The sequence below is a fragment of the Genypterus blacodes genome, unplaced genomic scaffold, assembly GCF_046128005.1.
Source record: "Genypterus blacodes isolate CSIRO-AG114 ecotype Tasmania unplaced genomic scaffold, CSIRO-AGI_Gbla_v1 ptg000154l_1, whole genome shotgun sequence".
NCBI lineage: Eukaryota > Metazoa > Chordata > Actinopteri > Ophidiiformes > Ophidiidae > Genypterus > Genypterus blacodes.
In genome coordinates, this window is record NW_027466956.1 from 2,487,240 (window position 1) to 2,553,044 (window position 65,805).

A 65,805-nucleotide genomic window follows, 5' to 3' on the forward strand; every position below is an offset into this window, starting at 1 on the left:
TGTGTCCCCTGTGATTGTTTCAACAGCCTTTGAATCACAGACATACAGTATATTAAAGAATAGTCATTACGTACTGAAGGTGCGTCTCTGTCATGAATTGCCCAGAGAGGGCAAAGGGGGAGGACTCAAGCACAGGCCAAGGGGGAATAAAGTCAAGAGATAGCTGTCCTTTATTCAATCCAACAGTCCAAATAGCAGAGAGCAACAAAAATGCATAAATGTCCTCAATCTAAAATGACCAAGCAGATAAAAATCCTCAAAACAGGCAGGGAAAAGTATCTGAATAACACAAAAGGAAATCTACTCTTTTCTGTTTTTTATTCATTATTTCCTATTTATTATGTTGATGTCTAAATTATCCTTTAATTCTGGAAGGACCCACCTAAAGCAGGGAGTAGTATTCCAGATATCAGGGGTGTGGCAGCACTTTGCTCTGACAGAGTGTGCGTGACTCACTGTGAGCTCAGTGTCCGTATTACTGAGATTATGCTTATTTGATGCTGAGATTATTGTCATAACTGACCTGCTGTTGCGTAGCCCAGTGATGTAATGCTCTACCTACTGGGCACAATGAGATTGCAGTGCCTGGCCATCTATTAGTGGTTTGTAGAGGATTTGGGTTAGGTTAGTTATTTCTTTCCTTGGTTACAGAGTTGTGGACTGGGGTCATAGGAATTGGAGTCAGACTCAAGTCACAAATTTGATGACTTTGGACTCAACTCGACACAATTGAAGACGACTTGAAGCTGAACTTGGACTTCTATTGAAGCCCTTTGACCCTTTTTCCACCATTCACACAGCAAAAGTTGAATGCTGATAAATACCATATATAAACTCAACAGTGTAGCCTGGTGAATTTGAGCAAACTGAAGCAAGATTAATGGGACTGAATAGAACTAAACTTCTTTGATTTCACTACTTGTCATTTGCTTGTAACTAATACTCATTCTAAGAGATCTATTATTTGTATGATAATATTTCAAAAACAAAACATAGTCATTCAGAAATTCATATTTGAAAGCATTTTTAAACTTCTCTGATTATTTTTGAGTTTTTATTAGTCATAATGTTGCGTCTCTCAGATTCTTGTGTATTTGCATTGTGATTTAAAGTTTGCCTGCAATTTCCTGCAACCTCTGTGATTTGTTTAAATTTACAAATTATTGTTATTACTGTGGAATTGAACTTTGGTGAAGACAACTTAATGACTTGTTTAGGACTCGCACTTATCAGTCTTGACTTGGGACTTAAATGACAAGACTGGATGAATGTTTGAGGCTTGGTTCAATGTCTGCCTGATTGTAATGTATATTGCATTGTCCTTATAACACCTAAAGGAAAGATTGTGGAGAATCCTTTAAAAAAAATAGAATTTAGAATCCAACCGTAATAAATACATTTCTATAAATCAAATATGTTTTAAAGAATGTGTCTACATATTGCAGAAGAAAACACCCCTATGAATACACAAGATGTTATAATACTGATGCAATAGCCAGAAGTAGAAATCTAGAAGTGTGTGTGTGTCCACTGCCACACCCTGAATCTGCAGACTGAGAGAAGAGGAAATGAAGAAAAAGGAGGGAGGAGGGAAAGGATACTCCGGCAGAGATACACATGTGAGAGAGGGAGAGAGGGAGGGAGAAGAGAGAAGATGAAGAGGACAGACGGGGCTATAAGGTGAGAAGAGAGGACAGTGTGACGTGGGCCTGGATGGGAATCTACAGGAAGGACACAGAGGGGAGGAGAAGAGATCAGATGAGGAGAGAGGAGGAGTGGGAACAAAGTGGACTGACATCAGCCTGACCAGCACTAAACAGAATCAGAGTCATCACTATATTAGTTCATCTGAAGTCATGACTCATCAATATTGGTATTTGAGTCAGGAATTAGTCATCAAAACAAATCATGATTTGCTGTGAGCGGAAAATTTGTCACGAATCGTACAATCATCACATTCATGTGTTTGTGTCATTGATACGTGTGTTAGTGTTAAGATCGCTAATCCTGATCACTAATGCTGAGAGGGATTACTGCTTTTACACATGACTCACTGAACAAAACACTCTGGAATTGTGAGAAGTAGTCATTAGTTTCTCAGGGGTGAAGGATGTTAGTTCTCTGTCCAAAAGCCAGAACGTTTACTAAGATTCCCAACAACAAAGAAACCCACAATTAACTCAAAAACACTTTTAGTATTTGGCATCTGGACCTGACAACTCACAATGAGGCTAGGACAGAGAACAGAAGCAGAACACAGTCACTGCAACCAGTATTAGCTTCAATGCTAATCTGCTGCCTACGGGAAGCACAACTCTGAGGCTGATATCAACTTTCTCACTTGACTCTAGGGAAAGGATGTGATAACTAGGTTTGTGTGCATATTCAAACAGGGTTAAAAAAAAATCAGTCATTCAATTAAAAAAAATATTCTTCAAGCAATTTTTGTACAGTCAAACACATTTTGCTAGAGGATGACCTCCGAAAGAGTATGTGTGTGTGTGTGTGTGTGTGTGTGTTTGCCATCCCCCATGTTCAGTCTCTGTGAGCAAGTGTACCACATGATGAGGTTCAGGGTCATGCATAACCAGCTTGGCTCTTGGAAAATAGACCCTTGTACCCCCAGAAACACACACACACACACGCACCCAACTGACTGAATTCCCAGCACCATTGTGTGTTGAATAGTGACGCAGGGGTGCTGTCAACAAGGGGCCTCCAGTCTCACGTTGGTTCAGGCTGATCATGCACACTCACACACTTTATGTACAAATCACAATGTTTTTTAACTATGCCAGACCAATGACTGAAAACCTGAACAGCGAATAGATAATTTTCATTTTTCATTTTATTTTATATGGATGGGATTTCCTCTCTTTGTTTTTGTTTTTAGTTTTTAGTTTTTCTCTTCTCTCCTTCTCTTTACCACAGCCTATGATGTGATCTGTAGTAGCCTACATTGCTGTTTGACATCATCCTGTAAAAACTGTATTTACCATATGAGGTCATCATATCAACATCACTGATGCCATCCTGGACTCTGCGTCCACACTACTGTGCCATGTTCTCACAACCTCTAGCTGCTGTGGCTTCCGGCTGTTTCAATTTCAATCTACTTGTACCTCATATTGCCACAATAATAATAATAACAATACAACCTTCTTTCTTCCTCTCTATCTCTCCTTTCCCCCCTCTTTCTGTAAAAAAAAAACGATCTAATTGTATTTTCAATACAAAAATAGTAACAAACTGGTTTTAAATACTGTCAGTGTATATGATTATTTATGTCATGTTCCTAATACATGTGTTATTTTGCGTGATATTTTGAAAAGAAACATTTAACAGATTTACCAAAAACTCAATAAGTAAATGAGTCGATTTAAGTGAATAGTTATTACTAGTCAGTAGTATTGTAGGTTTGTAGAAATTGTTAACTTGGATTTGAAAATTGCATGAAATATACATTAAAATACAGACTATAAAACATTTGAGTATTGCATTTTCTTTGTCAAAAAAGACAAGAAAAAAATACACATACTGAAAGATTAGAGTTTACATGATTAATAACTTAAGTAACATGAATGAATCCAGAGGAATCTTATATGAATGTTCTCTAAAGATGAAATATAAGCTCAGTTTTAATGGAGGTGTCAACCAGCAGCATTAACAGAGTTAGAAGTGTGTATAACAGATGTTACAGCACATCACAATGCTAGTGAACCATGCCTACTGCTTATCATCCTCACAACAAGAGGATCGTTAGTAACTCTGATCCTGCTGGGTGAGAAGCTGTGGAGACGCAGGATGGATCAGTTATGGGTCATCCTTAACTTCTTTTTATTCCCGAAACAAGTACGACTACAGTGCATGACAAGGGTTTTGTTCTCACTGATGAATTGATGTTGACCTGCATTGGATTCAGTAATCATAAGTGGCTCCCGTCTAATTACAGAACCTCCTCAGGGATTCTGTTCCTCCTCACTGGAGGCGTTAGTCATCTCTAACACCTAATGGGCGGCATTTGTAAACATCTCTTTATTTGTTTTCATTTGCTTCCTGATTTTTAGAGATAAAATAAATGATACAAGTGGATAAATACATTTTAAATCCTTAACTACTGCAATATAAATGCTGTGCTTAAATCCTGTCCCGTCTTTACCTCTTGACAGAAGCAGACTGGGCTGTAGGGCCAGATTAACGGTCCCTGAGGTGAGAGGAAGTCCCACATGTGCAAGTCACAAGAAAGTCTCCAGTCTTGACCTTCCATGTCTCAAGCAGTCTTTTGTAACTGACTGCTATAAGTCAAGCAAGTCAGACCAAATTCTGACGATCTACCCCAGTTTCCACATTTAAATCAGTTTAAATTGTTTCCCATCGTTACGTGTGGCCATGCTGTGTGTGTGTGTGTGTGGTAGCTGTCTCCTCTCCGCCCCGCCCTGTCATTAGGTGATGACTTTCACCTGTGCATAAAAGGAGGCAGTGGCAGGGCGTAGTATGTTTCCCTTGTTTTTTTGTTCTGCTTCTCTCTCTCTCTCTCTCTCTCTCTCTCTCTCTCTCTCTCTCTCTCTCTCTCTCTCTCTCTCTCTCTCTCTGATTGCAGGTTTGTGGCTGGAGGAAGGTGGCAGGCGTGGATGCAGTGTCCTGTTTCCCCACCTGGGAATGTATAGAGTGCATGGACAGGATTGTTTTAACTGGGAGCTGGAGCTTTCGATAATCCTACTTTCTGTGGCTTTGTTTCTATGTCAGATTAGTTTGATTTGGTAGTTAGTCCATGCTGGCTGGCCTGGCGTTCCTTCTCGTGTTGTGTTCAGTTTGGCCGGGAACTCCAGTCCTTATTTTTGGTTGCCGTTGGTTTGTGGAACCATAAAACAACATTGTGCTTTGTTAACACTGTGTTGGCATCCTTCATATGTGCCGCAGTCCTTTCGATCTTGTCAGAAGAAAGGGACCGTAACACCATTCACACAGGCAGACTTTCCCTGTACAGTTCATGGAAAGTCTGCATGTGTGAATGAGGCAATAGACTACATGAAAACAAAGCCACATTTTTCATTTCTGCTAGCGAGCAGGCCAATTGTAGTGTCTGAGGGGCGTGTCTTACCAAGAACTGCTGTGGGAGTCAAAACTTTTCAAGTTATCTGTCTAAGAGGCAAGTCTCAAGTCATGAATACAAAGACAAGTCAAGTCTTCCATCCATGTTAGTCAAGCAAGTCTAAAGGCCTCAAATTTGCGGCTCGAATAACACGAGTCCCCCACCTGTATTTGGTAACCCCTCTTTCTATGATTTCATAGCGTGGACAATCTGCAGATTGTTAAAATGTAGCAAATAGGGATTTTGAGCAATTTATATTCCCAAAGTTTTCCAGAACTTTTACATGGTGTAATCAGTAAAGCCACCCTTACTACTGTTAAGACATTCACTGTAAAATAAATGTTTGATGATTAACTTATACCCAGCCCATAAGCATCTATCTATCTATCTATCTATCTATCTATCTATCTATCTATCTATCTATCTATCTATCTATCTATCTATCTATCTATCTATCTATCTATCTATCTATCTATCTATCTATCTATCTATCTATCTATCTATCTATCTATCTATCTATCTATCTATCTATCTATCTATCTATCGAGTGCTGCCTCGTGCATATTCCATTTGAGGACATGTAGAAATGTATCCAGTAAGACACAGTGATCAGTCTGTACTATGAAGGAAGCTTAACTTTAGCCTTGTTCACGTTAGCTAGCTTGACAAGATCTAAACCTGCAATCAAGCTTAATCAGTATCATGACGCTGCTAATCAATACACTTGGTTAACACCGGCTTCCTTAATGCTGTGAAGGCTGAATCATCTGAAAGATGATAAGAACAAGATGGAATGGAAACATGCAGCATATTTCATGTCACTAACACACCTTGGTTAGACACACCCATGAAGAGAGCGAGTCTAGAGAGAAAGTGCACAGTGGAGTGAGCGTGACTGTCCTGATGCAGCAGGCCAATCAGACAGTGAGCTTGTTGGTCGAGGGTCTTAAACACAGTGTGTAACACCCTGTTTCCTCCTACACCGGTGCTCAGCTTGGCCTGTGTTGTAACTAGTTTAAGAGCTGAGTGGATGATGTCATAACCCGGTCCTGCCTCCTAACCAGCGATATTATAGTTTCTTTGTTCCAGACCAGGAAGTTTTGGGGAATGAATGTCTGAACACCAGTGCTTTGTAGTGGAAACACAAGCTTCACATGCACAGCAAAGGTCTGATTCATGCGTGTGACCAGGATGTGCTCATGTGTGCACGTATGACAGAGACTCTGAATGATAACAAATGTGTTTCCAGCACTGTGGAAAAGGGACCGGTGCTGAGACGAATGTTCATTACAAATGTAAATAAGTATGTGGAAACCTGGATCATGATGTAAAGCCTCATCCCTAACCAACATGTGCTGTTTCCTGGTGTTACAAACATTCCCCTTCCTGTAAAGTGGCTCCATACATACTACCGTAATTAAAAGTATATATTCCATTATAACAGAGCATGTGTGTTCTGGTTGTGTGTTGTATGTTTCAGGTTTGTTTTTGACAGAGAACTGAATAATTTGGAACAGATCTACAGGTGAAACCCAACATTCTCCTTCACTGTGACACACTAACTCTGACATCACAGCTTTGAACACTAGACACACAAAAAGTAGGTGGTGATGAACTCACTCAATCTGGGAATAGTTTGAGCAAAAACAGGAAGTAACAGCTGTGATGTCATCAGGAGGTTAGACTCTCACTGCATTTGCACAGCGCACACTACAGCCACACAAGCCTCTAGACAGTTGTTTCTATATGCTAAAGAGAACTGATTTTGCTGTAAAAAGTCAGATTCAGACTTGAAGAATACATTTGAACATGAGATTTCATCCTGTAGTGGAGTATTTGTGTACTTTTTCTGAAGTAAAGGAGAGGATTACTCTTCAGGCTCTATATGAGGCAGCCTGGGAATGGAGAGGAAAGGTGTTGGCCTCTTTCTGCATGCAGCAGGCAGAGCGAGCTCTCTGCAGAGCAGGCCTCCATAACAAAAGCTCCACAGCTTTCTGACACACACACCCACACACACACACACACACACACACACACCACACGCAGCATGCTGGGAGTCACCTCCTGATTCAGTCACTCTGTCTTTCTGTCTGTCTGTCTTTTGTTGGCATCATTCTGTAAGCGTCACACAGCTCATTACCTCAGCATTCCATAGAGGATTAGGCTACACACAAACACAAATGAACACACACACACATACACACACACACACACACACACACACACACACACACACACTCAAGAATACACAGGCACTCCCTTGTTCATATATGTTCAGCAGCAGAGGGGACACAGAGCAACAGAGGGCAGGTTCTATATTACATACCTCATCTCTGTTGTTTAGTTCATCTCCTTCCCTTCTCCTCTTCCTGAGTGTCGAATGGTGGCGGATGAAGAGAGAGAGAGACAGAGAGAGGGTGAGAGAGCGAGATGTGCAAGAGATGTTGTGGCAATCCCACTGCAGAGAGAGGGAGAGATGCTGTTAACCGGAAGGAGACTAATGCTAAAGTAGCTAGCCACCAGCTCAGTTTGGGATGCTGGGATGGGAGGGATGATGATGCGGCACCTTTCAGTAAGGGAGCAGAGCGAGAGAGCCAGAGAGGGGGGTGCACTGTTACCTTGGAAACAAAAATTATGTGATGGAGAAGGTGGAGCTGAGCTGTGATTGGCTGACAGGGTGTGGTGCTCCTTCCCCAGGGAAGAGATGAGGCGAGGAGGGAGGGGTGACAGAGCAAAGGCTGTGATGTGAGGATCAGCTGCTCTCTCTCTCTCTCTCTCTCTCTCTCTCTCTCTCTCTTTCTCTCTCTCTCTATCTCTCTCTGTCAGAGGATACAGCACCCAGAGCAGCAGGAAGCCACTGATGCCCCCAACTGGATGCTGAATGCCTGCTGCTCGTCATCGTCCCGTGATCCATTTAGATCGAGAGGTTACGTACTGTGTAAACAATGGAACACTGTTTGAGCCATTATTTGTGTTGTTTTCATCTTTGTTATGCTGTCTGGTAGTGGTTTTCATTTTTCTAGTGAATGAAAGGTTTTAGATGTTTTATGATTAACTACGTGTATTTACTGGTGAAGACCACAATTATTCATATTACATTTGTAAAACTAGTCTTATTTCTTATAGTCCTAATCTTTGTAAAGATTTAATTTGATTTATTATTATTATTATTATTATTATTATTATTATTATTATTATTATTATTATTATTATTATCGTTGTTGTTGTTCTTGGTGGTGGTGTTATTATTATAATTATTCACATGTTTACTGTATAACTTCTTCTACATCTGTTAATCGTTCACGTTGTTGTTTTTTTCTTTTGTGTATCAAATCCTGGCAGCTGCCCGTTTCAAACTAACCACATCGCCATCTGTTGATCAACTGCAGCAAACACATGCAGCGCGTCTAACTGAAGATAAAGCAAGTGTTTACATCTCATTCAGTGTCTTTTGTGTCTCATAAATCTCATAAATACATGTGAAATTTGTTGTATCAGCACTGTTTAAACAAATCACAGCTGCGTTATTATGTCGATATGTTTTGTTTGCAGTTATTCTTTACTCATTTGTTAAAGTTTTTGAAGTGTAATTAAACATTCAACACATTATGTAAGTATAATAATAAATTGATCTCAGTGAGGTTCCTGATATATTCTGTCTCTTGAAATGGACTGTTTGTAAGTTTGTTTGTGTTTCTGACCACTGGGTGGCAGAATTGACCTTCTTACACTTTTCCACAATTGCTAAGACCAAACTTCATCCTTTTTCTTAAAACTTTAAACACAAAACTAAATCTCCAAGCCACATTTACAAAACCCCTACTGGCAAAATCAACTGTTGCCTCAAAACCATTTTAATTAAGCTCAAAATCAAACAGAGCTTGCACACCATCATCTGAACTCATCTCGCTCTCTTGATCTTGCTCTTCCTCGTCCTCTTCAACTACATCTTACACCTCCTCTTCCTCCTCTGCCTCACAGATTGTCTCCATCCATTTTTGTTATCAACATTCAACAAAACAGTGTCACCTGTGCAATCTGAACTGGCTTATATATCAGTGTTTACATACAAGTGTGAACAGTTATGAGTCATGTGTAAAATATGTCAACTGTAACCTTTGTTAACCATGTTGCAACACAAGTGCATCACAGTGTGAAATGTGTTGAATTAGATCGTGTTGAGATCTGCAAAAAAGAGTAGGTGAGCTATGCAAATAATGTTAAACTAAATGAACTTCATTTGGTTCAGAGCATGGGGTTCAGTGCTTTATAGCCATGAATGATGGATGATAAAGGCAGTCTGATAACAGTGTTGTAGAGATACTATCAAACGCATAAAATACCAGGCAGAGATTATTTCCCTGATAGTTACTGAACGCCACAGGAAATCCTTCCTCCCTGTGGCCATCGGACTTTATAATAAATCTACCTCGGGTCGGGGAGGGACAGTGGGATCATAGGGATCTGAGCCCCGCCTAACTGTTTCACTGTCACTTTATAGTATATCGCACAACACGTTGCTGTATGTCATATATACACACGTGTATGCTGTAGTTACATAAATTACTCATACCTCCCAGCCAGATGCACATTTTGCACTTTGTACCCTTGTCCTCCTTGTGTATTTGTACTGTCATGTACTGTTCCCCAATTGTATGAACTTTTATTGTTTTTGTAAGTACCCCTTATTGTGTGTACTTATTATTTGCATGTATCCTTCAATCCTGGAAGTGGTAACAGAGGTGTGGCCTTGAGTCACACATTTGCAGAAATGAGACTCAACTGGATCTGAAGACTTGTAAGTTGACTTTGATACCACTGACTTTCGTTTTGAGACCTTTCCCAGGCCAAAGGTGAAAAGGGCGTTTTTATGGTCATTGCTATGTGGATATTCATTATTTAATTAATTATACAAGTTATCTGGAAAGCAATGCATACAAATGACAATCATCTGTAATTTCTCTCAAATTGGCAATATATTTTTCTCTTGCGGTATATTTGATAGAAGGCACATTTTTACTTGTTTGGGACTTGACATTCAAAGTTATAGACATGGGACTTGGAAAACAATTATCATTCATTGTTTTCATCATCATTAGAAGTTACTTCAAAAGAAAAATATTGTTTTTGTGTCTATTGTTCATTGACGAGATGAATCCTTTCCCTCTTATAACAGTGTGTTACTGTTCCCTGTGTAACTACTAATATTAGTACTGCAACCCCCACAACTGCTGCCATTACCACTAATTTATCAACTCTAACTGCTGTCACTACAAAGGGCAATAAAGCTTCTGCTAGTACTGTTACTATCATACCAAGAGCAGCAGTCCAAAGATCACAGATTGGATTTGCTTCCTGCTGAAGTATCTGTGGAAAGTTACTGGGCTCGCCGTTCTTCAAATGGGTTTATCTATAAATAGAATAAAAGACACTGTAAAATGTGGAATCACATGGAGTAATTAATATAATCAGTTCTACTTCTAGTGGTGTCGTTTTAAATAATGTAATAAGAACCATCACTCAGCGGCTTTGGAAAAAAAAAACTTTATTTGGAAACATTATGGAGAGAAAGAAATAGTTTAAGAATTTTTCATTTCTGAAAATCATTTTTATTAACTATAATACACAGCGGATGAGAGTTGGTTTGTACACCGGTGTGACTAGATGAGAGCAGATCTTACCAACAAATGATAAAGTAGGTTGAATGATTGATGGAAAACTACATTGTGAATGGAAAACTATATTATATTTCTTAAACTAGCAGCTCCTCAAACAAACCCCCCCCCATAAACCTGTGGATGCTGTTTCTATTTTGCTTTGCCCTTGTTCTCTTCAGACTACAGGAGTATCAATCCTTAAAATAAGCTTTTGGCTGCATTGCATTCTTACATTTACATACAAAAATGTACACCTTCGGCGAGTTTGACTAGTGTTGAGGGTTGAACAGACAGAATAAGGGCATAGGAGAGGAACGTCTGGAATGGGAGAGGATCCCTGGGTGCCTATAGTTTTTTCTGACTGATTCCTCCCTTTTGCTGATACTGCATCAGAATGACTCTATTCAGTCTTTAGAAAATGTGAGCAGGTCAGAGAGAAATTCATGCATTTAAAACCTCACTGTTGTTTTCTACCGTGCATTTTCTCAAGTGTATAGAAAGATCACAAACTAACACCATTTTGACCAACAAAGGGCTTCTTCTATGATGATTCAGTCAGATCAATGAGGTCTTCTCCTTTATTTCCCAAGGGCACTGTCAGGCTGTGTTCAGACCAGAAGGGTTTCTCTTTGGTCTGAATAAGGACTGAACTGTTTGAATGTTGCATAACCTCTTGGTTTGGTTTGGTGTCACATTGGAAAAAAAACCCATGCAAACCAAAATACAACAACCAAAATCATGCAAAAACACTCTGCTCATTGGTCAGAGATGTCAGGGGGAGTAAAAAAAACATAACAGGAAGTTAACTGTGCTGGAAACAGACAAACATGACAGAATCATCATTACCTTCATCCCCTTTACCTTGAAGACAATGTCTGGAAAACTACATGATCCTAATGCAACTGACCAGACCAAACCACACACACATAGATGTGAGAGAGTCTGTAACTGGTCACATCCCTGACTGACTCCACCCTTGCAGGATTCATTGAATGTTTTGTGAATGGGGATCAGTTGCTCATGTACATAATAACCATCAAACACCCATCACATATCAAGATCCCCCCCTGCCAAGCCAAGGATTTGTTGGTCAAAGTGCTGCAATAGACTCAGATTGTGAAGCTGCGGAATCTGAATTTAGTCCGTATTAATAGTTAGAACTCGTGTGGCCTTTGGATCAATACAAAAAGAATCAGTCTGGGAATTGCTTCTCTTAGCTGCAGAGTCCGAATATTTGTGCCGTCTCAGGTTTTTAACTTACCTGCAGCAGCACAGTAGGGATATAAATGTGTGTATAACTGTGTGCACGCATGGAAAAGGGAAGTTTATCTTAAATCAGGTTCCCGATTAAAGAGTTGGACAAACACACACACTCACCACAACACTTTTGTTAACCTTAATATATATTTTTCCAGCATTTTCCAAAATATGGAAAGCCCATATTCAGATCGCATGTGTCCAGGATTTTAATCACCTTAATCTAAAAGTGCCATCCATGAAGAAAGCCTGAGGAATTTTCATCCGTTTTTTATTTATTATTTTTCCAGATGGGCCGAAGAGGGAAATAAAAGCAACCAGTCTGTTCTCATCACCCCACCCTCCCTTCCACACACAACCACACACACACACACACCCATTCACTCTCACTCAAACACCATTAAAAAAAAAGGAAGAATGAGTTTCTGTCACACCATCAGAATCAAAGAAATATGATTATAGCTTTAGACAGGATTACAGTCCAGTACCCCGCAGTATTTCACTAACTCAGCAATCTCAGCTGCTGATAAATTTATATATATATACTTATATATACTTCTTTCCTTTATTTAGGGAAAACTATTTGACATATAACCAAAAATATGATATTAAGAGTGGATGTCCGAAAAGAAATGCAGAAAATGTGACCGTCCATCTTAATGTTTTTCCTTGTAAATGTTCCCCTGAAACCTAAAGTTGGATAAAATTGATCTGAACAAGAGATCCTTTAGAGATTCAACATCTTTCATTACATTTTTTTTTTTAAAACTTTAAAGTTCATTTTTCACTAAAAAGACATGCAAATGTTTAGTTGCGACAAAACCAACAGAAGAGAGGGACACACTAAATGAAAAGTGAAAAAGCGCGAAGCGTCCTCTGCAAAAGTCAAGGATGCATCCGACCTGGAAGACGCCTCCTCCTCCTCCTCCTCCTCAGACTGAACGGAGACCCAGAATGCATTGTGACGTAGTGGTTGCCTCAAAAATGTGCCATCATGAGGGAGCGGGTGGGGGGTGGGAGAGGGGGTCCTTTCAGAGAGAGACAGTCTTTGCATTTGGAGTGAAAGAGAGAGAAATGTAATAACAGGGATTCTCTTGTGCGAGAGGCTCCGTTATCTTTTACTCAGTCCAATTGTTTTTCCTTTTTTTTTTTTCCCTTAATCCCCTTTTCCCTCTACAAAGACGATACAATCAGGCCACAGGTCAGCCCACACAAATATACCATCACATGTCACGTGTACACACACACACACACACACACACACCAGCACACACACACACACACAGGGTAGAAATCCGACATTACAAAACATAAAAAAAGAAAACAGTCCATTGCAAATGGGAAACACAAAAAAATAACCAAAGCTAACAGAAACAAATGAAATTGGCATGTGGGACCTTTTGACACTGATGGTGCATGTGCTGTCCTTTAGTTCATGTTGTTGGGGAATAATTCAATGTTCTCTATATAACAGTCTTAACCAAAGCACCCCCCCCCCCCTCTAAACTCCAACAAAAAAATCTCTTTTGTGTAAATATACGTCTTATATTTTCACAGGGAAGGTTCTGGCATCTTGACTTCCCACTCCCACCCCTGCCACCACCTCACTGTAATGGGGTCAAAGGTGAGTGGAAGAGGAAGAAATGGTTACTCTGTGCTGAAGGTGTGGAGATCTGCGGGAAGACTCCATGACAAATCATATCAGTGACTCAATCAGTCCACAAATCACGCTACTCAATATCCACTCTTTGAGCCGACCAATCAGCTCGCTGGACAGCCAAACCCACTAACCATTCAACTACGCAGTCAGAAAGAAGTGACGTTAAAACTGAGTTGCAGTCGTGAGGACTATATGTTATAATTTCCCTTCTCTCGTGGACTGGAGCAGCTGGGGCACAGGAGGGCGGGGCCTGTTTGGGGGGGCGGGGCATAAGCAGGGGGATGCAGGGGTGTGGTGCTTGGGGCCTCAGTGTGCTATTCCAACAGCAGAGGACAGGAGGCCCCACCCTCATCCCAGAATCCCCCAGAGCTGCAGTCTGACCCTGAACGATAAGTGTTTCGTGTCATCAGTTCATTGTAAAATAATGGCATCCATCATTCATCTCTAGGTAGTCTCTCAGAAAGGAGCAAATCCTTAAGTGGTTCCAAAATTGGGATATCTAAGGGTTAATTCTCTAATCCAGGACTTGCAGATCAGCTGTGATCGTCTCTAAACCTTAAAGCTTGTTCACTTCTAAATGGATATAATGTGAGTCAGGGGCGAACGGTGGAGGTGGAATTGCACCGACTCACTTTTTCATTTATTTCAATTACCACCCGACACGTGTTTTTGTGATGGTTGGTTGGTTGGTTTCCGGCCAAAATCCGCTGGCAGACGAACAAACATCCGTAGGTTTCCCAGCAAGCTCCTCTCGCTCTTAAATCAACGGGTCATGGTGCAGGGTGTGTTGGATCTGCTGTGGCTGGAGGGGCGGGGGCAGCTGGAGGGGCAGCAGGGCCTCCACCATGTTGTGGCAGTGCGGCGGCGGTGTCCCCTCGCTGCTGGAGCTCTCAGCCACCTCTCCGCCGTGGAAGAAATAGTCGCTCTGCAAGATGAAGGACTCGACTACGGCTTGATTCAACTTGGTGGTTGACAGAGTGTCCTTGTTCTCAAAGTCGGGACGCATGAGAGTGGGCCAGAAGCAGATGGACAAGTTGTCGGCGGTCATCTTGGTGGTCTTGCTGTGCTGGCTCACCCTACGGAGAGAAAAGTTGCATAAACATTGACAAAAATGAGGAAATTAGTAAGTAATTACACATGGCAACACTCAGCATGTCCCGTGTGCTCGTCTTTTCCTTTGCTAGTAGATAAACAATACGGTGGCCATTATTGTTCCCAGCCATTTCTTAAGATTTATTTAATGATTTATTTTACAAACAAAGGGATTCGTTGAAATGATGTGAATTGGTTCATTTGGATTTGTGTAGTTTCAGGAGTTTCCGGCTCATATAAGTTTACAGGATACATCTACACACTACGGTGCCATTTACAGCCGACAACATCCTCCTTAACACAAACAGGTATCAGGTTGAAAACACTGCAGGCGGCACATTCTGTCCGACATGTAGTTCAAGTCTTAGTAATGTCCAACCACAATGAATGAGCAGAAATCAAAGGTGGTTTCCCAACAGATACAGAAGATGTTTCAACTCAGCAAACCCTTACAATGAAATTATTAAGTATTTCCCTTTATTATTAAGTGTTTACCCATCCTCACTATTGAGAGCAAAATCCAACACATTGTATTGTTACGTATTAATATCCCTGTGCTGTGTTCACTGTTTTGAGTTACTGAAGACACACACACACAGACACACAATGAGGACTAGATGCAACATACACATGTGTATATTTTATGTGGGATGATTATGTCTTTCAGCTTGATTTGTTTGATGTGTGTGTGAGTGTGAGTGTGAGTGTGTGTGTGTGTGTGAGTGAGTGAGTGAGTGAGTGAGTGAGTGTGAGCGAGTGTGTGTGAGTGTGTGAGTGTGTGATTGTGAGTGTGTGATTGTGAGTGAGTGAGTGAGTGAGTGTTTGTGAGTGAGTGAGTGAGTGAGTGTGAGCGAGTGAGTGTGAGTGTGTGAGTGTGAGTGTGAGTGAGTGTTTGTGTGAGTGAGTGAGTGAGTGAGTGAGTGTTTGTGTGAGTGTGTGAGTGAGTGTTTGTGTGAGTGAGTGAGTGTTTGTGTGAGTGTGTGAGTGAGTGTTTGTGTGAGTGTGTGAGTGAGTGTTTGTGTGAGTGAGTGAGTGTTTGTGTGAGTGTGTGAGTGAGTGTTTGTGTGAGTGAGTGAGTGTTTGCGTGAGTGAGTGAGTGAGTGAGTGAGTGTTTGTGTGAGTGTGTGTGAGCGAGTGAGTGTGTGAGCGAGTGAGTGTGTGTGAGAGTGTGAGTGTGTGTGTGAGTGAGTGAGTGTTTGTGTGAGTGAGTAAGTGTGTGTGAGCGAGTGAGTGTGTGTGTGAGCGAGTGAGTGTGTAAGTGTGAGTGTGAGTGAGTCAGTGAGTGTTTGTGTGAGTGAGTGAGTGAGTGAGTGAGTGTGTGTGAGTGTGCGAGCGAGCGAGCGTGTGTGAGTGTGTGAGTGTGTGAGTGTGAGAGTGAGTGAGTGAGAGTTTGTGTGAGTGAGTGAGTGTATGTGAGCGAGTGAGTGTGTAAGCGAGTGAGTGTGTGTGAGTGTATGAGTGTGTTAGTGTGAGTGAGTGAGTGAGTGAGTGAGTGAGTGAGTGAGTGAGTGAGTGAGTGAGTGAGTGAGTGAGTGAGTGAGTGAGTGAGTGTGAGCGAGTGAGTGTGTGTGAGTGTGAGTGAGTGAGTGAGTGAGTGAGTCAGACTTATTTACCTGTTGAGATGTGTGATAATGTATTTGAAGACGTGGTAGTTGACAGAGGAAAACTTCTTCACTATCTCCCTTAACACCAGGAGACGCTCAATGTAATCCACAATTTCTGCAAAGTTGAAAAGAGGGGGGAGGAGGGGGGAGAGAGAGAGAGAGGAAGTAAGAGAGACAGAGAGAGAGAGAGAGAGACTTAAGGCAAAAACATTTTACACAAATCTCTTGAGAAAAGAAATTATACTCTGGAAAACAAAAGGTTGCAACACAGCCAACTCCCACACAGTTTGACACAGAAGGACAGGCAGACAGACAGACACAGTGTCAATGAGTATAGAGAGTGCATTTTCTGCATCAACTAAGAAGATGAAGATGTTTGTGTTTAATCTAATAAAGTCAGAAGCAGCATTAAGCAGCTGGTAAAAGGCTGAGATACAGGAGTCTAATTTTCCCCCGAGGCTGCTGAAGCTCACTCTTCCCTCTCTTTCCCTCCAAATCAACCTAACAATAAGGTAAATACAATACCTGGCAATCAATGATGAAAGAAAAACCTCAAATTACAGTTTTGGATATCAGTTTACACATGGAAATCTGCAGAGGTCTGTTTTCTTCATACAAAGTGAGCCTTGTGTAGAAATGAGCTGATCTTCCCTTGAGAATGCTTCACACAGGCTTACTGCTGAAGCTCCCATTCAACCTTATACACACTGCCTGCATTAAATATTTAAGCCTGAATGGGAAATAAACCCTTTTACATTTAGATTTTCACAACAACCTACTCTGACATCGCTGTGACCTTCCTGCTGTCTGTTGCATTTCCTACTTAAATATGAATTCCTAGCTGTACATGTCGACTCCACACTTCATGATATCATGCGATCAATCATCTAAACGAGGAGGGAATAGGTCTTTGACCCTCTAACAGATTTAAGAGGCCAAGGGTCATTACTCCATGCTGTCACATACTGACATTAACCAGAATAATCTAGAGATAGAGTAGTGAGAACAGTTAACTAAGGGACCACTATACTAATCCAAACCATCCATTTACCCATGATTCAGTTGGTCCAGAAGATGTAAGAATACTGTCTACATTCCCACCACACTCAAGTACCACAAAGATGATGGAAATAAGAGCAGTTGAATCAAAACATCACACCACAAAAAGAGTCAGCGTGGAGGAAATCAAGGGGATTTTGTTTTATCTAAATCTTGATCTTGGAACTCTCGGGTGACCTATTGTCCCTCTTGTGCCCCATTGTTGCTGTTGTCAAAATAGCAGTTAGCAAGTTCATGAATCATGCTTTCATTCTGATAACACATTGCTGGTGCTGTAGCTTGGCCAGTGCTCAGCTTGGCCTGTTTCCACTAGCTTGGGAGTTAAGCAAATGAAGCTTCGCCAACTTTAGAGGCATGGATGTTATCTTAACATAGGAAGAACAGGTGTTAATGTTTTAAACCCTCTGGGGTCTGCATTGTTCACTGAAACTTGGATTCAACCTGCATAAATGTTCCAGCTCAATTTGTACTTTGGCATCAAATAATAAAAAAATGTTTTACAGGAGAACCCGGGATTTCAATCTTGTCCATTTGAAGTCTCGATCATTCACATAAAAAAGATCCTAATATCATATTTTGTACTATAAATTGAATTAAATATGAATAGAACCCCATGATGCAGCACTTGGCCAATTTTGCCCATGTCTTATGCTTGTTTTTATGCTTATAACTCTACATATACACTTGACAGAAACAGCAAAGCCACAATTTAAAGTAGACACTATCATCTAAATGAAAATATAGGTCAAGAGAATAACATTTTTCAATAAATAAACATGAGAGGTTCATAGTTTTACTTCAATGAACTTCAACATGACTAATAAAACTCTAGTTCTTTGTTCCAGACTTGTACCAAAATTGATCTTGATGAAAGGACATGAGGCAAACCTCTCCAAAAGTGTACTTTGATTAATATTTGCACAATCGCACATCACAAGATCTTCTTTGTAACTTATTAATAGGTAAGGCAGTGATTAGTGTTTCCTGCTCTGAGTCCAAGTCCAACGCTGTTCCCTGTTGAGCGGACTTCATACCCACGTACCACGAATGTAACGTTTTGCTTGGGGGTTTCCCTTCATGTCTGTTAGTGGGCGTATGCAAAGTCGCCTTGGGCCACTTCTGATTGGTGAGCATGACTTGTACCTGAGGGGCACGGCATGCATTTTTAGAACAATACACGCATCAGTTTGAAGTCTGGATCAGACGTGCTGCATTATGTGAATCCTAAATCGCAGCCTTTGTGATTGGTTAATCAGTTAAACTAGTTTTATGTTGGGGATACTGAACCTACCCAGCGTGACTCCAGAACCACAACCAACCCAGTGGAAAAGAGCAAAGAGAGGACATATTGTACCTTACAGTGGAAACTAAAGCTGGCTAAGGGACTAAACTGCTAGTTCTTTGTTCTTTTGTGCAAAATGAAGTCAAGTTCCAGCGTACCTGAAATCATCTCTGTGGTGGGAAAGGTGTGTGCATGTGTGTACTCTTACTTGCGGCCTCCACCAGTTCTGGGTGCAGGCTGTAGGGGATCAGCGGGTCAGGCAGGTCAGCAAAGAAGGCCTTCAGGGCCCCGGCAACAGCGTTTACAGCTACATCCATGGCTACAAAATCTATACTCTGATCTACAGACGGAGAAGGAGGAAGGAGAGAGAGGATTCTTTTTTAAAACATACATTTCACACCATCTACATCATAACATCAAGGTGTACCTAAAGCTTTTCTGCACTTATACTTTGCATCCTGCTTAATGGTAACTTGATGTTTCATGCAAAACACCAACTTTAAAGGAAAACAGCTCTAAAACGGGACTTATTTTGATCCGGGCAAAATTATACTTCTTGATTATGCTTTATTTTTTCATTCAGATGTTTTACTTTCACCGATTTTGACTAAACCAACCAATTACAGAGACAAAACTGGAGTTGACATTCCAGGTAAATAGAAATTTCACTCAACACAACATCACCTCTAAAAAAACATCTCATAGACATCTTCATAAACGGTACACAATTACCAAATCATGATGAGGCGGAGAGAAAAAAAGAGAAAAAAGGAGCGGGGAAAAGAGGAGAGAGCCCTGAGCTGACATGACAGCTGTCTCAAATTCAGAGAGAAAAAAGAGAATCTAGATAGATGGATTAAGAGAGACAAGGAGATAATTACAGTGAAGGATACAGAGCGGAAAATAAATCATAAATTCATAAATGAAAACAACAAGCTAGCAGAAAGAAGCGCAGGACTAAAAAATGGAAAAATCATTGCTGAAGGTTAAGAGACACAGCACAGGGGGACACAATCGAGGAGAAGCAGGGGGAGAGGTCTCTGCAGCTTCTCTGTTTCTTAATAAAGTTCAATAATAATCAGGCAGTAGCTTCATCCTCCCCGGTAATGAAGCACAACCGCAGCGAGCGTTGAATTCCCAGGGAAGCCTTTCATCACTACTCTGTTCCCCAGCCGGCTTTATTAAATTCACTTATTTCCCCGCAATTTCCATAGAAATAACTTGTGCTGCGGTGAAGGAGCCCACCATCTCCCATTACTGACAGACGAGCTAATTGGCAGTAATGGTACTTTTCGCAGTGATCATCGAGCGGCACTCGTGGAGAACCGGCGCAGTGTTAAGAGCAAAAACAGGAAAATAGAGCCTAAGTAACAGCCTGCAGCGAGCCGGGAGGACAAAACCTGTGAGGACGATTCAAGAGTTTACTTCAGGTGCACGGGAACAGCTGGTACTTTGCACACACTCGGTGGCAAAAGTTCATCTCTGACAGTTCAATCCTGCATTTCTTATTTTGGGAGTTCTCTGTTTTTCTGAATTTGGTCTATGAATTTTTCTGGGTTTATTTTTTAATAATACACAGCTGGAATTAAATCGGAAAATTGCAATTACAGCGAGGAAGGGCTAGAAAGTACAAAGACAAACTCTGTAGGCGGGTCGGGGATCCTTCCCTGTAAGGTTTCTACTGCGTTATCTTTAAGATCACTTAAATGTATATATTATTTTATCTATAATTATTTACTTATAGTAATATTTTTTCTTCCATTTCTTCCATTTTTTGTACTTTACTTTACTCAACTAGGACATTGCCTGTTTTTTGCCCCTTGTGGTTTATTCTTGTTTTTATTGTGAAATTATTTTTTTTTTCGATTCATATATTACTATTTTTAACTTGTGCTGACGTGTTGGAGCACTTTGAGCTGCAGTCGCCGTATGAAAAGTGCTATACACATTAAGTTTATTATTATTATTGATAATAATAAAATGCTTCATAAACCCGACACGGAAGGGCAGCAGTGGCAGGACTCCAAACAAATTTAAAACAGGTGAAGTCAATGAAGTCGTCTACTACACTCATTTATAATGTGAGGTAACGCTTCAACCTTTCACGGCTGCTGTCCACAGGGTCGGTTCATGGCTGCGTACCAATTCTCTCCAAGTACAGTTGGTCTCAATAGGGCTAGACTGTTCTAAAGTGATATACGAAGGGCACAGCAACACCAAACAGCTTAAAAACCCGACAGGGTATAAGAAATGTGTAGGAGGTAATTACTATACAGGAAGACAAAGTGGACGAAGGTATACAATCTGACTCACAATGGCAAATGAACTTCTTATTGAATGTGGAGCAGCTACAATCCTCAACCAGGGAACCCGCTGTGACACACCAGCAGGGAAGGTGAGATGATTTACATTGCTTCCCTGAAAGAATTTAATCTCCCTGCGCAACTGAAGTGACTTTCAAGTGTGAGAGTGGAGCATCTCTGTCTGCCATCAGGTTGTTTAACATGGAAAGTAGAACCTTAGCCTTCAGACATGACAGGAAGGCCCCATTTACGCTTTGCATTAATATGCCCTCATGCACGCCAATGAAAAGTGTAAAGTGCTTGCAGAACAAACTATGCAATCCCATCTGCCTGAACACAAACTAATGTGATCTTGCTTGCATGGTGATCAGATCACTGTCACAATGTTTACACCTGGGACAGATTCTTGAGCTTAAAAATCCACACACGGGTTGAAACATTGACTCCATAACAACAATGATTATTGCGAGTGAGACAAAATATCTCAGTTGTTTCCCTCTGTTTTATCACACAGCTGCAAAATGACCCACAGCTGCTAGTTAAGTGCTCCTAATTTCTGCCTGTGATGCCTTTATTTATCCTAACAGCCACTTTGGCAGGTAACCAGCCAGCATGTGCGACTTTGACTCCAGACAGTAAATCTTTGTGTTCTAGCGCTTCTGCATTGTGGTGAGATTTGGGCTCCATCGCGGGCAGCTGGCACTTTCTTTCTCTGAGGCTTGTATTTATTGCACACGTCAGACAAACCCGCTGCTTGATCAGTAATGTCTGCTCAAAGGGAACCTGAGCTCTTGAACTGAAAGATTTACGTGCACAGGGAAGTCATTTAAAATCTGTGATCATGAGAAACACTGGCTTGTGCTTTGACTCTCCGCTTACACGTGCTTCTTCTTCCAGTTCCCAGGTTGCTGTATATATATTTACGAGGTTCTGCTGTGGGAAAACATGTGCACAGGTGTGTGTGTGTGTGTGTGTGTGTGTGTGTGTGTGTGTGTGTGTGTTACCTTGATCAAACTGTTTCTGGATGTTGTCCTGGTCTGTCTTGTTTCCACTGACTCTGTACAGACCTTCTGCTGTCAAACCTATAAAAACACACAAAAGATGCACATTTTAGTATCAACGTGAACAGATTTGATCCATGTGGGCCTGCAGTTCTGTTATACATCATATGGTGGATCTAAACAGTAAGTTACTTTTTTTACAACCCCATATTGTCTTTGTTACGCCAAGGCTGAGCAGTTTTCGTTCCGTACATTTCAGGCAAATACGTTTCTGTGGTCGACTCGTTCCGTTCATCCATAGTGCAAAAGTATGGGAAACAGCGTTCAGACTCTTACGGGACACAAACATTCTCACTGATAGCCATGATATTCATAACTAAATGCTACGGTAAGCAGGGTTTTCCCTAAGCGATTTCTGGTTATCGCCTAAGCCAAAACAAAAAGAGAGAAAACCCATCCACAAACGTACATAAATATATATTTCTTATAATATTTTGCAAATAAAAAATAATAGGTTTTTCCACACTGCTCAAGCTGAAATGAAAAGACAAACAAAACACACATTTTCCCAAACAGATGAGGGATACGTGGAAAAATTTGTGGATTTAAAGATTTATTATTTGTTATATTTATTATTATTCTTTTCAAGATTTAATTCAATTTATTACGAAGATCATTTTCTCTTGTGTGTATCTGGCATTTTGTCTAGTGATGAAGGAAAGGTTGTATGGATAAAAAAAAGATGAATAGTTTCATTACTTTGTTTTAGGAACTACATTTCAGCCTTTCACCGATGTGAGAGCAATGATTGTTACTAAGCGCATCATAAAGAGCAGAAAGCAGGCCTTTACAGCTGATATCACAGCAGCACATATGAAGACTGAGTGTCTTAATTAGAGCTATAATGTGCAGATCTCTCTCCTCAGGCACGAATAGGAGACAAACACCCTAGTTCTGCTCTGTGGCTACTGCAAGGTCAATCACACTGCAGTATGCATGCCTCTGTGTGTGTGTGTGTGCGTGCGTGTGTGTGCAGTGTCCCTGCAGAGGCAGTTAAGCAGACACAATATTATGTAAATTCAGCTTTAATGGATTCAAGTAAATCGTGTTAAGTGAGCGAGTGTGAGGGAGCGCGTGCACCTGCCCAAGGAACCGTGCGTGTCTCTGTGTTGACTCGTGTTACATGCTTACAGGAACACAAACTATAGAAAAGACGCATTTCTTGCTAAATGACCTCAGTCTAATCAGCAACACAGTCAGTCCAATTGCTGTGTGTGTGTGTGTGCGCGTGTGTGTGTGTGTGTGCGTGTGTTGGGTGGGGTAGGGGGGCATTGCCTCATATAGTCAGCAGAATATATAAGCTCAGACAAACACTTTTTCTAGCACAGTGGGTGGAAAGGAATGAATCTTTTCTGTTCCAGCACGTTAACAGTTTGGATGAGTGTATCTGAGGACTGACATCCATTCCATCCACACTCACAGGCCAAAGCTAGAAGTCTACTTAATAGTCCTGTATTATGGATTTACATCACATAACTTTCATCATTTGTGAGCAAGCACATTTCCCATCTACCCTAATCAGCCCTAAGTGCTACTCGTTGTTGTTGCGCAAGAATGAAGACATTATGTGCATCACTAATGATGATGAACACATGACAGATGGCTGGATTTTGCTAGTTATATTAAGCTGTTTACATTGTTGTGACAACAATTCAAGACAGGAGGAAACCATCTTTCCAGTTGAAGTATGAGCAAGTTCAGATTATTCAGAATTTAAAACCAACACATAGTCCTTCTGCTGTACAGTAGGTTTAGGCTTTGTTCTTTGTTCCTTATGAATTCTAGATTTAATTCAAAGATAGAGACAGCAGACAATTATGACAAACAAATAATCAAAGAAAGATCTTAAAGAATCTGAAAAAAGACGCAATCATTTCAGAAATAACTGAGTAAAGGTGGTAAGAGTGGCTACTCTGGCCTAGTATGTGGGACCACTTCAACCATCTGTGTGGGAAACAACACTGTACTGTTGTGTGAGTGTGTGTGTGTTGTGCTGTGTTCATCATTTTGCAGGCAGAGAGAAGTGTTTTCCAGCACATTTCAGACGGTGCCATGGGAGTTAGCTAAGGAACAAACACACACACACAAGGAAAATGGACTTAACTTCCAAGTCTGAATCATAGATAGCTGCAAAAATCCCACCACACATGCAGAACTCACAGAGAGGTGAGGTATTAATCCATCTTACATGTACATATCTAAACTCTGCCCTTAATGTATGCTTTCAGGAACATCACTGCTGTATAAATCATTGAGCTTCACGCAAAATGCTCGTTTTCTCCTGTGGTTATTAGGGACGAACAACGTGAGCGAAGCTGCTGGGGTCCACTCGGCTATGAGACATATTGGCACACAGACTGGAGACATGAGACAATAGCACAGGACGTGATCCAATAAGATTGAATCAAATTAAGACCCAATTGTACTCGTGTGCAGTCGCTGTCCTTTCTTTACCATCTGAAAAGGCTAATACACTCCACTAACTTTGACTTACTCTTTTGTAAATCAGGCAAGCTGTCACCAACCATCTTCTCTATAACCTGCACCTATCATTGACCCCTGAACCCTGACCTCTGTCATATGGTGAAGAGGTTGATTGATGTTCAAACGTGTCATTTTGCCTATCTCTGAGGACATTTGATGCTGAACAGGATGTACACACGCACAGACACACACACACACACACACGCACACACACGCACACACTCGCACACACTCGCACACTGACCTGAGGGGAAGGAAGTAAACAGTAGAGCTAATGTTTGCATGTTGGGATCAGATAAAACTGGGCCTGCTGCGATGTGATCTAGAATCCTGATACACACACACACACACACACACACTGTATCACCCTCCTCCTATTTCTGCCTCTCCTTATCTCTCCTCTGTCTTGTGTCTGTCTTCCTCTTTACTTGTGTGTCTGTCTGTCTGTCTGTCTCTCTGCCTGTTGGCCAGGTGCCACAGTTATGTTATTGCTGTGACCACCATCTGCTGTGGGAGAGGACAGGAAACAGTGCTCAATGATTGAAAGTCAATCATCACCTTTTTTTTAAACTCTTATTCAACAACACACACATGTGGAGGCCAAATCCTTGCATATTTGTTACTCAGTATGTGCTCTAAGACAAAAGTCAAACCTGCAGGTTGCTGTGTAAATGAAGCACACGGTAACCTTTGACCTAAGATGTCAAATAACTTAATTGAAGGTGTTAAGTCGACCTTATAAATAGACTGACTGAGCTGAAAAGTGCAACTGTGTAAAGTAGATTATTCTCACTAATATAATGAGATAAAGGTGTTGGCACAATATGCTGACAGTCAACAGAACTGAGTTAATCAGGTTGAGACATTTCACATGACGTCCCTGTAAACAGTTTAACTGAACCGTCCAATACAGACAAGAGGAAACTGTTTCTTTGACCATGGTCCATTAGCATAACTATTATGTTTCCAGTAAATCCCTTCAGGATAATAACCTTTCATCTTATCTTATCTTATATAGTAACAGCAATGCATCAAAGGAGCTTTATCAGGGCTGACCTCACACACCTCTCCTTTGTAATAACAACAAGATCAGGTGAGTCATATATAATCTACTGCCTGTAACATCATAGGATATAGTTTTGATAGGAAGATTTAGATTTGGAGGTGCACATTTTGAATGTAACCATCTTATTCCTTGACCTTGAAAATGGCAACTTGGAACAATATCTTTCACTATAGCTTTTAAGTGAAAGCTAAAACAGTTTGTACCGTACGCAGTCAGCACTCTGATAATGATGACAGTTGCATATATGGAGCCTTCCTCGGAAATCATGAAAATGTGAAAAAATGTCTTTTGAATAACAGCAAGTAAAAAAAAAAGTGCACATCTCAACATCCTCATGTCCTCCTTCTGCTTTAGTGTCCACCGGACTTCACTCACTGTGTGTTACACATCGACTGTGACCGCAACTTCTGCATTAGCCAGAGGTAGAGAATATTCTAAAAACATAAGATTCTGTACACAAATTGCAATGAACAACCATTTAAGATTGTCTGTGCAGAAAATGAAGGAAACCATAGCTGCCTAGGGTTACAACCTTTTACTTTGATCAAGATACACAGTATGTTGACCAATCTACTTACTAATCTATATTCATACTCACATTTCTTTCGTAACATTCACTACTGGTTCACTATCTTAATGCTCCTGACTCCACAGAAGCGCAGGCTCACTGAGTAAGAAGATCTGCTGTGCGCATCAGCAGATCCAGGCTTGCATGTTCCACTTTTTTTCATATTCAGGACATTACGGTCTCACTGTAGATGTGATATGACATGCAAACACAGACTCTTACATGGAAGATGAATGTGCAGGTAAAAGTTAAAAGGTAAAACATTCCCAGGGGAGAAAGCTTCTCTCACAATCCTTAGAATATGAGCTTGTCTGCCTGCTCCGGCTCATTCTGCTGCTGATAGTCACCTTCAGAGGGAGAGAAGAGTAGAGCTATGTGTGTGCATGTGCATGTGCATGTGTGGTAGAAACAGAGAACAGCTGTATGGGTATGAAACTAATGACCTAAGGTGAGCACTTTCTTTGTCTTTGTCCGTCTCTCACACACCCCCACACATGGCTACAGCGCTGCGGTCTGCTGGAGTCATCAGTTTCTCTATTGGTGTGTTAATTTAATGACCGGCCCTCCACACAACCCTGGGTCAACATAAATCAATATACACCCTGCGAGAAAAACGTGTGTATTTGTGTGTGTGTGACTGTGATTAAATATCAGGGGACCTCAGGTAACGAGATCCATAACCACACACACATGTGCGCACACACATACAAGTCCCAGCTAACAGCAATGATTTTAGCTGCAGGACTTCATTTCACTCTCAGTCAGCTATCTTTATCAGTAGAAGTAGCCCATGACACAAAGAAGCTGAAACAATAACTGTATAAAACAAAGGGTGTGTAAACAAAAGCCCTCTTTTTTATGCTTGCGATTCAATTAGGTTCATCTGTGGGAAACAACACAAAAACAAGAAGTGTTCCATTTTCAGACTTGTGGTCAGACCCGGAGTCGGGACATGGTTTTGAGTTTGATCCTAAAATGACAACCAGTAGACATCTACTTGTAAACACTTTTTGGGGGCGGGGGTGAATAAGTTGAAAATGGTCCGCCTAAGCTTTGTGTTAGCTAATCATCAGCTCCTCCTGCTGCAGTCTGAGGAAGGTCAGCTGCAAAATAAAGTCCCAATATTAACATGTAATAAAAAAAACTTCTCGCTTTAAAAAGGAAATTCCTAATCACTGCATATTTGTGTTTTTGTGAGATTTTGTGTGTGGGCTGCTGTGGGTAGGATTTTTTTTTTGTTGCTACATGACATTGGATATTTTGGAGATCATGTTTTATACAGAAAGAGGGGGAAGAGAGGAGAGAGAGAGATAGAGGGAGGGAAGGAAGGCTGTATTATTATTACTATTGTTGTTGTTAAACTTAATACGTAGACCCTGAGGTAGAATACAAGTAGATTAGAATTGCAATGATGTCATAGGGTACAGTTTTTACAGGATGATGTCGAACAGCAATGAAGGCTAGAACAAATGGCATCATAGGCTGAGGTGAAGAGAAGGAGAGAAGAGAGAAACAAAAAAACAAAACAAGGAGGACATCCCACCCAGAAACCCATTCCAACCCCGCATCCATACAACCCCGTCCTGGCCCGCCTGGGATATAAAATAAAATGAAAAAATCGCTGTCGGGTGTTCTGGTAATCAGTGGGTAGGATATTGACGCATTTCCCAACTTGGCGTAGATCTCTCCACTCTCCATTTCAGTGAAAATTCTCGACAAATTCAACTCATTTCATTAGAATACAGATGAAATGACAAAGGGGCGTCACAGGAGAGGGAGATAAAGAAAGAAAGACGCACAAGACACACCTCTGTGCCCATCACTCTGACCAGTCTGGTACTGTCTGTTAAGGATGTGCACGCAAACTGGTTCTAGTTACTTTGCTTCAGTCTGAATCACAGACTAGATCACTACATTTATCACATGGTGTGAACACTCCGAAAATCAAAACAGGAAAAATATATTGTTAAGGCAAGTTGTAATATTTTCCTTGTCGGAGTCATCATATTGTCTGCTTTTCATATAAACTCGAAGCTGAACTTCATTTTCAAGACAAAGTGGTGCAGACATATATTGAGCATATATGAACGAGTAAACTAGCTGTACATTTGTCCTGTTTTATTGTCAAAAAGCTGATTAAAAACACTTTGAAGAGAAAGAACAGAGAGTACACCCAGCAAACCAATTTTGTTTGTCGAGGGAAAATGTGTTTTTCCCTCGAATTTCACCTCAGGCAGTGTGTGTATTTTATTGCCAGAGAGAAGGTAAGAGGCAGTGAGAAGAAATGAAGAACAAACATCAAAGACCAGAGGTGACAGAGGTGAAATGTTTGCTAAATGCTTGAAAAGAACCGTCTACTTATCGTTTCATTGACTTTTCCTGCGCATCTACATTTCGTCTACCTGAATAACAAAACAACTCTTCACTTCACTGAATGAAGAAAAGAGGAAAAAGAAGATAGAGAGGAGAGGAAGGCCAGTCTCAATTCTTGTGGACTGTGTGTGTATGTGTGGAGAGAAGCGTGTGTGTGCGCATGGGCATGTGTGTTTACAGTTAGACAGAAGTCCGGTAGTCAGGAAGTAGTCAGGTAGTCTGGAACACACATTAACACACGTTTCCAATAAACAACACAGACAGATGGCCGAATATTATAAATAGAGCCGTCAAGCTGGAGCTACCTAGCTACTGCTCTATTTACACACACGTACACACACACACACACTTCTTCACTTTCTGTTACACTTATGAATTTCATTATTTTCTGATTACGCGTCTCGCTCCCTGCAGCAGACTATGACAAATAATCATGATGGAGGATAATGGGGGTTGATAAAAAACACACTAATAATACACAAACACACACCAACAACTGCACAGAGCACGGCAGGAATACTTTCTGATTTATTGGTGATGCAGTTGCCGCTATCAGCATAGTGTTATTTGTACAGTTAGTGGTTATGCTAACTTCCAATTTCTCCCTTTGTATTTTATCTAACCAAACACTGCAGCAAACAAGAAAACGTGGTGAATGTTCCTCTTAAATTTGGTACGATGCTGATAGGAGTGAGGAAATCTTCAGCTTAAGGTTGAGTACAAACGTCAACACAACTTCAGGTTGCCATTTCAGCCCATTGACTCAAGTTAGACTATTACTCATGCACACGCGTGCACACACACACACAATACAAGACACATGAGTCTGACACTTCTGACACTTAACGGCACATACAATGGACTTTTTTGTGATTGACTTGCGCTCAAAAGAGACACAGATAAAGAGTCAGAAACAAGCATTTATTTGCTGTGGGGCAATTGGATGCTATAGCACAGTGTTGTTCAACCGCTGAGAGATTGTCAGGTGTGCTGTGGGAAATAATCCAAGTTCACTTAATGAGTCCGCGAGCCGATCTGGCCCGTAAGACAGATCGCAGCGCATACCCCCACCCCCCCGTCAACAAGGGAAAGAATGCAAACGGGGACGAAGGGGTGAGCAGAGAAAATAGTAGGTCAGGATGGAGTAAGAGCGGCTAAAAGGATGGATGGCGAACAAAAAGGCCAGGGTGGATGGGGGAAGAAGAGAGTAAGACGGAAAGAGGAAAGGGGGGGAAATTAAAGAGGAGAGAATCAAACAAAGGAGGAGATAATGGAGACTTTAGAGAGAGCAAGAGGTAGAAACAAGAGAATAAGGGATGAATGAAAGAAAGATGAAGGGAATAGAGAGACAAGTAGATGAGAGCAGAGAAAGAAGCCTACGGGCCAGATTTATCAAGAGTTTTGCGTGGCTTTTACAGACCGTAACAAGAAGAATATAATATAAATAATAAAATAATAAAAGCTGCAACCGAAAATTGAATTAATGGATATGAATTTTAGGGCATCCTGATGTTTAGCTGCAAAAAAATGGGAGGAGGGAATAGAAATGTACGCATAGGGCTCGCTGCAGCAGATTTATCATTGAACATCTATGTTTTGCATGAAGTGAACACGTTCATGACACCAGCATGGTCGGACTAGAGGAGGGTCTAAAATAGCAGCGCTGCAATCAAATGAAATGGCTGCAGCTGTGATCATTTACCTGATTACTCTTAATAAAGACCCCGCACAACTGAAAACATGCAGGGATGCAGATTTGCGGCAGGGTTATTTGTGTCATGCTTAACAAATCTGGCTCCAAAATAGAGAAGTTAGGGGATAACAAAGAGGAGAGAAGGAGGTGATGGAGAGAAAAGAGAGGAGGGAGAGAGGAGGGGGAGAGGTGGAGGGAGGGGAAAGGGTGAAGACCTTGTTTTGTACACGGTCCACTAATCGCCCTCTAGAGACCTTCATCAAAGCCACTGCATCATCACAAACAACTGCTGTGTGCGCTTGCATGTGTGTAAGCCTGCAGCAAGGTGGTCAGTGAGGTCAGCGGCTCTCTGACAGGCTGACATGTCCGTCACAGCACCACTAGAAGATCCTGTCAACACTTTATCCATTTACAGCTGCTGACCAGTTTTTAAAGCCGTACTCCTATTCTTAAGAGTATCGGTCTCAATGTCAGCTTTTAATATCAGTTCTGACATTGGCATTCAATACCAAATGATTGATTCTGAGTCCACTGATCAGTTTGTTTGCATAAGACACTTTGACAGCTTTTGTCTGAACTGTGATGAAGACAGAAATATGTAAATGAAGAAGTACACATGTATACATATATCTTATCTAATCTAGTACACCTAATTAATAGTGTGAATGCAGAGGTTGTATTCTTAAATAAAAATACAAAAATAATCAAGACTCATGTCTGTCTGGAGATCTGGATAAGCTTTATTTGTAATTTAAAGTAAGACTGACCACTGAGAATTCATTATTTCAATATAGGGGAAATTATGCTTATAATACTTTTGCCTATATAAATTAATGTGTATTAATAATCGGTAAATGACATTGTTTAAGCTTTACATGCCACGGGCCATGAAATGAAGGAATGGATCAAGTTCTTCAGAACCAAAACGTTTTAGCAAGAATGTTAAACCTACTGGAAGAGTTAAACAGGAATTAACAATCGGAAACTGGAAAGGGGATTGGATAGAGACTAAAGTCAGTGCCAATAAAATTTCTGGAATGATGATGTCCTTGGAGAAGACACACGTGTGACATAACGGCCACGTGTCCAAACCACAGGGCTTGCAGCTACTCCACCACTCCAAGTCACTGCACTATATAATCTATCACATTCAGTGACAGAGACACAATTAAGTACATACATACATGCGTACATACATACATAGGTACATACATACATACATACATACAGGAGACCTTGAGATACAGTACTTCTGGCGTTGCAGCCGTTGCAAACCTGCATGGCATTATTGCAGAAACATGAGAGGGAGACAAAAGCGAGGGCGCCGGGGGGTAACAAGGGCAACATAAGGGGTTTTCAAAGCATACTAATGGAAGACTGAACTGCTCAAACACAGCCAAAGCGTGCGCGCGCACGCACGCACGCACGCACGCACGCACGCACGCACGCACGCACGCACGCACGCACGCACGCACGCACGCACGCACGCACGCACGCACGCACGCACGCACGCACGCACGCACGCACGCACGCACGCACGCACGCACGCACGCACGCACGCACGCACGCACGCACGCACGCACGCACGCACGCACGCACGCACGCACGCACGCACGCACGCACGCACGCACGCACGCACGCACGCACGCACGCACGCACGCACGCACGCACGCACGCACGCACGCACGCACGCACGCACGCACACGCACACACACACACACACACACACACACACACACACACACACACACACACACGGCCATTAGACCAGATGACTGCCTTGGAGCCAGGTGGCACTGCACTACCATTGCTGTCGCCTTCACTCCGCTCTCACACATGTAGGCGCACACACGCAGGCACACACACACACACTATTGGCCACAATCACTGTGATCCTTACATTATTGCTGAAACAAAGAAATCGGTGCAATTCTGTTTAATTAACTAAACCATGCCAATGACGGGGCCTCTATCTCTCTTTTCATGTCTCTCTCTTTCTCTCGGGATGATCGGCACAAAGAGAGGAGCAACATGAAAAAAAAGGAAAGAAAGAGGACAAGTAGGGAACAGAGAAAGAGCAGTGTTTGCCCACAGGGATGGGCCGGCTTCAGTGAAAGAGTCCTTGCTTCACCTATTCACCAAGCAGAGAAAGAGTGGTGGGGAGGTAGGGTGGGGCAACGGCGGAGTGTCTACTTCAATATTCAGCCGTAAGCACAACACACTGTACACAAACAAAACACACACACACACACATTTTCCTGTCTCCTGATGTCGCAGAGTCAGTGACCAGGAAATCCACATGGAAGAGATTAAGACTACAGGCAAGGGAAGAGGATGTAATGCTCTGTGTGTGTGTGTGTGTGTGTGTGTGTGTGTGTGTGTGTGTGTGTGTGTGTGTGTGTGTGTGTGTGTGTGTGTGTGTGTGTGTGTGTGTAACCCTTAGCAATAACCCAGATGCCACCTCACCTCAGTGCACACTCACCACAAATTCATCATCTAACACATAAAGTTAAAAGTTTTTGGTGTGTTTCTCACACACTTATTTTGAAACCGCAAGCACCACAAATAGCTCCATCACCTCCGGCCGCTCAGCTGGTGGCTTATTACATGTGGTTAACACTCAGCCAACCCACCGTCTCCAGTTCCAATGTAACTGGGGGAAATATACACACCGGCCTATGGAATTCAAGGGATTTTGGGAATCTAGCTAAACCAGATACGTACAAGAAGCATAAAGTCGAATAAAGTCAACACTTAGAAGGGCAAAGGACACAGATCCAGGCTTGTGAGTGGAGGACCCCAGGTTCTGTTTCAGTTAATGACTACAGACTGTTGTCATATAAACAATAGAGGACATTTGGTTTGGAGTACCTGCTGGCCAAATAGCACAAACTGCTGAGTAACATGGAATGTGTTAAGTGTGAGAAAGCAAGAGCAGCAAGAGAGAGCAGCAGCACTGGTCATCATAAAAAGGTTGGGATTCGCCCAAGTTAGAGACGCATAGAGAGAACAGAGCAAGAAAGAGGTTTCGAAAAGAAGCAAGGGCAATTTTCAGCTTAAATAACAAATCAACCTTCCCTGGTTTAAGTGCGTGTGAACACAGCACTTTTACCTAAATTATGTTCACGGACAATTCATCCAGGATTACAGTTCCACAGTAATGCTGGATGAAATATGCAGCATTCCTATCAAAATGTGCAAATTGAAACAGGTATCCTTCAATAATGTGAGCTTTGGTTTTCTGTCCAACCTTTTGCTGCAACAAATATGAGAAGTATTATATATTATTAACATGTACAGCTTGCAGAGTCCCATAGTCATAGACAGATATACCTGTGCTCCCATCAAGGCTGCTGGGAGCACTGGTAGATCTGATGATTGACCAGGAGGCTCAGTGTCTTCCATTGGACATGACAGCAGTGTGTTAGCCAGCAGGAACAACAGCACAGACATGGTCACATTACAAAACATACCTGTGATGTTATTCACATACAGAAAGAGACACAATGCTCACAAACACTTGAACACTAAAGATATGGGAGTGTAGAGAATGGGATTCTAGCCAAACTGCAATCAATTCTCAACTTGAACTCTTGTACAGGAAAGACAGAGGAAGAAGAGAGATGAATATGAAGACATGAGAGAGATATGATATAATGATAAAAAAGAATAAGAGGAGAAAGGCAGGGTATATTAAAATCATTGGTCATGGCCTGTCACCGTGTCTGCAAACTGGAGTTCCACCATTTTCAAATTGCTCCGACAATTTTCCAAGTCCACTGAGTGAGGAAGCTTATTCAAACATGTGGACTCCAAGGAGGAATTATTTCAATAAAATATTTTTCGCTCAAGTGAAAATCCCTTGATTCCACTACAAAGTGCAAGTGATGATCTGACTTCAAAGCAGTCTGAAAATAGCCAATAAGCAGCTTTGTATGAAGCCCGGTTGACACGGCTGCTGAATAATTCTCTGTTAGAGCCTTAAGTTTAAAAACCACACAGCTGGTGTTTCACTGGTTTGGCCACAGACAAACCAGAGCCACAATGTAAGCAAAAGCTGGCAGCATTACTGAAACATGAACAGAATCTACATATGGAAAACACTGTTATCCATGCAGCCATAATAATCCATCAAGTAAAAGAAGCTTGTGTTTTTCGTTTGAATGTAGCAGAAATAGCTAAATAGACCTCCGCCAAGGCCAATAATCCTCCAATTATGGCTCTGTTTCTTAATGATGCAATAGAGACAATAAAAACAATCCTAACCAGCTTGTTACGTGACCTTGATGACCTCCTTCTACAATCTAAAACCACTTCAATAGTTTACAACGTATTCAAGAAATCTATTTTTCCATAATGGCAGATATCCTGGATTCAGTCCCATTGATCGATACTGAAGAGGAAAAAAAACACTTTCCGTGAATACGTACCGTAGTGTTGCCCGGGTATTACAGAATGAAATTGCAATTTGACTGGCCTATGGTGTAAAGATCAATCATGCAATATAGACTAATGACTTATTCTGAAACCTGGAGCATTTCCCCCCCTGGATGGATTCGTAGAGACCTCCTAGAGAGGGGGGCTGCTTGCAATCACGCCACAGAGCGGTTCATTTGAAGTGAGATCGCAGCCGACTCCAGAAGCATATCGCATGAAAAAGAGTTTGCTGATAATGCCTAGGCTTGTAAATTCTATAAATATCTAACCAAGCTTACCCAATGTGTCTTTAGAAGAGAAATTGGGAAGTGAACATGTGGTTGTACGGCTCCATTAGAGTGCCTCTTCTCCTACGGAGGTGCCCTGAAAAAGTGATTTAGGACATTGTTTTTCCAGACGTAACTTTAATGCTCGCTCAGAATTAATGCATTGTCAGTATAGAACAATGGCAAGCAGACCATTTGTGCAGGCTGCTCCATTGTAGATTGTGTTTGTGATTTGGTGCAGGCGAAGAAGGCCGATGATAAATGTGAAGTGTGAACGCAATCCAACCAAGGATTGTAAACCCTGAATGGGAACAAAGCAAACAAACTACAGGTCTGAGTGTAGCCTTATTCTTCTCCTGGATCCATAACCACTGAAGAAATCACAATTGTTTGCACATTGCTGAATTGGTATCATCTGGCTATATAATGTATTTATCTCGCTGTCACTTTGTACTTCACAATGATTCTATAAAAGTGAACACTGCCTGAAAATATATTTGAGCCCACCAGATCCAGATCCGTGTCCAGATCAGCATCAAATCACAACTATTGAGGGATCTGCAGATCAGAAAACAATGCAGTGAAAATGTCCTGTCAGCTTAAAGCAGGTCTTGGGTTTCACCTGATGGTATACTTTGATAAATTCCTCATGGGAAATGGAAAGTAGAGAAATATAATTAGGGGAGGTAGAGCCACATTTCAAGGAAACGGAAACAGCAGGTAAAAAGGCTGGGGGAAAAAAACATTAAAGAATAAGAGAAAGAACTAGCGTGACAATATTCACCCAAGTCTGCCGGTACCTTTTACATATATGACCCATTATGTTTCACAGAAGCAGAAACAACTTTGCAGACCACAGGGAAGAAAGGCTCAAAGTAATTTATGTCAGAATTCTCTAAACCCATCAACTTTATAGGACCATTTACATTTTTGATAGCAATACATTCTTTCTTTCTTTCTTGCCAGTAAAAGCCTCTAAAGTATATTTAATTAGAAGGGTTTCCTCTATTCATGTTCAGTCAGGCAATTAATGAATCAAGTGTATTTATAAACCAACTAAAGCAACAGAAAATGGCATTATTTGACTGCAAGTTCAATTCTTTGGGAATCAAACTTTTTTTGCCTTACTTTATTGTGTCAAAGAATCATCGGAAGTTCATTTGAAAAGCAGAGAAGAGAACACTCCCTCTTTTTTTCCTCCTTCGATCCCTTCATCCTCATATTATACTAAGTGCTGGGAAAGATAACCACCAATGGGACTTCCAAATGCATCAACATCAAAAAGCCATTTAATAATCATGCTGCCTCTCTCTCGCTCTCCTTCCTGCCTTCATGCCAAATACCATTTCATGTCTCCTGGGAGCAGGAAACATTTAATAAAACTTCTCTAATCGAGTTCGGTAGCAGAAAGCTGCCTGGCCTGGCTCACATCCTTCTTCAGGTTGCCCTCTGCAAGGCTCAGATTATCAGAAACATAGTTCCTCTTTTTTTTCAGAGCCCAATTTGAGTTTTGGAGGGCATTTCTTTAAGTAGACCGGAAAAAAATGTATCCTATTGTCCATTTTACATTTTGGCTTCAGGCCCAGGCTGCCAAAAAGTAAGATTCAAAGACAACCAAGGGGATCGATAGAGTCCTAGAGAGTGTGCTGGTATTTCATTCACTAGAAGTTATAATAAATCAAATAAGAAAAATAATATAATAAATCACATTATATTCTTTTAATCTTCTATAATATAATATATAATATACATATAATATATAATCAATTAAAGAAGGAATGGACTGCTACCAGGATCAAACCTAAGCAGCTGGAACTGGTGCAGACAGGAGCCATTTTGAAAAACTAAAACCTCAGCAATTTTGGGTGAATAAATCATTTAGGCAGAAGAAATATAAACAAATGTAAACTGTAGAAAGACCTTGGTGAAATGGCTGCGAGTTCCCTTTTCACCTCATTTTGACAAAAGCACAACTAAAGAAAATATCAAAATTTAAATGTCATTTAGGAGAGGGTTATTTAAAGAGCTGATTTGTGCAGTGATCCGTCTTGTGAAAGAGAGCATATGGTTTGCATATTAAATATGAAACATCTGCATCAGAACATGGCACCAGTGAGCACAGAAAGTTAATTATTCAGTCCTCTGGTGTTTCCATCTAAATGTTTCAGCGTCATTTATTCAAATCATTGGTTTGAAAGAGGATCTTTATATTTCATCAAATTCAGGACAAAACAAACAAACAGGTAATGGCTCAGGGCTACAATTAATAAGTATTTTAATTAGAGGTAGAAGCTAACTAGAAGGGTGTTTATTAATCTCATACCTAAGCCAAGGCTAAACAACTCAAAATGTGTCTTGTTCTTATAAAAACCTTTTTTACTTCTGTGCATTTGACCATCCTTACTACTTCTGAAACATTTCCTCTATACCTTCAGAATGAAAGGAGAACTGACTTCATCAATCATCAAATCATCTTAAGACTTCAATTATGTCTAATTAGAAACAGCTGCTTTCTAGATCTGGGCAACATTGCACTATTACTGTTGTAATAATCATCTGTAATGGGATAAATAAGCCAGATTTATTTAATTATATTTCATTTATATACAGAGTCTGCACTTTCCAAAAACCACCATAGTCGCTACTCTTTCAAATAATCCTTTTAGTGCTTTATTTCTGTATTACTGTATTATTGTATTGTATTTCCTACCTGCGGTTCCTCTTGCACACCTGGCTGTTTGTGGGTTGATTTGGTTTGAGTCAGTGTTTTGCCATTATCCAACTACTGTCTCTTGAAAACACTATCATGAGACGCTACGACTCGCCAATAAAACCTCCTTAAGTAAAGTTACAGATAACTGCACTAAACAAAGTAGTTTGCAAGGCATCATTCCGGCTCACAAACTTGAGATGGACATTCAGGTGTCTTGTTTTGACAGTCAAAAACAGACTGTGTAACTTCCCTGGAGGTCAAATTGTGACCTTTTGTGGACATCTCCTCTAAGCAGTAAGCTGCTCTGCCACACAAGACTCTCAGAAGGAAAAACTCTCACAGACTCTCACATTTAGAGAAAAGGTTAGTGATTGTGTGAGGCCGAAACGGGCTGAGATGCACCTCGTGTCAACTTCTCTCCACTTATGATTCACTCTAATCGCGCTGCAAAAATGTCTTTGCTCTTCTAAGCTTTTATTTCCTTTTCTTCAGTCTCAGAGAGTGTTATTGAATTGCTCTGGCTGTGATATGTCACCTCCTTCCTATTGGGCAGTGGTAGGAATTGACATTTTCTTTGCAGTCAATGTGAGTTGTTCTCGATAAGAGCAAGAGCTTCATATTGAAGCCGTAGAGAGGACATTTGGGCTTGACCTTGTACCTTGGAGTAGAACCATGGGTGCCTAAAAGCCTGATCCGCTGAACCATTGCTCTTTGGATAAATGTAACATCAGGACCTATCTCTGTGCTGGAGTGCGTACACAAACAAACATCTACAAAGATATCCAACATAGACACAAACTGTTTCACTCAGAAACACACAAACAAGCAATCAACAACTTAGAATCACCTTCAGCCATAACATCTAAGAAATGTCTAATTTCAAAGATTCCAAAGTACAGATGCAGAGAGTGGATGACTTCAGCACAGAACATACATCCTTATTTAATGACCCGCCACACTAAAACCAGGCACAACATTCAGAGCAGTGCCGTACAGTACAGAGGAGCTGTAGAACTACGATGTAACAGAAACACAAATCACCATCACATGGACAAAATAACTGAAAACCAGTGACAGAATTCTTGTGACCTACCCCTCACTTGTCTTTCTGTGAAAGTATGCACCGTTAGCCTCGCTTATGTAATCAATCACCCACACACCTCCCCCTCCCCCTCCCCTCTCTGTATGACAGCAGACGTTTTGCCCAAACCTCCAATGTGTGCATTCTGAAAAGGTATGAACCATGTCAGGTGGGCAGGGTAAAATGAAGCATACTGTATGCATTTCTCAATCGCACCTACATAGATGAAGTCTCACACAGCGGTCACACACAGCATCACAGTTTAACCACACAGTAACACTCACACATTTTTGTCTTACACACACACACAGAGAGTCACAGATTTTTGCCATCACGCTTTCAGGTCTAGAACCACAGGAGCCAGAAATAGCTGTCGTCGACTCGCTGCCTCTCAGCTGACAGCGTGTTACATGTGGTTAAACTCAGTCGAGCAGCAGCCAGCCCTCTAAATCATAACTCTAACTGGGAAGAAAACAATACCAGTGGTCATATGTCAAAAGTTGAATCTGTGTTTATTCTTCAATGCACTGTCCATGGATTACCAGTCATTAAAAGAGCTTGGACAGGACTTTGACCTCTTAAACTCTGCTGGACCAGCGATGGATTCAACACACATGCTGAGTAGAAGAGGATTGTTTACACCCACAAAACATAATTTAAAAGATACAATCGGTGATCCAAATCTAATTAATTTCCACCTGTTATCTAGACAGCCCCACTTCTAGCCACATCCTACCAATCGACAAATCCTAAAGTATTCCCAGGTCAAGTGGATAATATAATCCCTCCAGCATTAATCTGGGTCTGCCCCGCCTCCTGCAAATTGCATGTGCCAAGAACACATATTCAGGAAGGCATCTTGATAAGATGCCTGAATCGCCTCAAGTGGTTCCATTCAACAAAAAGGGCCGGCAGTTCTACTCCCTCCTGAAGTCACAAGTTCTTAAAACCCCATAAAAACACAAATGAAGTTAAAGGCACTGGTGGCTCTGAGACATATTCCACAACACCTGTGACTGCTGAGTTTTGCTGGGTGTAAAAGGAATCTTAAACCGGTTAAGCTAGACTCTGGAGCTATTCTTTATTGCATGTCAAACAACAGTCTGCTCATCAGTGGCAGCAATGTTTACACAGCAGAACAAGTGGTGTTTGATCCTACGACACACACACACACACACACACACACACACACACACACACACACACACACACACACACACACACACACACACACACACACACACACACACACACACACACACACACACACACACACACACACACACACACACACACACAATTGCAACAATAATTATTTCAAATTAAGACAAACTCAAGATAATTAGAACAAAGAAGTGAAATTATTATTAAGTATTCAGACCCAACTCTTCTGGAGCAATAGTTCCAACATCTATCTGGTATCTAGTATTTCCCCCTGTAGATCATTTAGTTTGGGCAAATGTAAACATCACCATCGCACTGGGATTCGGAGGAAATCAACTGGTCCACAGAGCCGTTTGTTTGCAGTAAGGATGCAACTGACTCAAGGTGTGGTGGCAATTTCTTCATCAACTTGCAATTGACTTGACAATTGTGTTTCAGAAAAACATTGTTCTGCCCAATATCATCCTGAGAGGCAAACCAGGATGACCCCAGCCTCTTTACTATGAAGAAAAGAAACACACACACACACACACACACACCGACACACACACACACACACACACACACACACACACACACACACACACACATCTTAAAGCTCTACCAAGCAAAGAGTCAACAACAGTCGATGTGGACTAGCTAATCCTCTGCTCATGATTCATCAAAAAGGATCACACTGAATGCCTTGAAGTTGTAAATGCAAAGAACCATCTAGTAGATTTTACACTTTATACAACAGCAGGCTGCAACAAAGGGAGGAAAACAGCTAGTCAGTTGGTAAATCCAAACATACAAATGAAGCTGTTTCGCAGCACTTCCAAATCTCTAATACACCGATGTCAGATGTTGGTTGTGCACACTCGCACACACAAACACACAACATTGGGATTATTCCCAAATTTGGTTGTCAGCCACCAAAATGCTGGTGTAGATCTAGTTGAACATGAAATCCTATCCAGGGGAGTGAAGGTTAGGCAGTGAATGCATCTGAAGGCTTTTTCTTTTTAACTTCAATTTAGCCTCAGTCGGTCCAATTACATCTCAAATACAAACATCAAGACCTAGATACCTAATGAAGAGCCATACTTGAACTGAGGCTATTTATATTGTTGAACGACAGCATGATACGTTAAAATTGCCCGTCAGAGCCAAAATCCAACACATAAACAAAAATATGACATTGTTAGAAATTCTGAAGAATCCGATGGAAAACATTTGAGTTCTCTGTAAATATATTTAGTGATGCTTCTGTGAAGTTCCACTTAGAGTAAGGGACCATGTATAAATACATAATGCCATTAAGTAATAAAATCTAAAGCGTGTTTAAATATTTCATGCAAACGGTCACAAGGAAGAGGGACATTCTTGTTAGCGGCTTGTGTGTCTATAAATGTGCAGAGGCATTAGCGCTGAGTTGGGGATTTGATATTTCATTGTTGACATCCAAGCTGAGGGATTACACTGTGTGAAACAACTTGGCCAAAAATGTCCACCAATCATTGTACAGATATATCTGTCAGAACTATGACATCACAGAGCAATCTCTCTAGCTGTGGGAGAGGCTTCTCTTACAACAGCTTGGCAAGAGTCCAGCCACATACCCGGCAAGAACTGGGACCCAGCGTCACCGGTTGCAGCCACACATGTACAAACGTGTACTAAATTGTACTTGTAACATTTTAAGCTTTTATTTATCCAGGGGAAGTCTAGTGAGCATGTCTGTTCATGTGGTAGCCTTCTGGTGTTCCGCCACTTGAGCATCTTCAGTGGAGGACAGTGCTTTGCTCAAGGACACGACACCAGACATATGTAGGGGAGGGAGAGGGTTTTGCATTCACCAGCAAGATTTTGGACTTTCATGAAGGATTCAAGCAGCAAGTAACACATGTGAAATGGGTGCACTTCTATACTGAACCTAAAGACAAACAGCAAGTTTACTTGCTTTGTTCTCAGCCAGAGCAACAGAAGTTAGTAATAGTCATAATAATATACAGTATCTAGTAAAAGTGCCAGCCACCGTGACTTGGTCAGTATCATGCTAGAGAGGAAGGGGGAGAATGTGAGACTAAACTGCCTACTAAAACACCCAACCCTTCTCCCTCACTCAATTACTGATTTGGAAAGAGCCGAAAGACAAACAAACTGCTTTTACCGAACCAAATCCAACAGAGGGCTGAATCACATTAAGCACCAAAGCAGAAGAAACTAAAAAGAAGAGAGTGGGCCCCATGGACACTCACCTGTATAAATATGATAACTGGCTGAGCCAAAGCTGTGTTTTCAAGGCCCCTAAATAAGAGTTTTTGGAAAATGCTCTCCCGACAAAATCTAAAGACACCACCACCAATTGTTTTAGTGTGGACAGGGAAGCTGGAGCATTTCAAAACTGCCGTCACTGCTGTGATTCAAGTCAGCAGTGACAGATGAGCGTGTCGGGGCTGCTCTCTTGACTCTGTAATTTGATTGGTTGTTGGCATTAAATGTAGCTCTACGTAATACACAAGCATCTATCTAGCATCCATCGTGGCCATCCAGATATTGATTTTATGCCTTAAGTATTCAATAAAATCCACACAAGTGTGGATGTAGCCCGAGATAGAGAAAGAGGGAAAATGGATGACTCACCAGTGCGCTCAATGTACTCCACACATTTCTCTACGAAGACTGGAATGGGTCGCTCAGGGGTCACCAAATTCTGCAGGGGAATACCAAAGTAGCAGCTCTCCCAGGTTCTCCGTGTGGGAGGGTATAGAGGCTTTGGGGGTTTGGGAGGTTTGTGCTATGGAGTGAATGGAGAGAAATATATTAAGGAGAGAGAAACATTGAGGAATGGGGGGTAGAGGAGAAGAGAAGAGAAGAGAAGAGAAGAGAAGAGAAGAGAAGAGAAGAGAAGAGAAGAGAAGAGAAGAGAAGAGAAGAGAAGAGAAGAGAAGGTACATGAGGTGATTGAAATTGGGAGAGAGGGATGAGCCGACAGATGTAAGTAGCTCACCAGAGAAGAGCATAAGGTCAGAGATACAAACAAATGGGGAAGTGGAAGAGAGGAAGAGAAAGAAAATGGAATTTACAGACAGAGGGAGAGCACAGACAGAGGACAGAAGAAAGAGAGAAGGAGGGTGTTTGGGGAATAAATCACTCAGAAAGTAAGTGGGATGATCGAGAGAAAGAGAAAGTGGGACGAAAAGCAATAGAGACGGACACGGAGGAGGCCGAGAGGAAAGAACACAACACAGACAATGCAGTTATCTAAGACCGAAGCAAGAACAAAACAAACAAGGTGCTGAGATGGCTTTGATTTCCCACAACCCTCCTCTCTTCAAAGTGTTGTCATGCGTACAGATGTTCTGGCTCTTCTAATTAGCCCGGACGACGACTTAACACCTTTCACTTTGTAGCTTCTGGATTTTCCTCTCTGATTATCAAAGACAGTTTGGATGTTTCAACAATGCCTCGCATTTATAAGCAATAGAGTCATCATGTAGAGCTGACGGGCATTTATCTACTGATTTGCACATTGTTATCTAATTGGTGCCGGTGTGCCTGCTAACATGCGTGTGTGTATTTGCCAATTGTCTGTTTTAAACTGGGGCTGCTGCAGAAAACAAAACATTATACTGCAATTATTTTGCTGAACACTGCAATTGTGACCTAAATTACAGTACAGTACTAAACCTTTTTGATCTAGAACAGATGTTGCTGTTCAAGTTTTACAGTATTTAAAAGCATAATACAAGTTTGTTTTAGAGGCTCAGTCCATCATAAAAGTAAACAAAATGGCACAACCGCCACCATAATTCAAACCATAGTAATGGAGCCTGCTATTACTCTTAAACTGACTGACTGGTCATCGTTTGACAACAAATAAATCTAGGCTTCTCTAGTATCTTTCAGACTGTGGTGCCTTTGCTCACATTTGTTCTGTCTTAGTTTCTCTAACACGCAATCGGGAAAACTGCACTATGCAATGCATGTGATCTAATTAAACAGTCATCCCAATATTGCACTTTTTTTGTGATTTTTGCCATAGAAATCTGATATTGCAACAGCCCATAAACCCATAAACAACCCATAAATTACAATTTACAGTTTTTATGTACATCAACAAAATTTAAGAGCACTCAGAGAGAGGAGCTCTTTACACCTAGCTACTCTCTTGGTATGTAATATGAAAATAAAGAAACATCCCACTCCTTTACCTTCAACATGTTTCATATTAATTGTTTGTACACATATTTACTTGAACTCAAAGTGAAATGACACTAAACACCTTTTTACGCTTTACGTGGCAATCAACACTGGCAACACATCATCATTTCCACAATAAATATGCGGTAAACTGGAATTTTTTGCAGAAACGCAGAATATTGCGACATTTTGTTAAATTTGCATAAAACCCAGCGATAGTGAAAAGCTGGAAGGACTGACAAAAGGGCAGCAAAATTCAGATTCATGACAGACTAAACTCACCTTCTTTGATTCCTTTGGTGTCTTGGGTGCCTTCTTCTTCTTCATCTTCTTATCATCCTGCTCAGGGTCAGAAGTAATGGCGGGGTTATCTATTCCACCCTTCCAGGGATCAGCAGGTGAGAGCAACGGGTCCTCCTCACTGCCTCGATGGGCCCTTCCCTTTTTCTTTTTCTGTGTGGCAGGGCCCGACTCCTCCCCATCACTGTCAGACTGAAATCGCCTCTGATAGGCCTTTGTCTTGCTGAACAAGATTTTAGAACGATGTTTGTATTTTGACGGACGCCTTCCAGTCAGAGACTTCTGGTCAAAGCCATTCTCCTCCTCTCCTCCATGGAGGCCGTGTAGCCCACCGTAGGAGTTTCTTATTTTGACCAGGTGTCGATGTGTTTCATCAGGTACAGCATATATGTCATCAGTGTTAAAGCCCCTGGACCTAAGGAGCGTATCCACTGGATCTACGTAGTTGTCTGAGGCCTCTACATCGTCGCTGTGCGTCACTGGGCCACGTTGCAACCTGCGGTTGCTTCGCATGCCAGCTTCAATGGTTTTGAGTAGGTTGGGGTCCAGCTTTTTGACACTGGGTTTGGGGAGGACTGGTTTAGGCCGGACAGGTGGAGGCACTTTGTGGTTGCGTTCGTGATCTCCAACAGGTGTGCTGTGGACCGGATACTCATTCCCTTCGAGGTCAATCCGATATTTAGCCCGCTCGCTGGGTGTGGGAAGAAGCTGGACATCATCACCTATAGGACTGTAGGGAGGGGGGGCCTCGTTTTCATCTTCAGAGTCTGGGTAGTAGGGATTGTAGGCTGGGGAATGACTGTGGGGCGAAGTGGGGAAGACATCTTCACTGGCACCTGTTGTGCATTCTCGTGATGAACTGTCAAACAGGAAGGAACTCTCAATGCTTGGCTTCTTTTCTAATACTTCATTGAAGAAGGGTGTGAACACCTCCGTCTGCCGGTGGTACTGTGACAACGAGTACAGTGCTGTAAATTTGGCAGCAATTTCTGTAGCAATGTGTTCACCCTCCGTCATGAGTTCCTTGATGGCATCATTCTCAAAAAAGTCTGCCTGACTGTCTGTGATTGCCACCATCTGGACAGGAATCACATCCTGGACCTCAGCCAAAAATGCCCGCAGGGTCGCCATTGAAGCCTTGCGTTTGGCAGAGTAAACCAAAATGTAGCCGTGCACTAGCTCATCTTTGCGGACACCAATAGCGGAGTGGTAAGACAGAACCGTGACCTGGATTCTCCTCCTGGTGTCCCCTATGATCTTGTCCAGGATAAGTGTGTTGCTCTGGCCTGGTTGTCCTGCACTGCAGCAGTGTGAGTCAAGAAAAGGTGAAAGTATAAGGTCAACACTGAAGGGATCCCAACACATAGCACACATGACTATTCTGAGGTCAGTCTCTGACATGTCTTTGATGGAAGGCAGTGGGGTGAGGACATCAAAGTTATGCTTGAGACCCTCTAGCACTGCTCGGAGACCCTGCTTAATCTGGAACTCAGTGAATTTTCGTGGAAAGGCCCCGGATGGGATGTCGACAAAGGTACACTGCAGCTTGTTAGCAAGCTGCTGGCCCTGGTGCCTTAAGATAGGTATGTTTTTACAAACACTGTCCCTCTGATTAGCCAGCATAAGAATGAATGGCAGTGGTGGAGCATATCTATCCCGCCTACTCTGTGCTATCTCTGCTCTGATCCTCCCTATGCAATCTCCAATGCAGTTTAATGACTCTATGGAGTTGAAAACACAGAAACAGCCATGAGGCTTGAAAGTTGAGACCCATGTGTGACTGAACAGTAGCGTAGAATTGACATCGACAGGGAGAAGTTCAAGTTCATATATTTTACCATCCAGGGTATACTCATCATCTGTGGATTGAGCTCTGATCTCATTGGCAAGTTCCTGTGCGAGTCCCTCCTTCCCCAGGAGGCAAAGGTTGAGTTTATCTATATTGGCACTGTTATAGTAAAGATTAGAGCGCCCATGGTCGAGCTGCACCAGCCTGTTCGCTAGAACCTGCTCCACTTTCATATCCACACAGCTCTGCCCACTGAGGCATGTCTCCTTAGTTGGATGGTAAACAAAACCAATGTGTTTAAGGAGGAGTGACTCTCTATCTGGGGCAAGTTTCTGCAGGGCTCTGTATCTTGGCTCTTCATTTAGCACACTGTGAATTTCGCTCATCTTGTCACAGCTGGGAGTGGCATTCAGATCCAAGTCATAGAACAGCTCAGCATGCTCAAAAAGCATTTCCTGAAACTCCTCTTTGGCCCTTTCAACTATTTCCTGCTGGTGCCTACAATAAACATCCCTCCTATCTGATTCTGTGATGTATTTGTAGGCCTCATCCTCCATGACAAGGCACATGACCTCTTCCCAAGGCTGCCCTGCACTGATGAAATGAACTCTCTCCAGCGTCTTCTTAAACCTCTCTTTCATCTCCGCTCTCCTCTTCTCTGATAATAGGTGCTGGACGTGGTTCTGATAAATTCTTTCACCATCAGGTGTATTAAGAAGGTCAAAGGGCACCCTGCGATCACTGTTGTCAATGTGATCAGACTCATGCCAAGGTGTGTGTTCCAACACCACAAACCAATACTGGAAATCAGGCCGACCCCGGATCAGACTCTGCGCTTCAGGCCAAGTGAGATGTTCAATCTCCTCCAGGTTATTCAGGAGGTTGTTAAGTGTTTTCGGTAGTGTTGTCAAGTACTCTTCCCTCCTCCTCTTGATGTGCTCCTGTTTCAGCTGTGCAATGTGCTTGTTGAACATGTTGCGAGCTTTTCTTGAACCCTCTAAAGTAATGAAATCATCATGGTCAGCCTGGCCTTTGAGAGTATTGATCACTGTTTTCCATGTAGTGTGATAATCTCTCACTGTTTGCTTCATCACTTTCTCAAATCTATCTGTTACTGAGGCAATCAACTGCCGTTGGACCCTATAGGCCTCCAGATACGGCACAGTTTTTGGCTTCCCCCGTGCCTTGTCAAGCTGCTGGATCAGTGCATTGAAGGAGAGCTCAATATTGACATTGGCACGAGCTGAGGTTTCAATAAGCATAAGGTTCTTCTTGCTGGCAACAAAGGCCTGCAGGTCCCTCAGGTGCTGGTCCACACACTCGTCACACTTGGTGGCGGCAATGACCATGGCCTTTTTTGACTTGACGATCTGGGAATAGAGGCTATTGACAAACTTCATCTGGTCATCAAACTTTCTATTGCAGCCTTTGCTGACATCGATGCAAAGCACAAAGCCATCAATATTCAACTTGCCATCAGGCATCTGCTTCTGGTCAAAATCCTGCTCCAAACCCAGCTGGTCCGTGCAGATGTACATAAGCTTCTCTGCTGACTGGAGTTTGGTTGCCGCTGCGCGTTTGGTGTACGGCTGCAAGTTGGTGCTTCGATGGGGAAGAAACGTCTGGTCATCTATGAACTCTGTCTGTTCAATAACTTGTATCTTACAGTCCAACCCATCATCACCTCGATGGGGAACATCACCCCAGTATAGGAAGTGATCATTGTTAACCACACGGCCCCCAAAGTCTATTGTGCTCAGTACAGACGTGTGCTCCACGTAGTAGTTGTCTGCATCAGGACGCACGTACCGGTTGCACAGGCAAGACTTGCCGACACCACAGTTTCCCTTCTCCTTCTCCGTCCCCGAGAGTCCAACCACACTGACAGCAAAAGTAGGGGGGCGAGCATCCTTGTTCTTGGCCATTATGTCCCCCCGCTCATCGCTAACTTGGTAAATTCCAGGAAAGTTCAGGATATCATTCCAGAGCCATTGTTCAATGGTGTGAATGTATTTTCATTCATATATATATATAGATATATATATATATATATCTATATATATATCTCGCTCTTGCTTGTATCTCTCAATTTCTATCCTGGGTCTTCTTTAAGCTGGGATAGGGCAGCTGGCTTCTGTTTTCATCATCTGCCTGGAAGACACAGAATACACAATTACAAAAGATAACAGACACAGACATGTCTCCACTAATTCTTCCTCATTACAGTGCTTCAGTTGCCTTATCACAAAAGCTATTCACTTTTTGTTTCTCTGCATATTCCTCTAAGACATACTGTACATGTTCATGCATGCATGGTGTGGTATTTATTTAAAAAATCACAACACAAAAACTGTTAATCTGGCATTACAGTTATAGGAAAATTATGCAGAACTGCACAATATTACAATACCTGTACAAAACAATATAATCCCTCGTGAATAGTAAAAGCTTATTAAAAGATTTGTAATATACAAATGTGATGGAAAAGCCCATTGCATTCTTCAAGCAAAAAGACATTTGTTATAATACTTTTAAAAATGCAATCTCAAAATGGCAAAATCACACTCACACAAATTACACTCAATATGAGAAAAGGAGACTAATTTAATTGTGAACCATGCTTTGCAATGTCACTTTGAAATACTTGCAGAGACAAAGCATGCTTCAAAACGACAAGATAAAAATGGAATGCAACTCCATCCCTTTAACAGCAACTGACCTATAAATGATTTGCTACCACTATGGTAATGTAATAAAAAAAAAAAAAATAGTCACAAAATAGAGCTACATAATGGCGGCTGAAAGTGTTAGCAAATATAAATAATATCTAAAGATATTAATAATAATAAAACAAGTTGTATAAATTAAAAGCAAGATTCATTCCTACACCTGATCAGTTTTGCAACATAGATGTTGTTTTCTCTGTGACCGTCAAATAAACACTAAACCCAACCATAACCTAACTAGAGAGTGATAACTGATGGTGAGCTGCAGTCGTTGTGTTTTACAGAATGGTGGCAATGAGCCAGTGAATTTTCCTGAGTGAGCTGGAATTGCTTGCTGCAGCACAATGACATGCTGAGCCTGAGAAACTGCACCAGAATATGACTTTGGGCCACTGAGACGGAGCAATGAGGTTTTCCTGAGCTGTTTGTGGGGACCAAGGGTATGATGTCGTTTGTTCAAGGAAATGAGACTTTGGTGTGACCAGTGAGTGACGGCAAATGTTTATGGGACTAATTCAGAAGACAAAAATGCAAAAAATGCACTGACCTAGCTCAATCTATTCAATAAATCAACATGTAAAATACCTCAAAAACATATTCTGACTGAGCAAAGGCATGTGTGTGCAGCTGAAGGGTAAAGGGATAATATACTGCATTCACTCCATTACCACCCGGAAATGTGCGTTCACCAGTCGTTCAATTATGGACTATGGACTTCAAGTGACAATCTACATCATTGACCGATTTCAATCTGTCATCCTTGAAAAGTAAATCTTCCCAGCAACCAAATAAATATCAAACTCATTTTGTATTAAATTGTTTGACGGTCCACAGGGATTCAATTCAAGCTGGAACCAGATGTTGGTGTTAATACTAGTGACTGATTCTCAAAAGGCTATCGATTGTTTTTCTGAGAATTGACTGATTAATCAATGAATCATTTCAGGTCTTTTGAATTGCCAGCTGGACTCCAGAAGACTCAAACCAACATGGCCCAGCCCCCTTTACACACTCAGGTCAGAACATGATATCGAAGAGCAAACCAACGAGTAGACCCATCGGCTTTACAAACTACTACAATAGCCACTGTAATGAATACTGTATGTTCCATACCTGGCGGCAGCAAGCAGCGGTCATCATTACTACAGATTCATGTAGAAGAATATCTAACAATGTGTTTTGCTCAAGCATGTACCCAATCTGTCTTTATCCATCTGAAAATATGGATTGATTAAAAAGGGAATCAACTTGTTCTTGAATTATTAAAAAAAACTAAACTGCTGTCATACAGCCAATGAAAGAATCCTTTATCCAGGCCTTGTAACACATACATTTTGGCATATTTGATATTGATGTTTGGCAGTGCATCTTTCCTACATAAAGGGCCAACATTTATTATCAAATTATTACAACAAATAACCGTTTAATTGTCTGTTCATCTATAGACTAATTGTTTCATCATGACAATCCTCCTGATTCACATCCAAACCACGTTGTAGGTGGTTGTCAAATGAATCCGAAGATCTAGATTTTTCTCGTCTATGAAATCACTCAGCTGTCAACACACAGGGTGAAAAAGGGGGGAAAATACTGTAAGACTAAGGAAGTAAATGCTGACAGACATGAAGTAAATGATTACTGTTGTAATCAGATGAATCCTGTGATGGGATTATTATTATCTAACGCTGAAAGCTGAAAGTAGCCATGTGCATCATTATTAGTCTATTCGCTGTGAGGCCACTGGGAGGATTAAGGTATCACTTGGCAAGCTGATTTTATAGATGACTAAAAGCTGTTAAGCCTTGAAACACAGCCAACATGATGCCAAGGAGATACACAGGCAGCATTTCTAAGTAAAACAGGTTTCAGCAAAATTCAAATGTTTCCATAACTTCTCAGTGGTTTAAAAGTAAAGCAAATGTGACTTTTCAGTAGCAACCCTGAAAAAAACTTCTCTCTTCTCATCTAAATCACAAAGCAACGCCCCAACAGAGAAGAGCATCCCTTCAACTTCAACAGAGAAGAGCGTCCCTTCAACAGAGAAGAGCGTCCCTTCAACTTCAACAGAGAAGAGCATCCCTTCAACTTCAACAGAGAAGAGCGTCCCTTCAACTTCAACAGAGAAGAGCATCCCTTCAACTTCAACAGAGAAGAGCATCCCTTCAACTTCAACAGAGAAGAGCGTCCCTTCAACTTCAACAGAGAAGAGCGTCCCTTCAACTTCAACAGAGAAGAGCATCCCTTCAACTTCAACAGAGAAGAGCATCCCTTCAACTTCAACAGAGAAGAGCATCCCTTCAACTTCAACAGAGAAGAGCATCCCTTCAACTTCAACAGAGAAGAGCGTCCCTTCAACTTCAACAGAGAAGAGCGTCCCTTCAACTTCAACAGAGAAGAGCATCCCTTCAACTTCAACAGAGAAGAGCGTCCCTTCAACTTCAACAGAGAAGAGCGTTCCTTTGGCTTCAACCGTCATCCCTTCAACAAACACAGGTCTCCACTGATTTATCATGTTTTCCCATCAGAAATTATGATCTCAGTTACAGACAACTCCCCTCTCACAGGAAGACATGAATCAAAATATGTGAGTAAAACTGTTTCCAGAGAATACTAGATTTATATAGTTTCCTCTCTGTGTCAGGGCCCTAGCAGTTTACTGATCTTCCAGGATCTCAAATTCCTAAGCTGTTACCTGTCTCTGCCGTTTTCCGCCACAAACACAAAAACTTGCATCATGCAGTTATAAGTTACAGGCAACACGTATCATATGGCTGACTATGGCAGGTAAAAGGACAGATAGATTTGGGGAACATACTTGTGATCTTTTAATATGTAAAACCATTTCCAATTTTGTCATCATGACATGTAAAACTGCTTTACGGAAGGCATATTCCTGTGTTGAGTCTATAATTGGCTTACTTTACTGTATTCCTTAGGACTCTGGGTGTGGTGCAGTAAATGATTTGTATACCACCATGTTACTTGTGTTTGCTGTAGGATATAACCATAAAAAGCGTGGGAAATGAGAATGAGTCCACTCCACCTATAAACTTGACTTTGTCAAAACAAGCCAGTCATTATCTGATAGTTCAAGAAAGTCACAAATTTCAGTTTTGTCTCACCTTCTCATCCATCCTCAGACATTTTAGAAACTTGGTTCTGAGCTATTACCATGATTGAGACAGCCACAATGTTTTGTTTACCAACATGTACTTCTCTGTGCATTAGTCACTCTGCTTGCTTTCATCTCTTGAAGTATTGAGGGCTACGATTAAAATTCCAGTTCTTGCTATTCTGAAATCTAAAAAAAAACACTACTATGAAACCTGTTTTGTTTATATTGTTGTCTATAAGCCATGAGTCATTTTGTTCACACTCAAGCTTTTCTTTACAAATGTATACTTTAATGAACAATTCTAAAATACGTGAAGCTGGGTAACACTGCTGCTGATTTGAAAAAGAACAAAACAAGGGAAAACTTCATCACCCCGATTCAGATTCAGGTCCAGACATGTCATTTGAATGACTTCACCTACCAGATAAGTAGGTGTTGTAAAAACAGTTTATAGGCCGACAGAGAGAACCAACTAGTCAAAACAGAGCTTGTCAGTTCAGACACACCAATATTGTTCAATGAAACAAATACCAGGACACGGTCGGTACACATTCAAACACATAGCTGCTTCGCTGTGTTTTTTACGCACTGCCAAACTGTTCAACACAGTCACCAATCCTCAATGAAAACACACCAGACTTGTGTTGAGCATTTCCCGCTGACTACTATTAAGCTTAACAAAACCTTTACTTCAAATACACTTTATAATGGGCACATACTAGAGAGAAACCGCTATACGATGGTGTTGAACACAGAGTCCTGTCAGTTGATAGTCTTCAGTGCTAGCAGTCTGTGTGGTTTTCATCATGAGTGAGTTTTACGGGCACTAAAACAAAATGATAGCAAGCACTGACAGCAAAACAACAACAGCCAAAAAAGATTTTTCCAAACAAATGGATGTTCAGCCCCTGGTGGCTTGCAGATGTGTTCCTATCAAGTCCCAATAATAAAAATGATTTATTAAAAAATCTCCATAACTGGTACACAAAAATAGAGTAAGAGGATTGCAAAATTAAAGTTTAAAAAAAAGGGTTCGTTAGGGGCAAAAGGTGATGTGTGACCGTGTGAGGAGGGCAGTGAGAAGCTGCAGTGGTGCGAGCAGATGCAAATGCATGCAGAGCCGCAGCAGGACAAACCCACTGCACTGTCTCACTCCACCGCTGACCAACACGGACGAAACAAAGTTAACAAGCAGCTAATGTCAAGCACTGCACACCACCACACCACAGCTGGAACTGTACAGCTGTTTGAACAACGCTTAATACCGGAAATATCCAATCAATTTCCAGTTGACACTCCCGAAGCTCCATTGCTCCATCATCCCAAATGTTAAGTTAGCAGTGGCCGAGCATTGAAACACTCAGTACATACAGACATGAACATTCTGTACTACACATTTAAAGAATACCGACAAGACTAAAACAGCCATTTGAACTCGGAATGGAACGCTGTAGCAGTTACATATAACAGAAATACAAATTTTGCGAAAAGTCACCATATTTCGCGATTTTTCCGCCGTGCTAAATGCTAAGAGAAAGGAGAGCGATCACGCAAAGTAACATCAAAGTGTATTAAAATGTGAGTAACCCGGGAATGACCGCGTAGGAGCGCTTACAATCGTGATTAACGAGTTAGTTGAGCTTGTAAACGATGGAGTTTAATGTTAATGCGTCATTGTGCCATGACGAACAGTTGCCACCGTATTTAGTAGGACAGTTCTTCGTTTCTCCTGGGGAAAACGAAGAGAAGAAGCCCGGCTCGGCCTGGCTTGTCCCGGCCCGGATAATCCCCAAGAAAAGACCCACCTTTCCCTGTACGATTAGCTAACATTACACCGCCTCGGTTAGCCTAGCATGCCGAGAGATAGAGAGAGAATAAGGGGTTGAGCTAGCTGGCTAACATTAGCAACACCTAACCTAGGCTAATGTTGGGAACAATCCTGCATAAAAACACACCCCGGGTTCGTTTCAAATGTAGAATACATGTGTTTACATCCGTTTCGCTTAACCTGGGATAGCGCAATCCAACAGCCATGTTTATCCAAGAGAAGAGAGTGTTAGCAGAGATAAATGAAGTCCCAATCCCAGTCCGAATACATTCCCCTACCCACCTAACATGGTCGCTCCCAGATCCACATACCACGGAAAAGAGGGGAAAGCATTTCCACTTTAAAGAGGCAAAAACTCCTTTTACAATCCACCATCTGCAGCCGGTACAGTCCTCAGGGAAATGCCGGGTGAGATTAAGGAGAAGGTATAGTCCCGGTGTGGTCCGAGGCGCCAGGGAGGGTGTATTTTGGGAGTATATCGGTGTTGTTAGTGTGGTATGCGCTGTAAACTGAAACCTGCTTTTCTCCGCTGCTCCCTCCCCTCACCGTCAGCCAGTAATGGCGTCTCTCTCTCTCTCTCTCTCTCTCTCTCTCTCTCTCTCTCTCTCTCTCTCTCTCTCTCTCTCTCTCTCTCTCTCTCTCTCTCTCTCTCTCTCTCTCTCTCTCTCTCTCTCTCTCTCTCTCTCTCTCTCTCTCTCTGCTAATTTGTGAGACGGAATTAAACATTTATTTTATGTCTTTTTGATATCATATTTTGGTTAAGGTTAAATAATAAATCAATTTCAGGTCCACCATACAATAAAACAATTAATGGAAAAATAAAGGTTGTCATAGTGAAAATAAATTAGGTAATTTATATTTTCTGTAATCCAGTGTTACTATATTTTTATGACCTTGTTTAACTGTATAACTATTTATATGTGGCAAATAATCTTTAAACTAAATTTGACTGATTTAATGTTGGTTTATTGGAATACATGACATAACAACATGTGTATGTAACATGTAAGATGCTAAATGTCTGTTGCCGTGGCAGCAGCAGTTCCTCATTACTGCCTGTCTCTCTGTAAGACTTCTCCTTCATCCTGCCTCTGTCGCTGTCTCCCCTCCTATCATTCTCTTTCTTTTTTCCTGATTCATTTCAATAATCCTAGTTATTGGCATGAAAGTTCGATAAAGTATATTGCCAAAGTGTCTACACACAAATTAAAGTGTGTCTGTGTTTCTTTCGCAGTGTGATGTACTTAAAAAAGGGATGAGCGTTTTTGGGGAATTTGTTGAATTATGTATGTTCCTGGATTGTGCGGATAAAAAACTCCTTTTTTAGGCAAAAAAGGACTAAAGGCAAAAAAGGACTAAACTGCAACATCATTATCATCTTCATCATCACCAATAGCTTGAAAGGACTAAACTGCAACATCATTATCATCTTCATCATCACCAATAGCTTGAGGTAAATGTGAAAAGATTCTTACTGAGACATATCAGTTGCTCAATACAATTTCATTTCATTTGTGTCTGTTGGTTGTTTTGTTTGTTAGCGGTTTTACTAGGATGAATGGATTGATGTTAACGTTGTGATTTTTTTATTTTCACATACTTTTGTTAGTTTCTGTCAATATGAACAATTTGTGGAGATTCAGATACAATTTTAAGAAATGTGCAGCTAGACAACAATGATTGCCAACAACAATGCTGCTCCAGATTCTGGGATGAAATCTATAATACATTTTTTGGTTTGAAAAGCATTACAAACCACAAACTATTAATATTTCATTTCACTCATTGAATATACTTCCTAAAAATGTTGAATCCAGACCGTGTAAAGTGAGAAACAAGAAACAGTGCAGCAGCTGAGAGATGGTGGTGTTCACAGAGCAATGAATGCACAGCCAAAATCCTTCATTTATATTTCAGCTGTTATGGTTTTGGGATCAATATGGGCCGCTGGTTCCAGTGGATTCCCTTGAGGCTCATTAACAGGATATTGCATTAATGAGCCTCAGCGCACAGAAAGTCGAGACTCACCCACATACCAGTGAACACAATCTAAAATTAACCCACTAAACCTAGAAGTTCAAATATCAAGTCTCAAATGCTGTAATATGAACAGCTAAAAACTAACTGTAATTGCAATCGTTTTAGAAACTCAGTTCTTGGAAAATGAGGGAATTATAATGAATGAATGAACAAATACAGCTTGTGTTTTTCCAAAGACTAACCACAGTGCAGTTATGAATAAATGAGCTCATATGAAAAGCTCCAACTCTGAGGTGCCAGTCCTTTATTTCCATTCATCCATCCATCTTCTATTAACCACTCACCCTTTTCAGAAGTGGTCTGGAGCTTATCGCAGCTGTCATTGGAAGAGAAGCAGCATATATCCTGGACAGGTCATCAGTCCATCCCAGTGCTGACACATAGGCCCCTTTTAGCCCCTGCATTCAATTACAATCTAAAAATGATGTGCTATTTGGCTAAAGCTATCTCATGACAGGACTTGCATTTACACCATGTATCAATACATATTGTTATGATAAGTATTGTTAATGGATCTCAGTAGGTGGGTCGTCATCTTTTTTTAAAACAACAAATAACTTTTTTGCTTAGTCTGTTGCTCACATTCCAGGTTCAGGTGCTCTGATATGGCACATCCCAGTAAGAATAACTCTAATTCAAAATAACTTAAACGACAGCGTTTCCAGCTTGTGGGTGTCTCTCAGCTCGTCAATCTGTCCCAGCTACTTTGGCTACTTGTTACAGAGACCTGACAAGTACAAAGGGGATGAATGGTTGTGTTCCACTACTGCTAGTCTGATCCATGTGTGTAGCACGTTTCCATGTACCGGTTATGTATTACTACTATTATTATTTACTGTTTTCTTTTATAAACACACAGGAAAGAAGTTAGAAAGAGAGAGAGGATGGAGAACTGGAACCCTGGAGAAAACTAGGCAATCAGAATCAGAATAGCTTTTATTGCCAATTAAGTTTACACTTAAAAGGAATTTTTTTGTGGTTATTGGTGCGATATAAAACATATAAGACATAAGACAACAAGACAACAAGACAACAACTATGCAAAGAAATTTAAAAAGATAAGAAAAACACACAAAATTAAATAAATTAACTAAATTGAATAAGATTAAACGTGCAAGTTGCTGGGGAAATGATGAGGTCAGTGGCAGACCCGGGCCTTGTTAATGAGGCCCACACGGCCCGGGTCTGCCACTGACCACATCATTTCCCCAATGTAATGATCAAGTAAATTACTCAAACAGGGCAACCGCCGAAGGTTGTATACAAATGTCACAGTAGCGAGGACGCCAAGTCCTGGATGACATCAGTATTGTTTGTTTGATAATCTCATAGGTACTTTTTTTTTTCAGGATGATGTCAAACAACAGTGCAGGCAGTTACAGATCGCATCATAGGCTGTGGTGGGAGAGGAAGGGGGGGGGGAGAGTAACATGCGATGAGGAAGAGAGGAGAAAAACAAAAAGGGAAGATATCCCACCCAAAGACCCAACCCACCCCAACAGTCACACAACCCTGTCCTGGACCGCCCGCGATAAAGAAACTGTTTGGTGTTCATGTATTCAATCATTGGTCTGGCATAGCCTGTAGATCTGTGAAATGGGAAGAAATGGTTGCCATTTCTGGTAGAACTGATCAGTGTGTCTCCTCATAGTGTACTTGATTTTCTCGAGTTAAAGAAAAAACATCATGTCCCTCAGCCAAAAATGTGAAATAGAGGGATGTGTGAGGGATTTCCAGAGCAAAGAGGTGAAAATGATAATTTCCTCTTGTGCAGTGTCAAATTGGAGTGAGTTGGATGGGGTACCGAAGATGGCAATACGAGCAGAGGGATGAACCTGTGTTCCCAATATGGTAGACAATGTGTTGAAGTAACCAGACCAGTGATTGTACAGCCTGGGGCAGAGAAAAAACATGTGGCTTAGCTTACAGTGTAGATTCGAACATCTATCGCATTTGTCATCTACTTCTGTGCACATTTCAGACAATCTTGATTTGGAAAAATGAACCCTGTGTACAATCTTAAACTGGATGAGACCGAGACAAGCACAGAACAAGACAGTGTGTAGTTTGCGTATGACTTCGTCCCACCGGTCCATGTCTAGTTGGAGTTTGAGCTCGGCCTCCCAGGCGGCCCGTGTTTTAGAAATTAGATACATAACCAAGGTCCAGAATGCGGTGATCTCAGAGATGGTCCCTCTCAGTGGTGTCTCAGACGTAAGCAGGTCTTCCCACAGGAGTTGAGAGGGAGGGGAAGGGAAGTTTTGCAAATTGTTGATAGGTACATAAATAATTGGTTTGCAGGTAGTCTGTTTTGTTGACAGATTGGACAAGCTGTTAAAACTGCCATCTGAATACAGGTCGAGGAAACATTGTATTCCTTTGTGGTGCTATGTGGAGTAGGAAGAGTCTAAGAATGACGGACGGAACAGGGCGTGGGTGATGCGTCTGCAAAGTGTTATTACCAAATCTTGAGTTTTAAGAACCACAAGGTTTTTGGTGAACATTGAGATCTTGGTTGGGGGAGAGAAGTATATAAGGGCAGCTTCGAAGGAGGAGCAACTGAGATTAAAGGGGAAATCTGTTTGGCGGAGCGGCAAACTTGTGTCAATGGGGTAACCTTCACTTTTTGAGATATTTATTTTGTACCCAGAAAAGTTGCTGAAGGTGTCCAGAATGGACAGGACAGCTGGAAGACTAGATATGGGGTCAGTTAAGTAGAGCAACACCATTACAGATAACACCTTTTAGAAAGAGTGGAAGACTGTAAAGAGATGGCCAGTGGTTCAATGGCCAAGGCGAAGAGGAGCGGAGATAAGGGGCAAGTGGGTAGTGTGACGTATTCTGAACGGATATCATTTGTATGGACACTGGCCTGTGGTGATGAGTATAACAATCATATCCAGCTGCTGAATTTGTTTCCGAGGCCGAATTGCTTGAGTACTGCAACTATATATAAATATTCACATTCAACCCTTTCGAAGGCCTTTTCAGCGTCCAGGGAGATCGCAATCTCTGGTGAAATTAGAGTGAGAGGAGTGAATAATATTGCGTGTGTTAACAAATAGTTGGCGACCTTAAATGAATCCATTTTGTTCCTTCAAAAGTGATGCAATCTTGACTGTAATAATTCTATTACCCAAAATGCAGCAGTGCATCAGTCCACGCAGGGTAAGCAGGGTCTGCCACCATCGATGAAGGCATCAATTCAAGGCATCAAACCTGATCCTGAATGTCAACAAGACCAAGGAGATCATCGTTGACTTCAGGAAATCCCGACCCAGCCACACACCACTCCTCATTAACGACCCAGCCGTGGAGGTCGTCAGCAGCACCAAGTTCCTGGGGGTGCACATCTCCGACAACCTCGGCTGGTCACTTCACACCACATCCCTGGTGAAGAAGGCACAGCAACGCCTGCACTTCCTGCGCCGGATGAAGAGAGCCTCCCTCCCTTCTCCCATCCTCCACACCTTCTAAAGAGGGACCATCGAGAGCCTGCTGACCAGCTGCATCTCCGTCTGGTCTGGGAGCTGCAGGGCCTCCGACTGGAAGTCCTTGCAGAGAGTGGTGAGGACAGGGGAGAAGATCATCGGGATTCCGCTCCCCCCCATCCAGGACATAGCAGACAGGCGCTGCTTATCCAGAGCCCACCAGATCCTCTCCGACCCCACCCACTCCAACCATGGACTGTTCTCCCTGCTGACATCCGGCAGAAGGTTCCGCAGCATCTTCTGCAGAACAAACAGTCAAGACTCACTGATGTGTTTTTTGTGCAATGACAATAAAATCAAGTCTAAGTCTAAGTCTATCAATTCATCAATTGATTAGAATGCCAGCAGAGCAGATAGCGCTTGGTTACCTGTGATCTACCTGTGAGGGATCAGATCACAATGCGTTCTGCAAATATTTTCACCTTGCATTGAGATGAGATATCAATATCTGCATAACATATCCAGACTGCATCCTAATAGGTGTAAAAGTGTACTCAGTGTCATTGCAGAACTTCAGCTTCAATGTGTCAAAGTAAATTCTTGTATCCTACTTGTGTGTATATGTGTGTGTTTTTGTGTGTTCATTGAACTCTGTGTGTATGTATAAGTTGTAGCAGAGAGTTGTACATGCTTCAGGCTATGGCACAGGCAAGCACTATCAACACCTCCAGTTGGAACTTTTTTTCCATTCCTGTCAGCCTTTCATGTCTCATACCTTTGTAAAATCTTGACAGGCTATTTTTTCTTTTCTCAGCATTCTTCCACATCTCTCAGTTCACGCAGGGTGTTAAACCTCTGATGCTGTGACACAGCATATAGTCAGACTGCTGGAACAGGTCTGTAATTGTATGCAGTAAAAGTATTCATATATGAAGGGCCTGTCAGCAAGGCAAACAACAGATGTGGTAATAAGAGAAGCAACAGTAATAGAAGCAGGATATTCAGGTTTAATTAATTTTAATTCATCATCACCGATTACAACAAATATAAACCAAACTATAAACTATACTATATTCTTTGTAATATGTACTTAATGTAGTTCCTCTGAAAGCACACAGCAGAATTGAGTAAGTAAAAAGAGTAACAAATGCAGAACAGCAAGGCCGCATACATGACGATTACAAATATACATGTAAAACAGGTGGTATGTACCTGTGTGTTTTTACTAGGACAGCATATCAAAAGTTTCCACTGTTTAACAAAGAATGAATCAATTCAATACAAGTCAGTACCAGAAATTCAGTGTACCTAGTGCTAGCTTCAAACTAAAGATTTGTAGTAACAGTAACCGTCTCTTAGAACATGCGATCTTTAAACCCAAGGAAAATACTGCATCTTAATAGTATAACCAATGCCCAGGGAGAAATATTTGTTCTGAAAAGTAGTGAAAGGGTTCTTATGAACTCAGTGTTTTAAGAGAACTCTTACATCTGCATTGTTCAGAGGTGGAAGGGCAGAGGAAAGGGCAGAGGCGGAACCAAGTCAGTTTTGCAAGTCACTATCTTTTGCAAGTCACAAGATAGTCTCAAGCTCAATGTGACAAATCAAAACTGCAGAGGATGCATTCATAGATCAAATGATCAGTATTAAGAGTCCCCAGGTTAGGAATTGTAACCTGATTGTAATGTTTATATGCCTGAGATCTATGGTAATAGAATTTACGAGAATTTATGAGTTTCTACAAGACATTCAGAGTATGATTATAATATAATGACAAACATCTCCTTTGCTCTCTGCAACATCACAACACACAGGACAAGACAGTGCACACATCTAAATACAATTGTCACAGTTTGGCAGAGTTAAATCAAATTATCCTCTTTGTCAGATTACTTTGTGCTTTTCTGAGAACGAGCTGTCCCAAGCAGGTATGGACCAGAACAACCACAATGAGACTGTTTGGAGGAAATGCATTCAGTCACAAAGTCGACAGTACGTCAGAGTAGTTAATTTGTGCTGTGAACATGATCCAAATGACTGTGTTCAAGGTTAGGATGTGGTCGTAAGCTATCTGAAGACAGGATGTCCTCTCAATATCATGTGTAGCAACATCAATAGGAGCCAAATGTATCAACTTCAGGTCAAATTCAGCTTCTTCTGACAGGGTCTATCACGAGGGTTGTCTTTATGCTCAGACAGTCTCTCCTCATTCTCCAGGAAACAGAGCAGGCGTTGATGAGCCTTTGTCACCATGCAGGCAGCGTTCTGACTCAAGGAGAGGTCTTTGCCAAGTCAAGTCAATTTTATTTCTATAGCCCAATATCACATACAATGTCTCAGAGGGCTTTACAGACCCACATCAGGAAGATTCCCGCCCCCGCTCTAAGCTCTCTAGGAAGACAAGGAAAAACTCCTGAGAAAACCTTAATGTATGAGGAAAAAAGGGAGAACCCTCAGGAGAGGCAATTCTAAGAGAGATTCCCTCTCCACGAATGGCTGGGTGTGCAATAGGAACTTCCAGTACAAAGCAGTAAACATTGCGATGTCGAACGACTCATTGCCTCCAACGCATTTCCACCAATGTGCTAAGGTCCTCCTTAAATCAACAATCATCTGCTTTGTCTTATTGACACTGAGAGATTTCTGTCCGTCTCTCTGTGTACTGTAGGCTGACTCACCCTTGGTGAAGAGAATAGGATGATGTCACTAAACTTAATGATGTGATGCAGCTGTGGGTCAGCATCATGGCTGTTTAGTATGGTGGAGCAGGATGACCAAGCCTGTACTACAAAAGGAAGCTCAACAGATCTCAGCTTTATTTGCGTGAGCTGGCTAAATAAAATCAAGACCACAGAATCAAGTTTGATTGGTGTCACAGTGCTGCTAATCAACATGATTTGATAATGCCAGCTTTCTAAATCCGAAGACTAAAGACTTGCCTCTAGGAACAAAATGGAATGGTCACATGTTGCACAGATATTTCACGTCAGAGGAGCTTCTGTGCATATATCGTCCTATTTTTTATTTTGTGACCAGGCCTGTACTACCAAAAGAAGCTCAACAGACCTCAGCTTTGTTTGCGTAAACTGGCTTGACATCAAACCACACAAGCAGGCTTAATCAGTATCACAGCTCTGATAATCAATACGATTTGTTAATGCCAGCTTTCTAAATGCACCGAAGTACACGCAAGTGTAAAAGGAACAGGAACAAAATGGAAGTGTGTGGCTCACATATTTCACGTCAGAGGAGCTTGTGTGCTGTATCGTCCTATTTTTTAACACTATGTACATCTGTCCATACCTCCTCCAGACTTTGCCTCATGTCACCGTCATTCAGTGTAGTTCAACTAGAGCTTAGCTTTCTGACACTTAGTCTTGTTGTTCTCTCCGTACTAGACATTTGCTTGTGTTGTATCAAAACCTGTGACCTCATATGTACGTTGCATAAATGTGCTTTGAATAAAAGTGTCTGCTAAATGACAATGTTAATGTAATTGTAAAGTACCATTCATGTCAAATGCACTTAAGTAAAGATGGATTTGATTTGGCTTCATTCGCAAAACACAAGTTGTCTTCAGTGTAGTCACTGTAGTCATCATTCTCATCATTGTTTTAGTTTCATTCCCTGCAGCACGAAAAACACACTAAAGCAAGTAAGAAGCATAGATAAATGTTTGCCTTCCACCGTGAATCTGTAGTGTTGGTAAAGAATATCCTCGGGGAAATCAAGTGGATTTTGCCGCTATCTACAGTAAATAACTTGGCCCCGCTCGCAACAGAGTATAATCAGAGGTGATACAGCTTCATGACATGGAATTATCTGACGTTTACTCGAGATATTGCTACCTAACCCCTTAATCTCGCTTTATAGTGCAGGACTCAGAACATTAAGTAGGGGCCAATCTAAGGTAATGTGCATTCATGGTGTATCATACAGACATGCAACCTTTGCCACCTCAAAAATAATATTTTCATTCTATACAGTCCCGCCAGGATTTAACTTTTTCTTGTGATTTTGCTGCATTTTCCTGATTTTTCCAACTAACTTTTTAATTATTTTTCAGTTTACTTAGATCACACAAACAAGCAAACAATATGCATAAAACAACTTTTTTTGCGGCATTACAATTTCTGAATTTGGAATTTCTGCTGTAAATATGCAGTGAAACTATGCAGTATCGCAAAAAAAATTCTTGTTCTGTTGAATTTGCATTGAATTGATTGAATTTCGCAATTGGGGAATCACAAAGATCTGGAGGGACTGACTACAAAAGCACATTCTCCAATGTCATGCTTTGTAGTAAATATATTTATATTATTAAAACATTAACAATGTCAGGGAATTCACATACCTGGCACAGGTGATAACAAAAGAATCATGTGCCGGGATCGACATTGCTGAGGCCAAATGGTATACATATTCAAAGTAAATGGAGCCATGACAGACTTCATTTAGTAAACATAAACAATAGCTTAAATAAAGGGATGGTGCTAACTACTTCAGGCCACATATTCACACATTAAAGCCGGAGAGGTCTACGAGTGTGCGAGGGTGTGCATGTAGGCTCAGACCACATTGCGCGGACCTCGCAGACCCACATCTTTATAATTCATCACTCAAACAATACATTAGACGTCCATATGGTTGATAACTTTGCCCGAGTTAGGGAAGAGAAGAAAGCAAGTGGAATATATCTGACACCGATCTGCTGTGCATGTGTGGAACGCCTCCTCCAAGGGTCTCCAGAAAGTAGCATAATCAGAACTACTGCACGTCTGTAGTGTCCACGAATGCGTACACTCCAGAGTACAATCCAGCCCTCACAGGTATTCAGCTTCAGTCATTCTGTGGTTCTGCATCAGTCTGTCTTTGCCTGGTCTCACTGAAAGAGAGGATACATAGGTGAGGTCTTGATTACACAATCTGATGCAGCTGTGCATAATCATCAACCATGTTTATCTAAATGACACCGCCGGCCACTATTATACATACTTTCAGAACTTGCTTAATCCCATCCCACATCACATCCTGTATCTCTACCTCTCAACTGAGGCTGGGCACCATTAGCTATATTAATGATCTGAAGACAGACCTGCCCTGGGGCCTAATACCCCAGATAATGTACCTATTCCTGGTCAATTCTACACTTCTTTGGTTTGGCTGTGAGCCCCGTCTGTCTCAAGTAGTCCCAGGACGGCAGCCACCCTCTGCATTGGCTGTTGTTGACCAGGCCAGGCTACATGAAGTATCATTGTGAAACTGTGCCAGGGCATATCGGATATGGTTCGGATATGGGATATGTTTCACATCGAGATCAGATCACCTCATGGACAGTAAAAATGCCTTAGTCACCCCGAACAAATGCGCAGTAGCATGGCAGCATGGCCCTGTGACTAACCGCCAGAGCCAGCATCATTTACGCACTGACACAGGGGCACTGAGACGAGTGTGCTGCTGATAATGGAGGCTGCAGCTGAAGGTATTTGTACGGAGGTTTTGGACAATGTGAGTCCATTAGTACCCATACCCTTCTCTCCACATAAACAGCTACACAATCTGTCCTGATGAAATCGGGTATTCATCTGATTTTCAAACTCTGATTGGAGAAGTCGTATGAAATGATTAGTGCTGGGCTGGTCTTTTCCCGGCTGACGTGCGGCTCGGCTCCAGCTGGAGTGTGCACAGACTTTTTCTCTTGGTGTGCAGAATTTTCTTATTGTAAAATAAACATCTAAAATTCATATGCTATATTTGGCAATACAGACAAAAAGGGAAGAAGCTAAAAGTTGAGGTGTTGCTGTCCGTGATCTTCGCCAGCAAGTGCGCGATAGAAGTGATTGAGGCCATTGATGGTGCGGCTCTTCGCAAAGTTCTTGGGTTTTGTTGTGGCTCTTTGAGCTGGACTGGTTAGCCACCCCTGGACTATTTGACTGCATCAGCGGCTGTGTGGCTTGTAATCATTCCCATTTCTAGCATCGCCAATTCAGCCTCCAAAGCTTTGGATTTGTGCTACACAACTACCACAAGCCAATGTGGTGGTGGTGAACGGGAATCGTTTGTCTTGGCTGAGGGGAAAACACATCAGACACACATTACAGAGCAAGATGAAGGGAGGATAGAAATATAATAAAATACCAGTGGAAGCAGCCAAAGTTTAGCACCGTTTTGTTGATATGAATAAATATAATTATATATAAATAAATATAAACAGAATATGACGAAGACGACACTCAGGGAATTTCAGAAAACTCAGTATATGACAATACTGCAATTTAAAAAAAAAGTCCCTTGTTGCAAAGCGCTTTGGCTGAAAATGTGGATTTGTTTTGGAGTATCAGCTGACTAGGCAAAAAGATACAGTCTAAAGATGAGCTCAGCACACTGGTCTGTCTGGGTTCATCTTCAAATTATCACTGGTAATATTCATGTGTATATGCATCGATACATTTCTGTTTAATCCAACAACCCTGCAAATA

General features: G+C 41.5%; 1 protein-coding gene across 2 annotated transcripts; it reads right to left on the minus strand.

The window, feature by feature from the left end:
* Window positions 1-10,996: 10,996 nt before the first annotated feature.
* On the minus strand, window positions 10,997-54,413 carry arhgap5 (Rho GTPase activating protein 5). Of its 2 annotated transcripts, none has more exons than XM_076166011.1 (7): window positions 54,167-54,413; window positions 44,380-48,337; window positions 42,538-42,691; window positions 22,011-22,088; window positions 18,912-19,043; window positions 16,372-16,477; window positions 10,997-14,742 (listed from the first exon to the last, which is right to left on the minus strand). In XM_076166011.1, the coding sequence occupies exons 2-7, from the start codon at window positions 48,109-48,111 to the stop codon at window positions 14,424-14,426; spliced, it is 4,521 nt and encodes a 1,506-aa protein (XP_076022126.1). In that variant the 5' UTR covers window positions 48,112-48,337; window positions 54,167-54,413; the 3' UTR covers window positions 10,997-14,423. The 2 variants fall into 2 exon arrangements, with proteins under 2 accessions (XP_076022126.1, XP_076022125.1); XM_076166010.1 differs by having other exon boundaries at window positions 54,138-54,413.
* Between the last annotated feature and the right edge of the window lie 11,392 nt (window positions 54,414-65,805).

Excerpts from the sequence above, each read along its gene's own strand:
- arhgap5 (XM_076166011.1), bottom strand. The coding sequence starts at position 48,111 with ATGGCCAAGAACAAGGATGCTCGCCCCCCTACTTTTGCTGTCAGTGTG. Across the intron at positions 16,478-18,911 it reads AGAACTGGTGGAGGCCGCAA|AAATTGTGGATTACATTGAG; the intron begins GTAAGAGTACAC and ends TCAACTTTGCAG. Across the intron at positions 14,743-16,371 it reads ATTATCACACATCTCAACAG|GGTGAGCCAGCACAGCAAGA; the intron begins GTAAATAAGTCT and ends TTCTCTCCGTAG.